The sequence below is a fragment of the Carya illinoinensis genome, chromosome 1 (assembly GCF_018687715.1).
Source record: "Carya illinoinensis cultivar Pawnee chromosome 1, C.illinoinensisPawnee_v1, whole genome shotgun sequence".
Classification (NCBI taxonomy): Eukaryota; Viridiplantae; Streptophyta; class Magnoliopsida; order Fagales; family Juglandaceae; genus Carya; species Carya illinoinensis.
The window spans coordinates 22,594,369-22,666,457 of NC_056752.1; the positions used below are offsets into that span (position 1 = coordinate 22,594,369).

General features: G+C 36.4%; 1 non-coding gene and 1 pseudogene across 1 annotated transcript; both read right to left on the bottom strand.

The window, feature by feature from the left end:
* Positions 1-10,850: 10,850 nt before the first annotated feature.
* On the bottom strand, positions 10,851-21,395 carry LOC122302196 (annotated as a pseudogene).
* A 15,123-nt stretch (positions 21,396-36,518) lies between these two features.
* Positions 36,519-36,625, bottom strand: LOC122294161. Its single transcript, XR_006237539.1, has one exon. It is a non-coding gene; the product is annotated as a small nucleolar RNA R71 (small nucleolar RNA).
* Positions 36,626-72,089: the final 35,464 nt, after the last annotated feature.

Sequence of the window (72,089 nt, forward strand, 5' to 3'; positions counted from 1 at the left end):
TAAGCCATGGATAAAGAGATTGATCAAAGTTAGTTGAGAAAAAAGTTTCTGTTTTTGGACTAAGTGTAAAACCAAAAACTCAAAGTGTTGTTTTGTGATTTTTGTGACTTTTGTTTGATGATTTAAAGCATGGTTGATCTTAGGATGATGTTATGAATATGTTAGAAGTAAGATTTTATTTTTTTGGAATTCTTGGAGATGTTTTGTTTAAGGTCAAAACTTGTGATTCAATGGTTTGCTTTGTTGTTAAAAAAGTTTGGGTCTTTTTACAAAAAGTTTGGTATTGATGTTTTAAGTATGGTTTTAAACTTAGAATAGGAACATCTTTGTTACAAAATTTTGGTTTAATCATGAGTTTTGAAGTGAAAAGAAATTGCAACAAAAATCAAGAGATATGGCCCATGAATGTTTCAATCATAGTGAGTTTCCCATAGTTTTGAAATGTTTTAAATTTTTCTGAATTGATATTTGAGTTTAGGACAAAATTTATATGAGGAATGTAAATTTTGATAATTTTTGGAGTTAGGATTTGAAATCCTTAAGTTAGGGATAAAATGGTTATTTTCCCACATGTAGAGGGTAAAATGGTAATTTTATCATAATTTATCTCTTTTACACATTTCTAATTGTTAGTAGTTAAATTTTTAATTTTTAGAATACCTTCTTATAGTTCCTCATGTTATGCACTTTATTCTCGTAGAACGCGACAATCAAGGTAAGTTAGCTCTTAACTTACTATCAATTTATTGTGTATGTGTGATGGGTAAGGATACTATAGTTTATGTTCGTATGTTGTCCTATATGCCATGCCATGCTATGTCATTAAATATTTTTCTGTTATATGAATAATTCTGTCATGAAATACTTATCTGTTACATAATATATTCTATCACGTATTGCTATCTATTGCAAGTATGTTACATTACGTATGCCATCTGTTACATGTATGTCATGTCACGTAATATTAATTATTACATGTTATGCCATGTTATGAAATATTTTCTGTTATAGTAATCTCATGTTATGAAATATTGTTTATTACATGTTATGTTTTATTACGAAATATTTCTATTTCAAATAAGTCACGTCTCTCGAGTTACGTTCAAGTCATGTTATGTGACATTAGGATTTTTGTCCTTTCATATTCCAATCACGTTTCGTCTCAAATACAATTGTGTATTTCAAGAACAGTTAAGTTTCAGTTATCAGTTAAGTTATATTACCTTCAAGGATAATACGCGTTGCCTGGTATTGCAGTAAAAGCCCTGCGCTACCAAGTACTAAGGTGAAGGAGTCTAATCTACCGTACTACAGATGGATAAATCAGTTAAGTTATATTACGGTCAAGGATAATAATCACTACATGGTACTATGGTTAAGGCTATGCACTGCCGAGTACTATGGTGAAGGAGTATAATCTGCCTACTACAGAAGGATGATACGTGCTGCCTAGTACTACAAGGCTATGTGCTGCTGAGTACTACGGTAAAGAAGTATAATCTGCCATTATGTTATGTTATGTTCACATTCACGTTATATTTCAAGTTCACATTTATGTCATGTTATGTTCATGTTTATATTATGTTCAAGCTCACATTCATGTTATGTTTTAAGTTCACGTTCATGTCATGTTATGTTCAAGTTCATGTTCATGTTATGTTATGTTTAGGTTTACATTATGTTTCAAGTTCATGTTTATGTCATGTTATGCTCAGGTTCATGTTATGTTCAAGTTCATATTCATGTTATGTTCAAGTTCATATTCATGTTATATTCAAGTTCATATTCATGTTATGTATGTTCTTGTTCATGCTATGCTTCAAGTCCATGTTATGTTTCAAATTCACATTCATACTATGTTGATAGTCCATGTTATGTTTTAAGTTTACATTCATGTCATATCAAGTAAAGTTCAGTTCACGTTTCGGTTCAAGTTATGTTAGTTATGCCATGCTATATGTCAAGTTATGTCATGTTTACTATTGACTTTGATTGTGCATTCATGCCTTTACTGCTATGCATGCATCATTAACTTGTGTGGGAGTTTCCTGTTAACTTGCTGAGACTTGTAATCAAATCATACTATGGTAGTTCCAATTACCATTCCCCTTGAATGGTAGGTGATGTGTCAGGATCAAAGCATGAAGCGGACACTGGCAGACTGTAAGAGGTTGACTAGTCACTGTAAATGCAATGTGGAGCTTACAGCTTCTATAGTTAGGTTTCTTTTGGGCAATATCCTGGCCTTTTTAGTCGAGTTACGTGAGTTACTAGATGAATTGGCCCAATAATGTATTTTGGTAATATAAATATGGAGCCTGGTCTCCCACATTTTGAGATTACAGTCTTCTGAGACCCGTACTATAATTGTGGATGCTTATTTTATCAAGTATGCATCCTTTTGGGATATTATAAGTTTGGTACATAGCATTGCTCAAGAAAAAACTTATCCGCTGCGACTATTGCAGAATGCTAGATGCATGTTAGGAACATTGCATCTTATATCTCATGAACGAGGTAGGTAACCTTGTGTTGCATGTCCCGACACTTTAGATATTCGTCTGATCCCAAGCAAAATCTGGGGGCGTCACAAAACTGAGCATGAATTGAACTTGGAATTGAATATGAATTAAACTTGAAACTGAACATGAACTTGGAAATCTTGTTTTATAAATAATTGGTTAATTAAACATGAACTATGGATGCTACAAATGTCCTTTTGAGCCGTGTGTCCCTGCCAATACCGCATCACATCATGGGTATCTGTATTAGCTATGAGTATGGTTAACATACGCATTATACCACAAGTACTTGCACCTGTTGTGAGTATGTAATGTACACATCATGTAAAAGGTATTTGCACCTACTGAAGTGCGTATAAAATTAAGTTTAACTGTGGTTGGCACCATCGGCATTGGTGCCTCACTCCGCTCTGGTGACTAGTTACTTGGGCTCCATTCGAAACTTATTGATGATACTTTGTCAATCTAGAAAATTTCACACAAGTTTAAACACTACAGTGTGTACAATGGAGTTCCACTAAGATATTGCATCATCTAAGTACTTTAAACATAAAAGACTCAAATAACTTGAAAATACTGTTTTTCATGACGAACTCTATAATTGTGACTTGATGTGGCGTGAAATGAAATGGCTGATAACATAGCATAACATGATGTGACATGTACGTGTGATAAATGATTTGGTATAACATGTAACAGATAAACATTGCATGACATGGCATATCTCAAAAAATAGATAAGTATGTACTTGAAATGAAAGTATGGCATGCCATAACATAACGTGTATATATAAGCAAAACAAACATGACTGATGGTTTCTTACCAACATAGATACACAAGTATCCTGAAAGTAAGTTAGAAGTCAGTTTACAATGATTGTATCGTGACGTAAATTAGCGCGAAATAGCTTGAACTAAAAGGAGATGTTTCTAAGAGTTAGAAACTCCTCACTAATATACTTAGAAACATAAAATACCGACTTATGGCAAAATTACCATTTTATCCCTCTACATGTGAAAAAATGACCATTTTACCCCTAAATTAAGGAGTTTTCATCCTAACTCCAAAACTCACCAAATTCACATTACTCATGTAAATTTTGTCCTAATTCCAAATATCTAATAAAAAAAATTTATAACATAACACAACTATGTGAACTTTGCTTAAGCTGAAACATGCTAGGGTCTAAAATCCTTAATTTTTGTTGAAATTCTTTCAAACTCTAACTTTTATACTAAAATCGATTTATGCAACACATAAAAATCATATCCTATGTTTTCAAATCAGGCTAAGACATAAAAAAATTCATATTATGAAAATCATAAATTTTGTTACACCAAGTTTTGACTAAATAGAACAATCCTTGATGTTCTTGGTCTATCACTCTTCCAATCAACTCCAAGAACTCCAGAAGTTCATAAACCTACTCTTAAAATGTTTATAAGTCAATAACATGCTTGAAAAATGAAATCAAAGACCACAAAAATCATAAAACATCATCCAACACAATCGGTTTGCACACTAACTTCAAAACCAAGTGCCACATACTTTGATTTTAGATCAAACCACTAGATCTAAGTTTCTCGTGAAACAAAATTTCTAGAAATAAAATAATATACCTCATTTTCAAGTTCTAAACATGATCAAGCATTAAAGCTAATATCACATGGCAAAAATTGCATTTAAACACAGAGCAACCCGTGAGCCTCAAGTTTATGTCCAAACCAAACCTTAGCATACATAAAATTCATTTCATCAAGATCAAAACCATTAATCTCCAAAAATAACTTCCTAACATATAGATCAAAGTTCTAAGATCAACATATTTGAATATCAAGACCCCAGGATCATGCTTCCATAACAAAAGATTGAAACTTTCTTAAAACAAAAACTGTTTTTGCACCACTACTTTCGAAGTTTATAAAATCATGTAAAGCTCTTAGCAAAAACTCTTAACATGCAACAAATCTAAATCTAGATTGTATGTTAATATGTTAACTGTAAAACATAAAAGGACTAAACCAAGATTTTGTCAAAAAATTCATTAAACAAGTCAAAGATTCACACAATATCTAGATTGTTACCCAATAAGACATTTGCATGCTTAAATGGACTTTTCACTAATCAAACATCCATGAAAAATCATGCAAAATACATCAATGGAAACTAGACTTAGGAAAATCTTATATGGAGGTAGTTTTGTGAGAATCTACTTCCAAAGGTTTCGAAAGAAATCAAGCAAGAGTGGCCAGAAACACTATCTGAAGTCTCCTCTAGAGTTCTTTCTAAGAAAGCAAAGTGAAAGTGACAAAAGCAAGAAGAACAAGCCATAAATGACTTATGTAGGGTTGGAGAGCTGTGAGGGGATGTGAGGGTGACCATTAGAGGTGTTTCTTCAGCTGAAACTACAGGCACAATAGTGGGTAGAATAGTAAGTTTTTAGCCTTGGAAGCTACTGTGTGATGGGCGGTGGTGAGGTGGTTGTTAGACCTCCTCATCAGCTACTATTTGAGCTGACAATGGCAATGGGAGAAACATATTCAAGAAGTCTTGTTTTGGTGGCACTTTTTAGTCGGCCTTAATGGGCCTAAATCGAATGGGCCTCATTTAGGGTTTCAAGAGGGTTTGGTTTGGGGTTTCAATTTCTAACAAGCCCAAATCTAAATTTTCTTGGTCCAATGAAATTACTATAGTATAAAATACTGGATAAGGGTGTAATGACAAGAATTTGAGTTGTTAATTACATGTGGAAGTCATTTAATCAAGTGATTAAAATACTAAGCTAAAATCAATCATATTTAGTGTTTGGGAAACTCTTTAAGGTTTCGGTTTCCAATGAGGTTTTGGGGTTTCAATTGGATCTCAAATATTTGGGGTCAAAACCTTGTTTGGTTTGATACAAAAATGACTGGTTGGATGAAATAGTGTTTGGCTTAGGTGGCATGATCACAATGCTTGATTTTCCTTCATTTCCTTTCCTCCTAGTGCCAAGTGTCCTATACTATTAACCAAGTGACTAAAATCTTACCAAGTGCCCAAAGAACATTTCAATCCACACTGTGACTTAAAAATCTACTGGACTGAGTGCCAAAGATGTTACTATTCACTTCAAGTTATATCAAACGGATGTCAAGAGTGCATTTTTAAATGGACTACTACAACAAGAGGTATATGTTGAACAACCCAAGGGCCTTAATAATCATATGTATCCTAATCATGTTTACAGGTTAAAGAAGGCACTCTATGGACTAAAAACAAGCACCTCATGCTTGGTATGAAAGATTGACAGCTTACTTACTTGAACATGGGTTCACTAGGGTGCAAGTTAATAGGACTCTCTTCATCAAGGAATCAAGTAACCAACTACTCGTTGCTCAAATTTATGTTGATGATATTGTGTTTGGAGCCATACTTGATTATCTTTCATATGATTTTGCCACTAAATGAAATTTGAGTTTGAAATGTGCATGATTGGTGAGTTAAATTTTTTCTTGGGCATCCAAGTAAAACAAACTAGAGAATGAATTTTTATCTCACAATCTAAGTATGCTAGAGAACTTGTTAAGAAGTTTGGGATAGAAGGAAAGAGTCATGCTCGCACTCCTATGAACACTTCAGTAAAAATAGCACAAATCCCACAACTAAAAATATTGATCATACTCTTTATAGAAGTATGATAAGAAGTCTACTTTACATTACAACTAGTAGACCCGATATAGCTTTTAGTGTTGGTTAATGTGCTAGGTTTCAAGCTAATCCTAAGGAATCTCATCTCACAACAGTAAAAAGAATAATTAAATATCTAAGTGCAACTGTTGATTATGAAATTGGGTATTCTAAGGACACTAACTTGACACTAATTGGCTATTCGAGTGTTGATTGGGCTAGAAATGCTAATGATAGGAAGGTATGTCTGGAGGATGTTTCTATATAGGTGGCAATCTTTTAGCTTGGATGAGCCAAAAGCAAAATTCAATTTCATTGTCTACAATTGAAGCCGAGTATATAGTAGTAGGAAGTTGCTGAACACTATGGGTTCTCTCAAGATACTACGACTATTTATTGTGACAATTCTAGTGCTATTAGTATCTCAAAGAATCCTGTTCAGCATTTTAGGACCAAGCATATAAATATTAGACATAATTTTATTAGAGACTTGGTTGAGTATAAAATAGTGTCTTTGGATCATGTGTCTACTGAGTATCAAGTGGCTGATTTGTTTACTAAACCTTTAGATGGTCTAAGGTTTGAGTTTTTAAGGAAAGCCATTGGTGTGTGTGACATCAAGTGAGAAGCACGCTACACACTTGCATTAGCCTTGGACATGCATTTTTTTATTTTTATTTTGCTTTGCTTTTTGTTTTTCAGTTTAAACCATATTATATTATGTTCATGGTTTGTTTCTCAGCTTATTTTTTTAGTTGAGGAAAGTGCATACTTGGTGTGCTAAGTCTCGAGCACTTGAGTTTTTACACAGTCCATTCCTTTACCTGAAGCATCTCTCTACTTTGTGCAGTCAACTTTAAGTATGCTAACCTTATGGTTCATCTTGACAAAGTTAAATTATAATGCAATGTGAGGAACTTACTTTTATGCTCTTTATTATTATGTTCCATAATTATTTAAGAGGTACTCACCAAAGAGGGAGTCTATGCCTTAAATTGATTGATAGTAGTTAAACCTAGTACTAAAAATAAGAGATCTTCCCTTGCTGAACATAAATGTTTGATCCATATAGAAAAAGTAGGTATTCAATCATTGTGGAAAAAGACAAACATCCTACACAGATTTGTCCCTTAAGTCTGTATAGGAAAAATCGTTGCTCTAATCATTGGGGAAGAAGATGAGCAATAAAAATGGATGTATCAAGTGTTGTGCAATCTTGTGTTCGGAGGAGATATTCTTTCAAGTATTTAGGCCCTTGCATAAAGTTTGACTTTTAAGGTGAGAGACAATCTCTTGGGAGTATCTATGAAGAAAATAATAATAATAATAATAATAATAATAACAAAAAAAGGGAGAATGATGAAAAATACATATATATGATTTTTTTCAAAAGTTCTCTCACGCACTCACATGAATTGTGATATTGATGAACTTATGAGGTCTAAACAACTATTATGATTGTTGCAAATAAGCGAGTGTACCTTATTTTTATGGCTATATGAGTGACACTATGCTTGGACCTATGATGCACTTGGGCATATTCATTGACTCAATTTCTATTTAAAAAAAAAAGGAAAAAAATGGGAAAAAGAATTTTGAAAATATTTTTTTTGGGTCAATCAGTTTTAATTTTTAATTTTGATATTTTTGATTTTGATGGGTTGTTTGATATATTTTATTTTTGTTATTTTGCATCTGGTGGACAAATCTAGAAGGTTTGTTTTGGGTTCAATAGTAATGTGTTAGGCCTTAGGGCTTTAGTCTCAGTGGGACTCTAAGCAATGGGCCCATGTGCGACACAACTAGATAAGAAGTGACTTAAGTCATTTGGATAGTCACTCACCCCTCTACCCCTCGATATCACTATCACACTCACACACGACCCTCTCATTCTCCTCGAGCCCTAGCTGAATCTCACTCCCTTCCTTATCGCATTTGACTTCCTTGTGGTTTAGAACCAGCATAAACCTTCTCAATCTATGATTCTCTATCTCAGTAAGTACTCATTTTATTTTTCTCCTCATCCTTTCCAGTTCTAGGTTTCGGCACACATGAAATTTGGGGATGGTTGATTTTTTTTTTTTTTTTTTTCTTTTGAGATTTGGGACTTGAAGTTTTTGATGTTTGCATGTGAATGAGTGTAGTATGTAAAGTGGATTTGATTTTTCAATGTATAAAGGGTAGATTTTGGTGGGTTATGGCATTATACTTTTTGGCTCTTATGGTATGCCCACCAAGTGTTTTTTTTTATGTCTCAACAAAACTATGCCATGCATTTGGTCATGATTTCACTTGCATTCATGCTCATACCTCAGGTGCACTTAATAAATGAAAAGTTGAGACACTTGAGGGTTGTTCATCATGTTTGTTCCTTTACTTTCTCTCAGCACGTCTAGGTTTGATAGTGATTCTTCTACTTCTGACATTGGCTATGTTCTTCCTCAGATGAGATTTAAAGAGAGAGCAAAGATGAAGAAATGTGCTCAAGTACCCTCACCTAAAAATTCTTCAAGTGGGGATGACTCTCCACCTGAGACAATACAGGCTAGAGAGACTTTAGCCCCTCTACTTGAGACTCCACAACCTGGAGCCTCTTCTGAGCGCTTCACTTCACTTGAAGCTGAAGTGGTTTACAGAACTATATTTTCTCTTAGGCCGGTACTAGGCAAGCAAGAGGTGAGTATTAATGATTTTCCTACTACTGAATTTTAGCTTATTCATAGTATCTTTGTGGAATGACACTGGGAAGAACTTACACACCCCTCACCCACTCCTTGTGTTGAGGTGGTGCGTGAGTTTTACTCAAGCATTGCTCACTTCAGTCTTGATGATCATAGTATCACCTCTAGTGTTAGGGGAACCCTCGTGGAGATTTTCCAACCATTATTAGAGACTTATATGATTTACCTGAGGTGGATGCACCATTGTATCCATATAAGGGCATGGGGTCCTCAACAAAGATAGCAATGTGCAACCTTATTGTTGGACCTCAATGCCTGAAATGGAATCCAAAAGTTAATCGTCTTCCACTTCATGTAAAGCTCCCTCAATTTAGACTGTTAGCTAAAATAGTGTTGTCCAATCTTTGGCCAATAAGCCATCACACTAAAGTCCCATTAAAGCGTGCTTATTTTATGTATTTATTGGCCATTGGTGTCTCTATTGAATTTCCACGACATGTCATTTACATTATACATCGTTCTCATGTGGAAAAAGAGCTAAGTCTACCTTTTGGAAGTTTAATCACAAAATTGGCTATTAAAGCCAAGGTCCCTCTTAGGGACAATGAGCCTACTATGAAGATGGTTGGTTCCATTTTAGCCCTCACTATGGTTAAATCAGAGGTAGTTTTAACAAAGAGGAGACCCTAGACAATCGAATCTGCATCCTCTCCTCCACAGACTTCTATTCCCATCTCTCAAGTACTGGAATAGATCAATCTTCTGGGAGAGAAGATTGACGCTTCTACTGCAAAGTGGGAAGCCAGCGAGTTAAAGTTAGAGCAACAGATTGCTGCTGTATGTTCTGATTATGTAGAAGAAAATGATAAACTGGTCCAGCTCTTCTTGGATGTGTAGCAAGTGACAGAGAATGTTATTGACTCTGATGTGCAGTAGGCTTCCATTGGTTGATCGATGACAAAAAAAGGGGAGTACAAGGTGAGGGGGAGTAGAAGCAGCAGTAGTTGAGGGGGAGCGATAGCAGTTGTGGGGAGCAGTGAGTAGCAACAGCAGCAATACACTATCAAATCCCTTGTTTTTTTCATTCTTTTCTATTATAGTTTGTTTTAATTAATATGGAATGTAATCATAATAATGTTTTCTTTCTTGCATGCCTTGATTTAGTTTGGTAGTGACTAGAACATTGGTAGACTTAGTTTATTTCTAACTCTGATATTGTTAAAACTAGTCTTAGTAAATATTCTAAGTCAGTATGTTTTTAGATTATTTTCCTGATTTTCTTGGTCTGTTGTTTGTGCTCTTTGATAGGTTTATTTTACATCCGTCAAGTTGGTTTTGTTACCAATCAGCCAAAGGGGGAGATTATAAATGCAAGACTTTGACTAGGACTAGGTGACTAAGATGATAGAGCCTATCCTATCATTAATTTTGTATTTTGAATGAATGTAAATTATTTTAACTTTATTTATAACAATATTAAGTTTACCTAGTAGATATTAGGAATTGTTCTAGATAAGTCAAGTGTGTGAAAATCACAATGAGTCTATAATTATCTAGAGAAGAGTTTGAATTGGAATTTGTTAATGTAGAGAAGATTTAGTACAAGGTGTTAGCATCCCGTCAGGAGAGTGCTTGTGTGTGAGAAAATTCACTTGAGAATTTTCTAGTCATTTATCTCTCTTTGAGTTTGATTGTATTCCATGTTTGAGATTGATTGGTTGTGATTCTGCAACTGGAGTTCCCGAAGAAAAGTCAATATTTGAAGATCGTCAAAAGTTCTAGCTACTACCAATATAGAGGCAAACGAGTCGTTTGTTAGATCAAGTAAGGTAGTCAATTAACAAAGATTTTGTAATTGAGACTTGCTTGTATCTTATTTTCAAATAATAAAATTACTTTTTAGAATTTGGCTATCCCGTAGGGTTTCACCTTTAAATAGTTCTTTAAAGAGTTTCACTTCGTTACGAATCTTAGTGTTGTGCAATTTATTTACTTTATGTTTTTACATTATTAAATAAATGCATGGTTGAAGTCTAACCAGTTTGTTGTAATGAATTTGTAGATATTTCTGTTTACATACAAGGGTACTTGGATAATTTCATCATGCATCAACATGCTTGCGGTATTCTGCAAGAGCCCACAGTGGGAAGATGTTTCTATATGGTGGATAGTGTAACATACAGTTACTCTTGAAACATCCAGTGATTTCCTGCATAAAAGGTTAATAAATGGTAAGAAAGCTTTCACACAGTTGTGTGCCCTTGTGCACGTTGTGTAAAGAACATCATGCTAAACTATGTTTTGTAGTGCAAAAAGGAATTCCATTTTCATGTATATTTTCATATTTATTTAAAATTATTTTTTACTTTTCCCTTTTCTTATTTGAACCAATGTGTTCAGGAAAAACAAAAAGGAAACATATTATTTGAAGCAATGCCAAAGAGATATATACCTGTTGAGGAAAATCGCCATCTTCCATTTGAGAATTGATTATCAGCTTTGCAGCACGGTGAAGGGGTGTTGGGTCTCTTTCAGCCTATTGCAAACACAAATTTAAGATCACAATATGACAGAAAATCATATGTAATGAAATGAGAGGTTATATAACGCTGAATTTGTAAACCATAAACTAACCTGTCCAGCATGAATAAGACCCATCATGGCCCATGCAGTTTGTACCACATTTGATCGGTTTCCTTCCAGATGAACATATTCCTATGAAATCAAGATGAAAAGTTTATCTTTCCATCTTGTTCAAAGAAATCTACCCAGCATGGGAATTTTAGAAAGATTAGATAAAAATTTACCTTGTTTGGGCATGATAGATAGCTCTCTCCCCAACCGCCATTATCTCTTTGTGTTTTGAGTAGAAAATCAACGCCTTTGCGCATAGCTAGACAGTTGTTAAAAGTCTTGCCTGCCGCAGCCAACCCTCCAAGTGCAAACCATGAACCATATGTAAAGCAAATTCCCCAATCTCCATACCTAGGAAATGCTTAATCATGTCATTGATCTCTCTAAAAGATGTACATAAAAACAAATATATGTTTGAAATATATCTAATGAACCAGTCTAGGGGCATACCAAGAACCATTGGGCATCTGTATGTCTTCAACGAACGGAGCGGCATTTTTAATGAAATTATCAATCTCATTCTTCCTATGTCTAGGGTACAACTTCTTAAACAAAACTAAAGCCTGGATTGCTGCGGAAGTGCACTCAACATGCTCATGTTCAATGACAATGTCAGCCATGAAATCTACGGGATTAAGCAGCTGAGGAAAAATGAGAAATTAATAAGGGCGGATTTATCAGCTCTAGATAAGTTCTAAAGTTTTTCTAGAGGAATATTTCCAAGTATATTTTGAGATACTTACTTCCAACCACTCTTGGGCTCTAGCAGGCTCCCAAGCAGATAAACCACCATTTTTAGTCTACATTTAATAGAATAGAGCTATTGATAAGAACACAACAAAATCCTGGAGAAAAAAGCTTCAAATAAGTTGAAGTTTGACGTCACCAGTGGATGTCAATCCTCACCTGCAAAGAGAGTATAACATTTACAGCATCATAGAATCGCTCAGGTTCCATTTTCTCACCAACAATTTCTGGTGGCATCATTGAGAAAAGAAGGCAGCACTGAGATACAGAAGAGAATTTCATGAGGAACAGACTAAATGCAACACTCAACTTCATATGAACATTTGAGCAAAGTTATTTACCTTCAAACCTTCTGCAGTGCTATCAGAAAGTTGCCATCCATGACCTTGATCAGAGAAAGTCCACGATCCTTTAGAAATGTGGCGATACATGCTTTTGAAGTCTCCAGAAGGATTGTCCTTGACCTTTACAATTTTAAAGGGAAATGTAATAGTTTAACTTAAAACCGGATGGAGTGATTAAGGGTGTTAGACTTTTGGTTTTCCTAGAAAACCTTTTTGTCTTCCCTAAGGTGGTTCATTCATCTAAGATAATACACTTCATCTATCAAGCATAGATAATTGCCCTTAAATAAATAAAGTGGTTGGCCTTTGCTATTTTTGATGGATGAAATATTGAGGGTAGCCCAAATGTTGTAGGAATAATAAGTAAGGGTCCATAGTCTTGCCTATATAAAGAGGCTTGTGTTTTCCATTAGACCACCCAAAAAAGTACTAAGGCAAGAGACTAGAAAATTTCTACTCTTTTTTGTAGGTTTTCAAACTTTTTAGTTCTCAAACTCAAATGGCTAGAGGTAAAAGATCCTATAGATCTCTTTATTGCTTGGAAAGTTTTACAATTGGTATCAGAGCCAAACCATTTAGCTGTGTTTGAATTACTAGCATTTTGATTTTGTTCATATAATGGGCTTCTGAAATCTAGTTTTGTTCCTTGTTTTATTCTGTTGGCGTGATCAATGGATTTTGTCATAATCTGTATCGAGAGAGAGTAGTCGGGTCATGATTTAAAGTGCATTTGTTTTACTTTTAATTTTTTCTTTGAATTTTTATCCAGATGGTTATATGCTCATAGCTATATTAATGGATTTCAAAGGCATGTTTTGACTTTGGACTTAATTTCAAGCTTTATACATATTGATGGGCCTTTAGGCTAATTTACAGTTAATAGGTTTTTTTTTACCTATTTTAGGAGATGTCCAGTTGTATTTCTTTTTGATAATGAAGGTAATGCCACAGCATCCTTATTATTTAAAAGAATACATAAATAAATTTGGAATCTCATTGTAATTAAATTATAAGTTTTAAATCCGATTTATCCCTATAAGGAAATCTTTAATTTTTGTGATTTAATTTGTATAAGAAAATGATTTTGGTATTGACGATAAAATTTGTCTTCTGCCTATAGGTGTGGATAGTTTTATTTGTTAATAATCGGAATAATTTGTCTTATAAATAAATATAAGTAAATTTATGTAGTTATGCAACTTTTTCCCACAGGAAGGTTAAAATTTACTTGAATTATTTGTTAAAATTCATATCATTAACGTTTTTCTTGGTTTTGCAGCTGTTGTTCCACAATCCTTAGCTGATGGTGTTTATTTTATTCCAATGTTTGATGGCACTAATTATTCTGACTTGAAAGATTTGGTTCATTTTACCTTGGGGTATATGGACCTTGACTTTGCACTCCGTGTGGAGCAACCACCTGCTACCACGGATAAGGATACACAAGAAGTCATCGAAAATCACCAATGGTGGGAGTGATCTAATCGCCTAAGTCTAATGCTCATAAAGTCTCGTATGAGTAATAGCATTAGAGGTTCTATTGGTGATTGCGCTACAATTAAGGAATTAATGTAGGCAATTAAGGAACAGTTTGTTTGCTTTGACAAGGCTTTAGCTAGCACTTTTATCAGGCAATTCACTACTAAAGCCTTTGACATTTCTAAGGGTATGCGTGCATACATTACGGAAATGAGAGATATTGTTTCTCAACCTAAGGTCTTAAAGATAGAGATATCTGAGCCATTCTTGGTCCATTTCATCCTTGACTCACTGCCATCTAAGTATGGACCTTTCAAGATCTCTTATAACACACATAAGGAAAACTGGTCAGTTACAGATCTTTTAACCATGTGTGTGCAACAAGAGGAAAGGATGAAACATGATTGACCTAAAAGTGCAAATATGGTCACGAATGATAAAGTTAAGGCCTAGAAAGGCCAAGGTGGACCTCAAAAGAAAAGGAAGCATAATGTGCCATCAAAATTCAATGGATCTAATAGCAAAAAGGTGACTTGCTTCTTTTGTAAGAAAGAGGGCCTTGTAAAGAAGAGCTGCATCAAGTATAAAGAGTGGCTTGAAAAGAAAGGTAGCTCTATCTCTCTTGTGTGTCATGAATCTTTTTTCATTGATGCTCCTAAACATTCATGGTGGATTGACTCCAGTTCTACAATTCATAATGTGAATAGTCTCACCAAAAGGAAACCAAGAACAAGTGAACTTTGGGTTTTCACCAAAAATAAAGGGTGTTCACAAGTTGTTGCAGTTGGAGCTTTTAGAGTGATTCTCAAATTGGGATATGTTTTGGATTTAAATAATGCATTTTATATTCTATAATTTAGTAGAAATTTAATTTCTGTTTCCAAACTTATTGTCAAAGGTTATAGTTTCCTTTTTGAGAATACTATGGCTATTTTTAAGAATAAAATTCTTGTTAGTTCTGGAACTTAATTTGAAAACTTGTTTAAATTAGAAATTATTCTTCCCGATTTGAGGAGAATTATCTCTCCCTACATTCAGTTGGCATGAAGAGAAATCTTTTGAATGAAAAATCATCTCTATTATGGCATAAGAGATTGGGACACATCTCTATAGAGAGGATGAAGCAATTAATAAAAGAAGGGGTCCTATAGGATCTCGATTTTACTGACTTCAAGAATTGTGTGGACTGCATAAAGGGTAAGCAGACCAACAATAAATCTAGAGATTCAAGAAGGAGCTCAAGTGTTCTTGAGATTATGCACACAAATATCTGTGGACCATTTTCTACCCCTTGCCTGAATGGTCAAAGATATTTTATCTCATTTAGTGATGACTATTCTAGGTATATGTATCTCTATTTTTTGAATGAGAAGGCTCAAGCATTAGATGCTTTCAAAGCCTATAAAGCAGAAGTAGAGAATCAAAGTGAAAAGAAAATCTAGACCGTAAGATCTGATAGAGGAGAGGAATATTATGGTAGGTACATAGAACAGAGACAAATAAAGGGTCCATTTGTAATTTTCCTTCAGGAGGAAGGCATTATTGCCCAATATTCAATGCCTGGTATACCACAACAAAATGGTGTTGCAAAAAGAAGGAACCGTATGCTAATGGATATGGTAAGGAGCATGATTAGTAAATCAAACATGCAACTTTCCTTGTGGATTGAAGCTCTTAAAACTGCAATGTATATATTGAATAGGGTTCCATCCAAATCTATTTCTAAGACACCTTTCAAGTTGTGGAAAGGGTGGAAACCTAGCTTAAATCATATACACATGGGGTTGTCCTACTAAAGTTAAGATATATAATCTTAACATAAAGAAGTTAGACCCAAGGACAACTAGCGGTTTCTTTATTGGGTATCCAAGTAACTCCAAAGGATATAGATTTTATTGTCTTAGTCATAGCCCTAGAATTGTTGAATCTAAAAATGAAAGGTTTTTTGAGAATGTTGAACCTAGTGGGAGTGTGAATCCTCAAGAGCTCACTTTTGAGGAAATACCTGAACATGCTACTTTGCCTTCTTTTGGAGGAACATTGTCTTAAGGCAAAATAGATCTCAAGATCATGCAATGACACCAATTCAAGAACAACATGTCCCCATAAATAAGGTCAATCTAAAGTTATTATGCATTTACAGTATGAGCCAATTGAGTCATCTCCAAATAATGATGTAGTGGCTCTAAGAAGATCCTCAAGAATACTTAGGCCTGCTATTCCAGATGATTACATTGTATACTTAACTGAGTCTAATTTTGACGTTGGACTTCCAGAAGACCCAATTATGTTTTCACAAGCCATGAGTGGAGATAAATCTACATTTTGGTTGGATGCCATGAGGAATGAGTTAGAATCCATTTATAAGAACCAAGTTTGGGATCTTGTAAAATTACCAGAATGGGCGACAATATTTGGCTGCAAATGGGTTTATTAAACCAAACGAGATTCTTCTGGTATTGTCGAACAATATAAAACTAAACTTGTCGCTAAAGAATTCACTCAGAAGGAAGGCATAGATTATCATGAAACCTTCTCTCCAGTCTCTAAGAAGGATTCATTGAGGATAATCATGGATTTAGTAGCTCATTTTGATTTAGAGCTACATCAAATGGATATGAAAACAACTTTTGTTAATAGGGATCTTGATGAAGTGGTATACATGAAACAACCTGAGGGTTTTAGTGATGATAGTCAGAAAGTATGCAAGTTGAAAAAGTCTATTTACGGACTAAAATAGGCTTCTCGTCAATGGTATTTAAAGTTTCACAAGATTTTTATCTCATATGGTTTTATCAAGAATCTTGTTGATAAATGTATATACTTAAGGTCAGTGGGGGCAAATACATTTTCCTAGTCCTATATGTAGACGATAGTCTTCTTGCAAGCAGTGATTTGGGATTATTACATGAGACTAAATCATTTCTCTCCCAAAACTGTGAAATGAAGGATATGGGTGAAGCCACTTATATCATTGGCATAGAGATTCACAGAGACAAGAAACAAAGAGTCTTAGGACTGTCTCAAAAGGCCTACATTGAAAAGGTTTTACAGAGATTTGGTATGAAAGATTGTAAAGCCTCTGTAGCTCCCATAATCAAAGGTGATAAATTTCATAAAAGTCAATCATCTGAAAATGAATTGGAATAAGAGCAGATGAAAATTGTGCGTTATGCATCTGCAATGGGTAGCTTGATGTATGCTCAAGTTTGTACCCGTCCAGACATATGTCTAGCAGTTGGATTATTGGGTTGCTATCAAAGTAACCCAGGTTTTCAACATTGGATAACTACAAAGAAGGTCATGCAGTATTTGCAAGGAACCAAGGACTACATGCTAACCTACAGGCATACAGAAAATTTGCAAGTGGTTGGCTATTCAGATTCAGATATTGCGGGTTGTGTAGACACTAGAAAGTCTACTTCTAGATATATCTTTCTTCTTACTGAAAGAGCTATATCTTGGAAGAGTAAAAAGCAATCTGTAGTTGCTACGTCTATTGTGAAGGCAGAATTCATTACTTGCTATGAGGTAACAACAAAAGCCATGTGGTTGAAGAATTTTATTTCTGGTCTTAAAGTTGTTGATTCCATTCAAAGACCAATAAAGATTCTTTGTGATAATACTACTGCAGTGTTCTTCTCAAAAAACAATAAGAGGGGAAGCAGAAGCAAGCATATCGACAGAAAGTGTTTAAATGTGAGAGAGCATCAAATATAATGTGGTGTATATTGAGCATACTGGTGCAAATTTGATGTTAGCTGATCCAATGACCAAAGGTTTACTAGTAAAATAGTTTCAGGGTCATGTGGATCGTATGGGCCTATCTTAAGTGTAATCTCTCTCATGTTGCTATATATTCCATAAAGAATAAAGTTGAATTCAGTTTCAGTTTTGCGCATAAAGTAATGAATTCGTCGTATCCATTGGGTGATTAAGTTTGACCCGAATGACTTTTATTAGTTGTTTGTAAAGTATTTTAAGGGATACTATGTATTGTGGCGCATGGAAGGGAAATGCTCACTATAAAGAGCAATACTACCATAGTTCGTATATAGAATACCTTGACAAAATTGAGGGCATTATTTTGGCCATTTTAGTTTTACCTATTAAGTGAACCAAGTGGAAGAATGTTAGACTTTTGATTTTCCTAGAAAATCTTTTTGTCTTCCCTAAGGTGGTTCACTTCATCTAAGATGATACACTTTATCTATCAAGCATAGGTAATTGCCCTTAAATAAATAAAGTGGTTGACCCTTGCTATTTTTGATGGATGAAATAATGAGGGTAGCCCAAAAGTTGTAAGAATAATAAGTAAGGGTTCCTAGTCTTGCCTATATAAAGGGACATGCACTTTTCTTTCTAATTTTTCATTGAATGTTCATGGCTTGCTGGGAGAGAAAGAGAGAGAGAGAGAGAGCTAGAGGGAAAGAGAGGGTGAGAGGCGAGAAAGAGAAAGAAAATGAGAGAGTGATTTGCTTGTTGACTGTTGTAGTGCGATTTTATTTTATTTTTTCCTAGAAAATGTGTTGGAATTTTATTAGAAGATGTAAAATCACTTATGCAAGATGTCCGGCCTCTAGCTAGCCTCTCCCTTAGTATTTACACTTTTTAAAAGAAAAATGTATATTTGACTATTATGGTGGAGATATGCTTTCAGAATAGAAAGTAGAACCTGAGATTTCTTTATGAAGTCATGCCCTCTGGCTAGTGTAGGTCCAATTTCATCATTTAGATTACTTGCAAGCAAAGCTTGAATGGCAAAACAAGTATCCCATGCTTGACTACCAAAACTCTGCATACAAATGGCAGATATCAAAATCCGTAGTTCTTTTTCACTCAAGGACCCTCTGCACTTACAAACTTAAAGCTAGAGGACCAGAGAATGGATTACGGTTCATTTTAATGCATATATTTATACAACTAACTCTAGAAAGAGATTTAGGTAAGGAAATTTGCAGTAACCTGCATCTTGATTCCATCTTCAGCAACCCATATGTAATCTGGGATCCTGCTAAGATGCTTTTTGAAATAATCCCCCTTTGGATCTTCAACCCAACAAGCAAGCATACATAACACCTGTTGAGTTTAAATTGCATCAGGATTACTGTCATATGTATAGCCTAAATAGATAGAAGCTCTCCATTGTTTGCTCTTTATTGTATAATCACAATACCTTTTCCACACTTCCAATGTTAATGTATCGACTGTTCTCATCTTCATAATGAATGTGTTTCATTGTTACTTGAAGAGCCTTGTCTCTAACCAACTTGTTAAGGGGCAGCGAGTGAGAAGGGGCTCAGTGAACAAGTATAGACTATCCCAAAGCAGATCTTGTACCCAATGATGGGGATAGTAGATATCCTCTTGTAGTAATATAGCTTTGATTAAAAATGTGTTTGGAAGTATTTTCAAAAGTATCTATAGCGCATAAAACTTTCAAAATAAGAGCTTTGCTCCTGTTGAGTTATGTCATCCAATTTTTATGTTGAATGACCATACATTTTATCATTTAAGTTTATAGTAATTTGAAAAGTCATGTGAATAAATGTTGTGCAATATGGAATTTTATAGATCTGAGAAACTTCTACTCTTTTCTATATAACTCTTAGTCTTTTTTCCTCTATACTTAATGTATTGCAATTACAAATCGAAAAAGTCAAGTTCAGTCGCACATTTGATAGTTGATTGACTAGTTCTTAGCAATGACCAAGTATTAATCGTGAGGAGCAATGAAGTTACAGTAATTATTATGTAATCTTAAAGTATGGAAACTTCGTACTGTCACACTCCTCCATACTTATATAAACAATTTTAATGGCATGTCATCCTTTGATTGGATGAAAGTAACACATCATCCATACTTCCGGAGTACCTAATAATTTTCCATGAAGATAAAACATACCTTTGCACATAGATGACGCACACTCCTCCAGTTAATCTCATTGTAAGGCTCATTGTAGAGCTCCTCCCTCAATTGAAGAATGAGAGGTGTGATTGGGCCTACGAACCGTTTCCCATATAAATATGACATGGGCATGTACACCATTCGGCAGTAACACCACATTTTTGCTGCATTTAGGAGTAAAACAGAAATGTTGAATTAGGAAAGTTTTATATATTGTGAAGAGCAGAAAGTAAAACATTTGTAGCAAACTAGCAATAGATGTTTCAGAAAGAAATGAAGTTTGAGGATGTTTAATGAAGCAGTAACTAGACATGTACAAACCTGGGTGCATTGGAAGAAATGAAGGAAGGATCCAAAACTCTGGTGGCATTGGGTTGCTTCCAATCCACTCGAACACACCAAGTATCTACATACATGGAATGATGATGAATAGTCAATTCTCAGCAAATAAGCATTATGTGTGATTTAACTTGCTATTTTCCACTCCGAAAACTTTGGTTCACACTGGAGGGAGAGATGCATACCGAAAGCCATGTCTTTCCCCAAGAAGGAATGTGAGTAGCACCACCATGATCAAGGATCCACTTTCGGGCTCTTTCACAAGCATTGTCCTGACCACCCTCAGGTCCTTCCCCGAGTATACGCATACATATGTAGCTGAGAGTGGTGCAAAACATGATACTATGGCCTTCTATGTGGAGTCCCCACCCACCATCTTCATTCTACATTATACATATATTTGCACTAGACTTAATTTAAACTTTGAAAAAGAAAAAAAGGTACAAAACAGGGAGAGAAAAAAGAAAATTCTATAGAAAAAGATAATCCTAATATGTAAAGCTTCATAGAATACATTATACCTGATGACAGTATATGTATCGAAGGATTTCCTTTTGATGCTCAGCAGGGAACACTGTATTAAGATGCCCTGTAATGTACATACACATTACCTGCAGTTTTTTGGAATGAAAATAACACAGGCATTAGCAGATATGCCTAATACCATTGTCCAGTGGTACATATTAGACAAATTAGACTCTGAGTAAAATATTTTTTAATGCTAGATACAAGCCTATGTCACTTTTGTTTTTTTGTTTTTTTTATAGTGATTAAGTAATATAATGCTAGATACATACTGATATTTTAAAATGGTAGGTCCTACTTCATAAAGTGATGATCAGAGTGATAAATAAATAAAAAATGACAATGGAGATGAGTGTCTCACCAAGGGGGGAATAAAAAACAATGGACCAGCATTTTCAGCAGGCCAATGGCCATCAATGGCCTGCAAGGCCGAGTAGAAATGGATAGCCCTCCTCAATGCGGTTGTGGCCTTTTCATATGTGATTTCCTCTCCATCCTCTACCTTTTCTTGGGGGATTGTTTGTTGGAAGTTTTTCTCTCTAAGAAACTGCAATTGTTTTCACAAATAAAAAAGGACTATATTATTAAAAAAAAAAAATTTAAGCATTAAAAATCTCAAAACTTAGTATAATATAAGCTTCAAGATCACTTTGTACACACAATTAGTCAGACCAATATCATCAACTATTAAAACAAATAGATGTTCCAAATGTCCAAAACAGCATATGCAAATGCCATGATCACTAGGTTAAAAGTTAATAAAAAAATGCTAGCTGCTCTTTCATCTAATCTTTAGTTTAAAATAAAATAAAATAAAATAAAATTTCCCAGGCAATAGCTAGAGTCCAACCTATGGTCATATTAGGTTGTATGTGGAGCTTGGTTTATGAGTAGAAAATCAAGAAACAGAGAGTTCGCTCGACTGTAACTTGATTTGGCACTCGAGGCGCTAAGGCCCTAATACACTAAGGATGTGATGAGTTAAGGATAAGATGCTAAAAAGCCTTAACCCCAACTTGGGAGATATAAAGTTTTAAGTCTTTCTTGGAGGACACAAAAAAATAGGCCCAATGTAAAGGACATAAAGCCATTGGGCCTAACTTATTAAGAGAATGAAGGCCTTAGGCCCAACTTGGAAGACATAAGATTTTACACCTTACTTATTGGACACAAGACTATGGGCCTAACTTATTAGGCCCAAAACATTAGGCCTAACTTAGTAAGCATAAGACCATTGGGCCTAACTTAGTAAGATTCAAGACTTTTACCCAATTGAGGAAAGACCCAAAGATTAGGACCCAACCTAGTAGGCCTCGCAAATCTAAAGATAAGGTCCATTCAATACCCACGCCAAATCCCACACCCAAGGCTTGCACATAAGACCCAATAAGTCCAACCCACAAGGCCTAAAAGCCTTGTCTTTCCTTTTTATCCTACTAATTGAAGCCCACATACACCATACTATTGGTTTCCCTCAACTCCAAGAAGTTTCACATGCCTGATGCCCCTAAGGTTCCCACTTGACCATAATTAAGTTCCTAACTTGATTTAAGGGCATTAATCAACTTACACATGATTAGTGACTTCAATACCATGTTTTAAGCTTAATATTTCTTCAAATCATTTCCTACATTTTTATGTGAAATTTATTGATTTTATTATTGATTTGAATTGTTCTTAGACTAATTTAGAAGTTTAGACTTGACCCAACACATGGAAATGGAAGCAAAGCTATGTCAATGCCCAAGTCACCATCAATTGGCACCTAGGTGTACCTTCATGTGCATTACACCAAATCACTCCCTAACCCATGCCATTTACACCATTTTCTCAAGGAAAACTTCATTATTTACACTCCACCTTAACCCTCCTAGTTCAGTTCTAGCATTGGACAAATTGGCTCCAAGAAACCAAGCCATGAAATCCAACCAATTCCATTACAAGCCTAGTTGAAACCAAACCGAGTGGCCTTGGGTTTCAATTGAACTTTCTGCACCTATTTTGGTCACTACTCCATGCCACCTCCCTTTTTGTCACTTGGAAGTCCTTCAAGGCCTTCAAGTGAAAGTTTACCCAATTAACTCCCCAAGGCAGCCCAACTGATTGGCTCAAAGAGAGCACTCATTTGAAATCACTTGGTTGAACCATCACCAATTTCACCTCTTGCTTTTTCTGCCCAAGCATGATCACTTGGCAGCCACTTATGCCTCTATTCCTCACCTGAAAAAGCTTTCAAATGATTGTCATAATGCCCCCAAATCAGACCAAGAAGAAGGGAATCAAAATCTGGACTTTGCCTTTTTTGAGTAGTTCCCATTTGATTTTGTTTGTTTATTTTTCTGCACCAATGCAGCCCACTGCACCTATGGCCTTCTTCTAACTCCTTTAGAAGGTTTCATTATGAAGATTTAGGTCACTATTCAGCTGACCAAGCCATGACAAATCTCACTCAAGCACTCCACCACCCACACGCACCAATCACAACACTTCCCTTCATCCAAAACCAATGTCCCCCTCCCCTCTTGAAGCCTATAAATACCTCCCTCACTTCCTAATTTCTCTACACCTCTCCTACAAGCCTTCTCTTGAGTCTTGAGAGCATTTCTCCCCCTTAGTGAGCAATAGAGTGAAACCGAGTAAAGTTCTTGAGAGTTCTTGAGTGAAGTTGTTTTGGAAGCTTTAAGGACCACGATTTCTGTAAGTGATCTTGTCTTATCTTTTGTAAGTGTTATAATGACATGTTAGGCTTTAATTTATGACATGGGAATAAGGTTTTGATTTATTTTAATTAATGTTTAGCATGCTAATGTCAAACCGGGTCAAATTTGATGTTTTGATGAAATAAATTACCTTGGGTCAAATTTGTAGCCATGGCATGACTTCATATGATTGTATATGATTCAGTAATGTCTTGGAATGAATTTTGAAGGTGTAATTTCGAGATTGGAAGCATGCCATAATAGGACTTAATTCTATCTTGTGTTGATTATCTAGCATGCATAGATTTTGATTAGTTTATGCTTAAATTATGGGATTTTGATTATTTTACCTAAGCTTGAATAATGTGTCTTTAGAAAAGATGTTTGGGATAAGAATGCAAATGCATGATTTAACTAAGTTTTGAAACATCTTTGGATAAGGAAAGCTAGAAACATCATGCATATGCTTAATGGATGGTTTAGTGAGAATTAAGGTCTTGAAGCCATGTTTAAGTGTTGGGATGAACTAGTTTGACCTAATGCCTACATTGATGCATTGATGCATGCAACGGGTTGATGATTTTTGGCATTGTTGTGATTTTATTTTTAAGATTCTAAGGTCATAGATGGATTTAGAACATAGAAAATATAGGGTTTGTGAAGTTTGGTGAATTTTAGGCCAAAAATACAAATAGTGAAAATTTAGGGCCTTAATGGAATTTTGCTAAGTAGAGGGGCAGTTTTGTAAATATTGAATTTTTGAACCCTTTGACATTGAAAATCTTCCTTAGAGGTTCAAATCCTAACTTAGCATAACTTTGATTATAGATGCTTTGATTCTCTAAACTAAGAAAGTTGGTAAGTTAGATTCTAACTTATTCTTAGATAATTTATTTATGATTCTTGTATAAACGCCACATTCATAATAAATGTCGTTTTAAGCATGAAACATCATATGATACATCATTGAGCATTTTATTACTTGTTTACATGACATGTGAAGTTTTCACCATTTTTAGCATATTGCATATAAATGTAATTTTCACATGAAAGCTTGCTATATATCATGCCATGAAATACATTTTCAAGTATAACATAAAAATAATTTTTGTCATGACTCCAGAAGCTAGAATGGAGAATTATCCTAGTGGAACTCCTCTGTCTACTCTGAAGTGAGTAAAAATGGAGTGATAACCCCTGGGTTGACAAAGAACAATCAACAAACTTCAAATGGGTTCTTTTTAAAAAATTTCAGAGCAAAGTAAAATGTTATGTCACCTAAGGCTAGTGGATGTATATGTTATGATGTTATGTTATTTTACTAATGCATTGAGAATGATGTCTATAGAGAAAGACTTAGTGTCAACATAAGTTGTGCTACAGTCAGCGGCAAATGCTCATGGTGTGTATGGGGAACTGTATCACTACCATATGTAGGTTAATGATGGCTTTAATAACGATGAAATGTAATTATTTTTAAAGCAATGAGGTATGAATTGTTCTCTTTCGAAATATCATGTTTTTGAAATGAGAAAGTGAAAAATGTCCTCTGAAAGAAATGTGAATTAAAGTTTTTCTAAGAAACATTGAGGAACCTGGATGAGAGACAAATACGGATTTCTCTTCTGCATAACATTGCATGCATGTCATGTTTATCATTAATCATACATATCTTATCTCTGTGCAAATTGTTTGTTTAACCTATTGAGATTTTAAGTAAATCTCACCCTTGTGGACCCACTATCATTCCCCCTCGGAATGATAGAAGTTGTGTCAAGACCGGTAGAGGATGAACATGATGGACTGCAGGATATAGATGGTTGAAAATGAGTCAGACATTGAGAGAATTGTAGATATAATTTTGTTGCTCATAAGCATTGACTCTTCATACTTCATAGCATATGAAAGAGTTTATCTAACCATGGGACTTGGATTAAGTATCTTGTATTAAGGAAATGCTATCCTTAAGTTTGAACTTATGGTTATTAATATTATTGGGATGTTAAGTTCATTCTGGCATAAACTTTTATAAGTCACCTTATTTTTCGTTGCGATTATTACATACTGCTAGTTGCATACTAAGATATATTGCATATTAACTATCATGAATGGGTGTATGTAACCTTGTGTTGTATGTCCCGATGCTCCAAGTCTCCCTTCCATCCCAAGTAGAGGTTGGGGGCATCACAGGGTAGTATCAGAGCAATATTGTCTTTGGGTAAGACCACATGTCCTTAGGAATGTTTTGCTAGAATGTAGGTTGGAATCTTTAGTTTGAATAGGCTTGAGTCTTGAAGAATAGAGCTCGGTCTGATATGTGTAAATCTCTGGATTTGGAAGATTAAGGCAAGATGGTACGTGACAGGCGAGAAAGGATTGTTGAATGCTCTAGTGCCCGCGGTGAACAAGATCCCTTGTCGGATGGCAAACATGCTTTGGCATATGTGATTCACCAAATGTCAAAAACAATGAAGTAGTAACAGGAGATTATCCTTAGGTAGAACCAATAGCAGCAACAGCACCAGGTGGAAAGGCAAGATAATGCTGAGATTAGGGGTTGCACATATCAGAAATTCCTGATATATAGATATCCCAACTTCCTAGGAATAGAAGGATCCCTAAGAGCCAATAAATGGCTACTAGGTTTGAAAGAACCTTCGAGATCAGCGGCTGTACTGAAGAGCAAAAAGTACAATACGCTGGCCATCTACTACAAGGAGAAGCCGAAATCTGGTGGGATACTAAGAGACAGCTACTGGTGCGAGAGCTTGGTAACATAGCTGCTTTAACCTTGGATAAATTCTAGGACGAGTTTGACAATAGATTATTCTCAGAATCCATTATGCGGCAAAAAGCACAGGAGTTTGCAACCTTGGTGCAAGGAAGCCTCCCGGTTGAGCAATACACTGCTACATTTATGGAGCTAGGAAGGTTCATTCCACACCTAATAGCCATAGAAAAGATGCAAGTTCAAAAGTTTCAAGGAGGACTGCAACCCTATATTCGCAGTTACATAGCCAGTTTTCATATTGATAACTTCCAAGAGTTAGTCAATGCGGCCATAATAATGAAAGCGAAGCAATGAAACGTTTCGACTCAAATTAGCATGGAGAGGAAGAGGGTTTCTCCCTTCACTGTGGGAGGAAGTAACATCAAGAGGAGGATAGTACAAGGATCTAACAAGGGAAAGGGTGTTATGCCTACCTCACTCGCTACCTGTCGAAAGTGTGGAAAGGTCCACAGTGGAGAATGCAAATTTTTATTAGGGGTATACGTCAAATGTGGTCAACCTGGCCATATGATTTAGGAATGCCCTTAGAATACACAAGAAGGCATAAATGCTCCAAACCCTAGTAATAAGCCGAATCAAAGGCCATGTGCCCAAGCCTGTGTTTATGTTATTACCCTTGCTGATATAGATGAGGAAGCACCAGGAGTTGAAGAAAAGGAAGTCATTACTCCTATTTCCCTTAGTACCCTTGTCTGTTTTTATAGAAACTAGCCTTATAAATTTAGCTACTAGGTTTATGGTAGTTCGTGTTTATGCTCTAGGTAATATCATGCTATATGGATATAGACATGTGCCTTATTTGACTCTGACATAATGAAGTCTTTCGTGTCAGCGACATTTGCATGAACTTGTAACCTACTGACATAATCATTACCTTAGACCATAATAGTTACGATTCCCGATGGAAGTACAATCTACTATACCCAAGTCCTCACGAATTTTCCCAAGTCTAGATGGAAGGAATAGGAAGAAGATATTATTATTTCCAGTCTATTGAGGTTTGATTTGATATTAGGAATGAATTGGTTATCCAAACACTATGCCAAGATGGACTGCCACAGGAAAGAGACTGTGATCGACTCACCTAAAGTTGATAGGATCCATTTTATAGGAGGAACTATAAAGGCTATTCCCCTTTTTGATCTCAACTTTTAGAAACTACATCGCTAACATTGTTGTAGCCTATCTAGCTTTGATAGTTGAAAACTCTAGTGGGGATAAGGAGATTCAAGGGATACCTGTAGTTGAGGAATTTTTTAAAGTTCACAGACGACTTACCAAGATTACCCCAAGTAGGGAAACAGAGTCTATTATTAAGGGTGTTCATCCAAGCTGGATTTTTATCGGCCCTGCCCGAAACTCGGATAACCGGATTTCAGTTACGGTTTTCGGCCTGGGGCAAACCCGAGTCAAAACTGGTAATTGTAATAACTGGTACATCTGGTCTGAACCCAGGTATGAAACTCGGGTTCTGTATTTAATACCTGGTACAACTGGATTTGTATAAAATGAAAAATCCCTCCCCCAGGTCCCAACCCCCCCTCTCTCTCTCTCTCTCAAGCGAAATCTAGCTACGAAACCCTAACCGCCATGTCTCACGTGGCTCATCTCCCTCTCCCTCTCTCTCTCGCTCGCATGAAACCTAGCTTTGAAACCCTAGCCATCACCATGTCTCACGGGTTTTTCACTATCTCGATGATTACTTGATGGAAAGGAAAGCAGATATGGGAAGAAGGTGATCCCTCTGTTTTGAGCGCCAAATCCCTTGCCATCACCGTCATCCTCATGACCCAAAGGTTTGTTCTCTATGATTTGGGTCCCTTCTTTGTTTAGCTTTTGTTCTCTGCTACGGCTTGTGTAGCTTTTGTTCAAGCCAAATCTATTGCATCCTTCTTCAGATATTTTAGGGTTTTTTCCTATTGTTACTTTGTTAATTTGAGTATGTTTTGATGATAATGTTTGAATGTAAAAGATTTAAGGAAATATTTTTGTGGGTCAGATCTGTGCTAGCATATTTACTGTTACTTTCGAGACTGTTACTTTCGAGAGATGCACTAGCTTGGCATCTTGTAGTCATGTTAGATTACCCATCACCATGCATAGCCCCACATCTAACAGAGCACAATAGCTCATATTCTGACATGGTATGAGGCTCATACAATACTTATAGCACTGGATCAGTAAAATTACTTGTTAGTTTTTTTTCTTGTCACTAAAGAAAATTAATTAATTTAAAAATATGCTTTACTTAATTTTAGTTTGCACGAGTTCTTATCCATTTTCTTTTCAAGTTCTGTACCAATTGAAATGGGATGTTTTGTTGCTCTTTAATGGAAGGCTGCTGAATTCTTTATAGTTTGTTGTTCTTGCTGTCCTTTTTAGTTCACTATTTGTTGCTTTGTTAATGATGCTTTTATCTCAAATTGCAGTTGAGCTTGATGAAACCTAGTGCTACTATACCTTCATCGGGGTCAGAATCAATTCCCAATGTGATGCATTTTGATAGCCCTCCGCCTATAGCTAGTCCTAGTGGATATTATATATTTTTTCATATTTTTTTTTAATAATTATACTTTTAACATAATTGTTTTTCATCATATAGAGATGATTTTGAATAATGGTTTGAATATAGACAGTTGAAGAATATGAGGTATTTCCACTTCCTTTGTTATATGTGTTATCTAGAAATATAGCTTTAAGTACATAATCTATATACTCCCTCTTATCATTTGTTTAAATTGTACTCATCAAACAGTATATTGATCATCTGTGTTAATCAAGAAGGTAGTACATCTTTCTATCAACTTTCTAAATGCTAAACAGATGCAATTTTCAAATAGGCCCACTACATTATGAGTTGCCTTCCATGTGAAAAGAGACCTTTTTAAGTGCATTTTAACTAGCATTAAATGCTGAAGTGATGGCCCTAATAATTAACTTCAATTCACAATCAGAGAAGCGTAAAAAGGATTTGTTGGCCAAAATGGTGTTGGAAGAGCATCGTGATTGGGAGATGTCTAAGATTATGAACAAATTGCTTCCTGATTGAAAGAAAACTATTGAAAAACCTTCACAAGCAAGAAAGGTACCCTCTTTTCCTACACTCTTGTAGGTTGTTGGGTTTACCCTTATTTATAGTAAAACCTTTCTAATAATTTGATTGTTTCCAATTAACTCTCACCCTTTGCAGTGGGTAAAAGCAAGTTGACATTTTAGTCTATATGTTTTTTGCCAGAGGAGTAATGATGCTACTCCTTAATCATGCAAGAGTAGGGCAGAGCCACCCATAACTCCAATCAGCTTATGGGATGCAACTCAGGTACTCATTCTTTTCCCAATTGTGATGCTTTTGGGGTGGGGTGGAGGTGATTAGGTAAAGGCCTGCTCAGAGATTTGAATATGCTTTCAATTGCTTTCATTTTGCATAAACATGTCTCTTAACATTTAGTTTTTGCTTCATGGTTATCAAAGCATGCCTACTATTAGTTTCTAAACCTAGGCTTAAAGAAAAATCTATTTGCAAGCTTGCTTATTGGTACAAAAAACACGTCACTAATGTAAATAACTGCTGCACCAGCTGGCGTACATACCAGCATATAAGTAGTAGAACTCTTGCTTTTATGTTTGTTTCTTCATACTTATTGTAATTTTTTCCTGTGATTCATTGTTCCCTTTTTTCGTTCGATAAGTAAATAAACCCCTGAGACTCATATTTCCTTGAACCACATTAATAGGAAATGTCCAGTGCACAAAATCAAGGTAATCATTCCGCAAGCAGTCGTGGGAGCTGGAGCTTTAAGTCATAAGATTAGGTTTGATATCTTTACTTAAAATATCAGCAGGCCAATTAATAATTTTTAATAATTTAGATGATATATTGGTTTTGTTTCAACATGTATATCTTGCAGATAAGCTTGGACAAACAATGGCTATTCTAAGACAAGAAATTCATCAGAAACTAAATTCAATTTTGGAGGAATGCATTGATTGCATGAAGTAGACATATTATGTATTGGTGGCTCTATGTAATCTACTTTTGATATGGAATTTCATATATTGTAATTTGGTTTTTGTAATGTAATGTATAAATACCAAGGGGGCTAGAGTGGAGTGTGAGAAATATTTGGGCTTACCTGCTATGGTAAGGAGGTCTAAATATAATACCTTTAGAGGGATAAAGGATAGAGTTTGGAAAAAGGTGAATAATTGGAAAAATAACGTTTTGTCTCCAACAGGGAAAGAGATACTGTTGAAAGCAGTAGCCCAAGCAATTTCAAACTACCACATGAATGTGTTCAAACTGCCGAAGAGGCTTTGTAAAGAAATGGCTACTTTAATGGCTAGGTTCTGGTGGGGATTTAAGCAAAATGACAAGAAAATCTAGTGGTGTAGTTGGAGTAAGATGGGTAGATCAAAAAATGAAGGGAGTTTGGGTTTTAGGGAATTTGATAGCTTCAATAACGCTCTTCTTGCTAAACAATGTCAAAGGGTGTTGACATTCCCTCAGTCTATGGTAGCAATGGTGCTAAAAGAAAAGTATTTTAGACATGTTGACCTGCTAAAGGCTAACCTATGCCAGAGACTCTCACTAATATGGAGGAGTTTGTGGGGTTCATTGAACTTATTGAGAAAGGGACTGGTATGGAGAGTTGGGAATGGGTATAATATAAGGATTTGGGGGGATAAGTGTGTCCCTAGACCTTCTTCATACAGAATTCAGTTTCCTGTTCTTCATGTAGATGCTAAAGTGAGGGAACTAATGGTGAAGGATGGAAGGAGGAAGTGGTGAGAGCCATTTTGAATGAAGGAGATGCTGATCTAGTTTGTAGAATTTCCTTAAGTCAAACAGGCATGCAAGATAAACTAATTTGGGCTCATACAAAAAATGGTGTTTATAGTGTAAGGAGTGCATATCACCTTGAGATGAGTTGGAAAAAGAAGCTTAAAGGGGATGTCTCAAAAAGGAAAGATGAAGGGTGGAAGGTGCCATGGTGGCTAAGGGTCCCTGGGGTTCTGAAAATGTTCATGTGGAAGGCTCTCACTGACAGCTTACCTACTAGAAAGAATCTTGTGAAAAGAAACATAGTTGTGAAATCTTGTTGTCCCATATGTGAATTGGAAGAGGAATCTATTGGCCATGCTATCTGGAACTGTGTGAGTGCTTCAAATGTGTGGACTGAGATAGAGAGTCCTATGCAGAAATGGGGGTGCAGTGAAGGGGATCTTTATGTAGTCTAAGTAAAAATGGTTAAGCGTCTATAACAGAAACAACTGGAGTTGGTTGTATCAGTTATGACAAAGATTTGCTTAAGGAGGAACTAGTTTGTTTTCGAGAATGTGTTTACTGACCCGAAAATTCTCTTCAAGCAAGCTATGGATAATTTAGCAAAGTTTCAGTTGGCACAAGAAGCAGCTATTATTGGGCAAAGTGGCAGAGGTAGTGCTGTTGAGAGGAACCTGAGCAGATGGCAGAAGCCTGCACTTAATTCAGTGAAAGCTAATTGGGATGCGGCTTTAAAAGAAAAGGAAGGGAAGATGGGAATGGGAGTAATCATCAGGGATGAATAGGGTGAGGTCCAAGCTTCACTATGTGGTTCGAAGAAATGGGTAACTAAACCAGATACGACAGAGATCCATGCACTATGGAGAGCTTTAAATCTGTGTGCAGAGCTAAGTTTTGCAAATGTAGTGTTTGAAGGGGATGCTATGGGTGTTGTCAAAGCTATGAATGGAAGGGAGGAGAACTGAAAATGGATGGACAGATGATTGAACACATTAAAGTAATCTTGAAGAACAAACCCAATTGGGTAGTACATACATACAGAGAATGTAATAGTGTAGCTCACAATTTAGCTAGATATTCTTTGAATGTAAGTGATGAGTGTTTCTGAATCGAAAGTGTACCTGAGGAGATATTGAATGTTGTCATTCAAGATAAACTTTGTTCTAACTGATAGTGAATACAAATAGGAGGTTTCATTTTGAACCTCCTTTTTATTTCAAAAAAAAAAAAAAGGGTTTGCTATTTGTTAGAAAGTTTGGGTCTTTTTACAAAAAGTTTGGTATTGATGATTAGCTTTTTCTTAATGGATGTTTTAAGTATGGTTTTAAACTTAGGATAGGAACATCTTTGTTGCAAAATTTTTATTTTATCATGAGTTTTGAAGTTGGAAGAAATTGCAACAAAAATCAAGTGAAATGGCCTATGGATGTTTCGGCCATAGTGAGTTTCTCATAGTTGTGAATTGTTTTAAATTTTTCTTAGTTGATATTTGAGTTTAGGACAAAATTTACATGAGGAATGTAAATTTTTGTAGTTTTTGAAGTTAAGATGTGAAATCCTTAAGTTAGGGGTAAAATAGTCATTTTCCCATATGTAGAGGGTAAAATGATAATTTTATTCTAAGTTGTCTCTTTTACACTTTTCTAATTGTTAGTAATTAAATTTCTAACATTTAGATTACCCTCTTACAGTTCTTCATGTTTCGAGCTTTATTTCCGTAGAACGCGACAATCGAGATAAGTTAGCTCTTAACTTACTATTAGTCTACTATGTATGTGTGATGGGTAAAAGAAGTACAATTTATATATGTATATTACCATATATGCCATGCCATGCCACATCATTACATGCTTATCTATTATGCATGATTTATTTAGTCTTGAATATTTATCTGTTATACAATCTATTCTATCATGTATTGCTATATGTTATAAGTATGCCATGTTAAGTATGCCATATGTTACATGTATGTTATATCATGTAATTTTCATTGTTTCAAGTATGTTATGTTAAGTATGTTGTTTGTTACATGTTATGTCATGTATGAAATGTTGTCTGTTACATATTATGTCATGCTACAAAATATTTTTATCTCAAGTAAGTCATGTCTTTTGAGTTATGTTCAAGTCATGTTGTGTTATGTCAAGACTTCTATCCTTTCATATTCCAGTCACATTTCATCTCAAATACAGTTTGTGTATCTCAAGAACAATCTTTCAAGTCATGTCAGGTCAATTATGTCTAGGATACTCGCGATGTAATTACTATGATTGTCCGGGCATCTCCATTCATAATTCACGCGAGGTACTTCTGCCGAAATCATTTTGATTGTCAAAATTTAGTTCAAGTTCAATTATATAGATACTCCTAGCGTAATCGTTCTGATTGTTAGGGTATTTCATTTAAAATTATCGTGATGTAATCATTCTGATTGTCAGAGTATTACTAGGTATTCCTGGTGTAATCATTTTGATTGTTATGGTACGTGATTTAAAATACTCATGATGGAATCATTTTGATTGTCTGAGTATCTTTGATGGAATACACTGGACGAAATCATTCAGATTGTTCACTATTCCTAAGGAAATCACTGGCGAAATCATTTTGATTGTCAGAACTCAGATCAAGTTCATGTTAAGTTAAGTTTTAGTTCAAGTTCACGTTCATGTTATGTTTAAGTTTATGTTCATGTTTCAAGTTCACGTGCAGTTCACTTTAAGTTCATGTTCAATTTTAGTTCAAGTTTAGTTATGTCATGTTTATGCTCAAGTTCAGTTTATTGAACAAGGTTCCAAGTTCATGTATTTCACATTCATGTTATGTTCAAATTCACGTTAATGTTATGTTTAAGTTTTAGTTAATGTTAAGTCTCAATTTCACGTTCATACTATGTCACATCAGGCCCATGTCACGTTAAGTTTCAGTTTCAAGCCCATGTCATGTTAAGTTTCAAGTTGAGTTCACGTTTTAGTTCAAGTTATGTCAGCTCATGTCATGTTATGTCAAGTTATGTTATGCTTATTATTTCATGCCATGTTATGTCAAGTTATGTTATGTTTATTGTTCACTTTGATTGTGCATTCATGTCTTTACTGCCATGATGCATCACTAACCTATGTGGAAGTTTCCTGTTAACTTGTTGAGATTTGTAATCAAATCTCATTGTGGTAGTCCCAACTACCATTTTCCCCGAATGGTAGGTGATGTGTCAGGATCAAAACAAGGAGTGGACACTTATAGACTGAAGGAGGTTGACTAGATGCTACGGACACAACGCAGAACTTACAGCTTCTATAGTTAGTTTTTGGACAGTATTCTAGCCTCGTTAGTCCAGTTACGTGAATTACAAATTTGGTGCATAGTGTATTTTGGTAATGTAAATATGTAGTTTGGTCTCCCATGTTTTGATATTACAATCTTCTGAGACCTGTACTATAATCATGGATGTTTATTTTGTTAAGTATGCATGGATTACGATTTAATTATTTGAGATATTATGAGTTTGGTGCATAGTATTGCTCAAAAAAAATTATCCGCTATGAATATTGTCTAATGCTAGATGCATGTTAGGAACATTGCATCTTATATGTCATGAACGGAGATAGGTAACCTTGTGTTGTATGTCTTGACGCTTCAAATGTCCATCCGATCCCAAGCAGAATCTGGGGGTGTCAAAATATGGCCCCACCGTGGGTATAATAGTTGCATACCGCCCTGCCATGGGTATAATAGTGGCAACGGCCTCACCATGGGTATAATGTCGCACAACCCTACCACGAGGGTTAAACATAACATACAGGCCCACCATGGGTATAATAGTGGCATATGGCCTCACCACCTGTATAATGTGGCACAACCCTACCAAAGGGGTTAAACATGGTATTTGTCCCTATGTGATGCTACGAGATGATATGGATATGATGTTTCAAATTGGATATGCCAAAAGATTTTGTTTTTGGGATAAGTTTTTTTTTTTTTTTCTTTTTGAAAACTTCGCTATGATATTTTATAATATGTTTTGTTTCTACATTTTGAAAGCAATTGTTCAGATTCTGCATACTGAAAGAAAATGTTTTGTCTTGCATTCTGAACGTTATAAATGTTCATGTTTACATACTAGTATTTGTGCTCTGCTTATTGAGTTGTTGATAACTCACCCCTTGTCTCCACAATATTTTTCAGATGATTTTGGATATTTCAACTGAGGATTAGATTATGAAGCATTGTGTGAGATGATTTAAGAATTGCGGTTTAAGCTTAGAGAGTTTCTATATGTGTATCGACGAAGTTTATAAAGAAATTTTATTGTGTCCTGATGACTTAGCATTTTGGGAAATTTATTATATTGAGGAAATTAGTTTTGCATCAAAATTTCTTTATGATTTTGGAAATTTGGAGTCTATAATTACATTGTTGAAATGTGAGTTTAAGTGACAGAAAGTAACTCTCCTACCCTTGCGGGACTGGGGCGTTATAGAAATCAAAAACTCTAGATTTATTTTTATTATATCTACAATCTTAAGTTTTATTCTATTTTCTTTTAATTTATTTTTGTCAAGCACTTTAGTTTAATTTAGGTGGTAAAATCTATAAAATTTTGGTTTTAGTTTCAAATAGTAAATAGTTTGATAAATTTCAATACTCAATAGCATAATTAATCCTTGTGGGTTCGTCACTCTTTTCTTTAAAACTTTATGACTTATTGTGATTTTATTCACTTGCAAATATCTTCAAACCAAGTTTTTGGTGCCATTGCCGGGAACTAATTATTTGTTATTGATATTGATACTAGCTAGATTGTTACTAATTTGGATTTTTTTATTTATTTTTTAAGATTGGTTTGATTAGATCTCGGTTTTGCCTGTCTTTTACTTTTATTTCAGGATTTAGAAGTGTATGCCCCTATCTAAACTATTAGAGTCTACACTTTTTGATCCCGAGATGGAGAGAACTTTGTCAAATCAATAAAAAGAAGAAGCAAGAAGTCACCACATCTACCATCACTATGGCAGATCAGCAAAATGGAGAGGCGAATAGGGCTTTGAGGGACTATGCTATGACCTCTGCCAATGGGGTTACATCTAGCATAAAGATGGCAGCTATACAAGCTAATAATTTCGAGATTAAGATGGTGATGATTCAAATGATACAGCAAGCTATTCAGTTTGGAGGGCTATTGCAGGAGGATCCTAATGTTCATATCACAAATTTCCTAGAGATTTGCAACACCATCAAGCACAATGGAGTGACGGATGATGCTATTCGTTTGAGACTTTCTCTTTTTCACTCAAAGAAAAGGCGAAAGCCAAGCTGAATTCTCTACCACCTGGTGTCTTTACTACATGGGAAGAGTTAGCACATAAATTTTTGGCAAAGTATTTCCCTCTAGCCAAGACAGCAAAGCTAAGGAATGATATTACCACATTCACTGAATTTGAGAATGAATCTTTGTATGAAGCATGGGAGAGGTACAAAGATTTATTGTGAAAGTGTCCTCATCATGACCTTTTGAGATGGCTTCAAGTCCAAACATTCTACAATGGTTTGGGAGTTACAAACAAGTCGATGGTTGATGCAGTAGTTGGAGGGGCTTTAATGAGTAAAACTTATAAAGTAGCTTGTGAACTTTTGGAGGAATTGGCAGCCAATAACTATCAATGACCTTTAGAGAGAGCAATACCAAGAAAGGCAGCTGAAGTTTTTGAACTTGATTCTAAGACTACATTGTGGCACAAATGACAACTTTATCTAAACAACTTAGCAAGATGAGTCTATGCTATTCAAATTAATGTTGTGTGTGAATATTGTGCAGGAAATCATTCAAGTATTGATTGCCAAGTGGGGAATCCTTTTGCTCAACCAAATTTTGAACAAGCTAATTACATGTCCAATTTCCAATGTCAAAACAATCCTTATTCAAACACGTTCAATCCTAGATGGAGAAATCATCCCAATTTTTCATGGAGCAACAATCAAGGGGCAATTAGACCACCTCAAAATTTTCCACAGCAAGAAAAGAAGCAGAAGCTGACACTTGAGGAGATGTTCATGCAATACATGAAGACAGATTTGGCGATCCAAAACAATTCGACTTTGATTTGTAACCTTGAGGCTCAAATTGGTTAGCTTTCAAACATTCTACAGAGAGGACAATAGGAACTTTGCCGAGCAATACCATTACCAATCCTAAGGAACATGTCAAAGCAATAGCATTGAGAAGTGGGAGGACAATTGAGCAACCACAAACAACAAGTATTGAGTAAGATAAGGCTGAAAATCACGTGGAGTTCGAGCCAAAGATGGAGGAATTGGAGCAGCAAGTAGCCGACCAACAAGTTGGAAATTCTAAAGAGAATAAAGAAGCTTCAAAACCCACAAATTCTAGAAAGTTTTTGAAGCTAATTCTCCTTCAATTTATGATTGACCTATTTCTTTCCTCAAAAACTTTAAAAAGAAAAGTTTGATAATCAATTCTCTAAATTTCTTAGTATTTTTAAGCAATTGCATATTAATATTCCTCTTATTGAAGCTGAGCAAATACTTAAATATGCTAAGTCTTTTAAGAATATTTTATCAAACAAGCAAAAGTTGGAAGAGCATGAGACAGTGATGTTAACCGAAGAGAGTAGCGCAATTTTACAAAAAAAGTTGCCTCCTAATTTGAAAGATCCAGGAAGTTTTACAATTCCTTGAACTATAGGAAGTTCTTATTTTGATAAAGTTTTATGTGATTTAGGAGCAAGTACTAATCTTATGCCTTTTTGGTTTTCAAGAAGTTAGGTCTTGGAGAAGCAAAGTGTACTATGGTCTCTTTACAATTGGCAGACAGGTCTATCAAGCACCCGAGAGGACTCATTGAGACGTTTTGGAGAAGGTGAACAAGTTTATTTTTCTAGCTAATTTTATTGTGCTAGACATCGAGGAGGATGAAGAAATACTTTTGATTTTGGGGCAACCTTTTCTTGCGACAAGGAGAACTTTAATTGATGTCCAACAAGGGAAACTTATTTTGAGGATTGATGATGAGAAGGTTACTTTTAATGTTTTTAAGGCTTTGGGTTTTCCTTTTGAAGTACACTTTTTTTTCAAATTAGTGACCTAGACTTAGTGGTGGCCGAGACCTATAGGGCTAGATTTTAAAAGCTGCCACTTGAGATGTGTCTTACTCATTGTACAACTCTTGAATCCGAGAATGAAAAGGTTAAGGAGTGTGTAAGGTATTTGGAAGCTGCACCATCCTTTAATCCTTCCATAAAGCCGAAATTGGAATAGCTAAGTTCATCCATGCCGACATCTTCAAGTAAGGAACCACCCAAACTTGAGCTCAAACCGCTTCCATCAAATTTGAGGTATGCTTTCTTAGGCCAAGACTCTACTTTTTTTGTTGTTATTAATGGTTCTTTGAGTGATGTAGAGGAGGAAAAGTTGCTGAGAGTTTTAAGGGAGCATAAGATGGCTTTGGGATTGACAATCTCGAACATCAAGGGAATTAGTCCTTCAATTTCTATGCATAAGATTTTAATGGAGGTTAGTTTCAAGCCGATAGTTTAACCGCAACAGAGATTTAATCCAGCAATGCAAGAAATGGTGCATCAAGAAGTACTGAAGCTCTTAGATGCTAGAATTATCTATCCAATCTCAGATAGTGCATGGGTGAGTCCGACTCAAGTGATCCCAAAGGAAGGAGGAATAACCATAGTAAATAATGACAATAACCATAGTAAATAACCATATCAACAAGGACAGTCGCGGGATGACGAGTATGCACAAATTATCAAAGACTTAATGAGGCAATTTGAAAAGATCATTTTCCATTGCCTTTTATTGACCAAATGTTAGAAAGACTCGCTGGCCATATTTACTAATGTTTTCTAAATGGGTATTCCAGATATAATCAAATTATAATTGCTTTCGAAGATCAAGAAAAGACTACTTTTCACGTGTCCTTAAGGAACTTTTGCATATAGGAGTATACCTTTTGGTCTTTGCAATGCTCCAGCCACATTCCAGAGATGCATGATGTCCATTTTCTCTGATACGGCGGAAAAATTTATAGAAGTCTTCATCGATGACTTCTTGATTTTCAGTTATTCTTCTGATAATTGTTTATCTAACTTGTCTTTGGTTTTGCAGTGATGTGAGGAGACTAATTTAGTTATAAACTAAGAAAAATGCCACTTTATGGTCGAGGAAGGGATAGGCTTCGCCATCGAATTTCCTTCAAGGGAATTGAAGTCGATCATGCCAAAATAGATGTTATTGACAAACTCTCACCACCGGCCAATGTGAAGGGTGTGAGAAGTTTTTTGGGTCATGCTAGGTTTTATGGACGGTTCATTAAGGATTTTTTTCTCAAATTACTAAACCTCTCAACAATCTTTTGATTAAAGATACACCGTTTGATTTTTCTCATGAATGCTTACTTGCATGCTTTTGAAACACTAAAAAAGAAATTAATTTCAGCAACTATAATTGTTTCACCAGATTGGAATTTACCTTTTGAATTGATGTGTGATACTAGTGATTTTGCTATAGGAGCTGTTTTAAAGTAGAGAAAAGATAAAAAATTTCGTGTTATTTATTATGCAAGTAGGACTTTAACAGAAGCTCAACTTAATTATGCTACTACTAAAAAAGAATTATTAGCGATTGTTTTTGTGTTCGACAAATATTGTTTGAAGGTGGTTATCTATACCAATCACTCCACTCTTAAGTACTTGCTTGCGAAGAATGATGCTAAACCAAGATTGGTTCGATGGATTTTGCTTCTACAAGAATTCAATTTGGAGATCAAGGATAAGAAGGGTATTGAAAATTTGGAGGTAGATCACTTGTCTTGGATTGAGTCGAAGGGTGCAGACGATGAGCAGCAATTGCCAATTAATGAAGCATTTTTGGATGAGCATTTGATGGCTATACAGGTTGTTCCATGGTATGCCAACATAGTCAACAACTTGGTGTCGCGAATTCTACCTCCCAAGATGACATATCAATAAAAGAAGAAGTTCTTCTCTGACTTAAAGTACTATTTTTGGGAGGAACCTTTTCTATTCTGGCATTGTACAGACCAGATAATTTAGTGATGTGTTCCTAAAGAAGAATTTATGTGATCATTATCAATGGGTTGGGAATATTTCTAGGAAACATGAGATGCCTTTAAATAATATTTTAGTGATTGAATTGTTGATGTTTGGGGGATAGATTTCATGGGTCCTTTTCCATCTTCATATTCTAACAATTTATTTTGGTGGCTGTAGATTGCATCTCCAAGTGTGTGGAAGTTGTTGCCTTGCCGACCATTGATGCTAGGGTTGTGGTGAATTTTCTTTGGAAAAATATCTTTTCCCGATTTGGCACTCCAAGGACGATAATTAGTGATGGTGGGAAGCATTTTTGCAACGGTTAATTTGAAGCTTTACTTACTAGGTATGGAGTTATTCATCATGTGGCAACACAATACCATCCTCAAACAAGTGGCCAAGTTGAGGTGTCCAATAGGGAGTTGAAGTGCATACTTGAGAAGACCGTTAGTATCTTAAGAAAGGATTGTACATGAAGGTTAGATGATGCATTATGGGCTTATAGGACAGCATTTAAAACACCGATTGGAATGTCACCTTATCGGTTAGTTTATTGGAAAGCATTCCATTTACCCATGGAGTTAGAACATAGAGCTTATTGGGTGATGAAGACACTTAATTTTGATTTAAAGGTTGCAGGTGAGAAGAGGATGTTGCAAATTAACGAGATGGACGAGTTTCGCAATGATGCTTATGAGAATGCTTAGATTTACAAGGATAAAACTAAAAGATGGCATGATAAGCATATTTTGAGAAGGGAGTTCGAAGTGAGGTAGAAAGTTTTACTATTCAATTCAAGACTTCGACTTTTTTCGGGAAAATTGCAATCTAGGTGGTCAGAACCATTTGTTGTGACTCGTGTTTTTCCATATGGAGCAGTTGAAGTTCATCATGAGACAAAATGGACATTCAAGGTTAATGGACAAAGGATAAAACCTTATGTGGATGGAGGATTTAGCACACAAAAGTTTTCCATCAATCTCGCCAATCCTAAATAATGATTTGGAGAATGTCTTGCTATAGACTTTAAAAAAAGTGCTTTTTGGGAGGCAGCACAAGTTTTTTATTTTTCTCTTTAATTTTTATTTTGGTTTTCATTGTGTAGGTTTGCATAAGTTTGGGGGCTCTCCAATGTGTTACATGGTTGCACTTTGAAGGACAACATTCAATTGGAATTTGGGGGAGCACTTCTTACCTTCTCTCTCTCTCTCTCTCTCTCTCTCTCTCTCTCTCTCTCTCTCTCTCTCTCTCTCTCTCTCTCTCTCTCTCTCTCTCTCTCTCTCTCTCTCTCTCTCTCTCTCTTCTTCTTCTTTTTCATTGAGGACAACGCATTATTTAAGTTTGGGGGAAGGGAGTTTACAAGTAAATTTTGTCACAGCCCATGATATCAAAGCCATAAGTTTGGGGGTGTGAAGATTCAGCAAGGTGTTAGGAAGTTTTTGAAAAAAAAAAAAATAGAAGAACAAAAAGGAAAAAAGTAAAAGAATTCCAAGACATAAAAAATGGGATCTTTGAAAGTACGATAAGGAGAGGTGTTTTGAGAGATTCAAAGGATTGAGAAGAAGTGTATGTGTTAGAAGTGAGTATGCTCGCTGAAATAGAAGAAGAAAAACAAAAATGCGTTGAGGGAAAGCTATCACTTCTCTCTAGAGCTTCGAAACAAAAAACCCGCAAGAGAAAGGTAGGAGCATCGGCTCCTCCCTCCTTCCCCCCTACTTTTTAGTGTACTGCTTTCCTGCCTTTATTTCCAGTCAATAGATTTAGTTTTGTTTTGTTTAGGCACTTGTCAATAAGCCTCTCGGTGGTGCGGTTTATGGATGCTTGAGGAAGATGCAACAGCTCTGTTGCTATGATGTGGCCAGGCACAAGAATGTGGCAGTGGGATAAAGGAGCTGGACGAGGCTGGCCTCCATGTGGTGGCCCTGAACCACTATGGGGGTTCTCAGCTGCAAGGCACGCCTCTTTGTTGGGTGGTAGCATCTGGTAGCACTACAACACAACTCATGCTGAGAACTTCCACGTCTGTTAATTGCATGCTCAACTTGGGCTTCGCTCAACCTATGGTGGTTCTTGGCGTGAACCTTGGTGGACCCTGTGGATGAACTCCTAAAATGGAAGGTGAGAGTGCTTTGTTTCGGAAAATGAAAATAGAGGAGGCTCGGCAACTGGGGTGCAGTCTGTTGTTGGGGGGAGGCATGCACGCAAGCTCGGGCTAGCTCATGGTGGGGCAACCACGAGGGTTGGCTCTAACGTCTAAGAACATTTTCGTCACAAGCCATGAGCTTGGCGAACGAGGCAGCCATGGAAGGTGGTGGTGACTCGTGGTTTACTGTCAGGCTTGGTGCCTAGTCGTGATGTGGAGGAGGATTACCGCCTCAGTGATGCAACGAACTAGGTTGTAGCGGACGTAGAGGAGCAAAAGAACATGGGTGTTCTAAATAAGGCTAGGTTGCAGACCACCCATGCATGCTTGCTGCAAAAGGTGTGCAGAAAGGTGTGCAGAAAGTGTTTTGGCGTGGGTGTTTGTCGAGCACTTACAGAACCTGATGGGCAAAAGGTGTGCAAAAAGTGAGACATGAGCTGAACAAAAGTTGACGACAGCCGTTTGGAGAGCCATTTATGAGTGTTTTTAATATTTTAATGTTTTATGTTGTAATGTTGGCTTTATGTTGCAGTCAGGTAAAAATAAATAGAAATAGGCTATTAGACTTATTGTCCATAGCAGGGTTGTCCTTCTCCTCCATTGAAGAACAAGGGTTTCTCCCTCTCTTCCATTGGAATAGGAGGGTTTTCTCCCACTCCTCCTTTGGAGGGCGGGGGTTGCATGTGTTTTCTCAAGCAAGTCGAGATGGATACATCTGTTGTTTACAGAGTCTCGCATCTCAGAATGTCTTGTCACTAGAGATTTTATTTGAAATTCAGACAATGTCCGTCACAAAGAAATTTGTGTGCGGGGAAGCCCCAAACAGATTAGTAGTTTGGCTTGTAATTGGAATTTTTTTCCTGTATTTATCAGTTACAGCTGTAACTTCCTTCATGAATGAATTGAAGTCTATTTCTCATAAAAATAAATAAAAAATAAATAAAATAAAGAAGAAGAAGTGAGTATGCTCTATTTGTTTGGTTTATGTTCAAAATTAAGTTCTCCTACCTTGTTTGAATCCTATCTTTTTCTATATAGCCCTCACCTTAGCCTTACATTACAAGCCTAAAAAAGACCTATTGATCCTTGGTAATATTTTTGTTCTATATTAATGGAGAGTGATTTGAAAAGCAAGCCTATGGAGTTTGAATTATCAATTTGAAAACTAGATATCTATTATATATTTACTTGTTTGCATAAAATCATCCGGGAAGCTAATAATGAAGTGAGAATGATAGGTATGCATGAATGAGAGGATTGATAATGAGGTGGAATTGAGTTTTGAATTAACTTTTGGAGTTGTGTGATATTGAATGATTTCTTTGGATTATAAACTTTAGTTGTTTCTCTCTTTTTCTTTGCTTGAGGGCTAGCAAATTTTAACTTTGGAGGAATTTTTTTTTACATGATTTTTACTACTCTTTTACTTATTAAAAATGTTAGTTTTCCTTTACTTCTTTTGATTTGATTTGATTTTTATTTAATTTTCTTTATTTCCTTGTGTTTGAAGGAATGAGATGGAAGATTTGTTGGTTGTGAAGTTGAGGAAACTATTGATGATGTCGTTGGAGAAGCGAATTTTTTGAAATCAAGAGGAAGAAGGGGCACCGAAAAGACACAGCATTTGATTTAATCAAAGCTATATAGGCTCCAGCAGTTTGAATTTGCGCGTCTGTTTAATCCACATCCCAACTTTTTAAATTTAAAAAAAAAAAGAATAATCCCTCATCTCCCAGTTTTGAACTTCAAGTGTTTTGCATGCAATCCGAAAAGCTCTCATGGAGAGAGAGAGAGAGAGAGAGAGAGAGAGAGAGAGAGAGAGAGAGAGGCTGCTGGAATAAATCTCAAACCGTAAATCAAATTTTGTTAAAGGCAAAAGCTTCAAATTGTGTGGGTCCCAGCCCGTTACGGAGGTTTTGACTTTTGTATTATTAACGCGTTAAGAGAATGGAAGGCAATCGAGGTGAATGAGGGGGGAATGACCAAATTTGCGACACCTGGAAGAGATTATAGCACAAAACTCGAATGTGACAAGGTCAAATTGGCTGATACCCACACTTTGCGGAAAGGTATGGTCTCGCATAACTGGAGCATTAACCGATTTATTAATATATATACACTAGACTTCGCATAGAAGGTGTAATAACCCACTTATTCTTTCTTCTTTAATTACGAATTTCGTTTTATGTATCAAATCTCGATTGCATGTTTTAAAATATATCAAACAAATTTTGAAGCAAGTTCGATATTTTAAAACTTACGGATATTTTAAATATTCTGAAAATATTTATATGTGATATTTTCAGTATTATTGGACTAAATTTATTTTTATATTTTGATGAGCTCTAAAAGTATTATAATTGTGAAAAATTATTTAAATTAAATATTTTAGTCATTTAAAAATATTACAAGATTTAAATTTATGTTGAAGACTCTAAATTAATTTAAATAATTTTATTCTTTTCAAGTGATTAACGAGACTTCATCATTTTAATTATTGATAAATGAATAATATTTTATAAACTAAATTTTATAAAATAATATTCTATCTCAATTCCTCTAAGTATTTTATACACTTACGCATTTTCAAATTAGTATTTAAAATCACCTTTAGATCATTTTGTAGAGCCCGAAACGAATGACCTAGATTAAATACCCTAGCCCCTCTCTTTTTCTCCTCACTTTTTCCCTTTCCCTTTTTTCTCATCTCTCTCCCCTTGAACCCGACGTGCACAGCCCTCTCTCTCACCGTAAGGCTTCTCCTCCAAGCCGACGCCACCACCGACTGCCCAACCTCACCTCCACCACCGATAGCTGATGACTTGCAAATCTTCATAATGCAGAATTCACAAGATCGCTCGAGCAGAGGCTTTTGGCCGCTCGAGCGAATTCAGGCAGATTCAAACGCTCGACTTCCGCTTGACAGGATGCTCGAGCGAGTTGCTGGAAAATAAGGTTCGCTCGAGCGGAGACATTGGCCGCTCGAGCGAAATCAGGCAGAGTCGAACGCTCGATATGCGCTCGACACCCCGCTCGAGCGAACATCGTATTTTGACAGAATTAGGATTTTCTGCCGTGAGACGATATAAAAGCAATTTTTCACTCTATGGCCGCGAGTTTTGACTGTAGAACACATTTTGACAAGGTCAAATTGGCTGATACCCAAACTTTGCGGAAAGGTATGGTCTCGCATAACTGGAGCATTAACCGATTTATTAATATATATACACTAGACTTCGCATAGAAGGTGTAATAACCCACTCATTCTTTTTTCTTTAATTACAAGCTTTGTTTTACGTGTCGAATCTCGATTGCATGTTTTAAAATATATCAAGTGAATTTTAAAGCAAGTTCAATATTTTAAAGCTTACGAATATTTTAAATATTCTGAAAATATTTATATGTGATATTTTCAGTGTTATTGGACTAAGTTTGTTTTTAAATAATACAATTATAATATTTTGATAAGCTCTAAAAGTATTATAATTGTGAAAAATTATTTAAATTAAACATTTTAGTCATTTAAAAATATTACGAGATTTAAATTTATGTTGAAGACTCTAAATTAATTTAAATAATTTTATTCTTTTCGAGTGATTAACGAGACTTCATCATTTTAATTAATGATGAACGGATATTATTTTATAAACTAAAGTTTATAAAATAATATTCTATCTCAATTCCCCTAAGTGATTTATACATGTACGCATTTTCAAATTAGTATTTAAAATCACCTTTAGATCATTTTGTAAATCTCGAAACGAATGACCTAGATTAAATACCCAAGCCCCTCTCTTTTTCTCCTCACTTTTTCCCTTTCCCTATTCTCTCATCTCTCTCCCCTTGAACCCGACGTGCACAGCCCTCTCTCTCACCGTGCGGCTTCTCCTCCCAGCCGGCGCCACCACCGACTGCCCAACCTCACCTCCACCACCGGCAGCTCCCCCTCTCGCCGGCAAGTCCATCCCCACCAGTGGTGAGTCCCACCGGCAACCCATTCTGTCTCCTCCTCCCTTCAAGCAAATGGGTATGAAAACTCATTTATCTCCTCCTACCGCAACGATACGCGGCCAACATAGCCACTAAACACCACCAACGGCATCCCCTCTCCATGAGCTTTCCTTCCATGGTCTCCATTCCACCCAACTCTCTCTCTCTCCACTGGGCTACCTCACGCACGGGACTCCTAATGCACAGCTTCACCATGCGCAGCTTCTAGCACTGCCGTGCGTGGCTAGCTGGGCCACCAAGGAACTACCAGCATCTCCTCACCTCTCCCCTATGAGCCTCTTTCTCTCTACCCGAAATGGGTCTCTTATGGCCTAGATCTACCATCGACGGCCCTAGCGTCGCCGTACGCCAGTTCTGGCCCCACCAAGCACTTCCACCAGCCTCCCTCTTCCTTCCCCTAGCTTCCCACAAAATTCTATAGCCTTCCTCCTCCTCACGCACCTTCACTCTCTCTCGGGTGCACTGTTCATAGCGTGATGCCGCCGTGCTCCGCCACCCAGATCACCATGAGGCCACCTTGAGCCTTTCCAAGACCACGCCTAGCTATTCCCAAGCTCAAATCGCCATTTTACGTGGTGGACAACCATTGTACATGGCTAATTGTCACTGTACATTGTGTTAACCGCCACGTACGACTCCTCCGACGTCTTGATCGTAACGGGCAGCGAGCGAAGTACGGGTTATCCCGTCAATGGTATAACCCTCTATCTCTCATTACTTATGATATATGTTAATTAATAGATTGTGGACTGTGCTGTTAATATTGTGGAGTTAGTTGTGAATTGTGGCTGTTTAGTAAAGTGTTGGGTATAATTGTGTAGTGTTGTGAACTGTGCTGTGAAGTATGGAGGTGAGGTGTATGCCGTAGTTGTGATGCGGCGTGGTGTGAAGGGAGTACACCTAGATCGTACTCCATGTAATGTAGCGATGCACCGTGTGACATGTGCCGTAGTGATGTGTGGCGTAGAGTGAAGAGAGTGCACGTGGCGTGTGCTCTATGTTGTGTAGCAATGCACCGTAAGGCGTATTGCGTATAAAATGATAGTTGCGTAGTTGAGGAGCGTAGAGTGTATTGTGTAGCGTCGGGAACTGTGTAACAGTATCCCGAAGTAGCTGTGACGTGGCCTGTAGTCCGAGGTAACGAGTGTTACCTTGTGGTTGACTTATGGCTAAGTATATATGTAAAGTGGTGGAAAAGTGTAAGACTAATACAGTGGAAGCATGACAGGCGTCGTGACGTGACTCGGGATTTGCCTGGAGCTACGTGACATGACAGAGGTGCATTTGTGGATGCAGTCCTCTTGTTAAGTGTTGAGATGAACTTGTACGAGGTCGAGAAGTAGGAAGAGTCCTATTGATCGAGTCTGAGCAAGTTAGTATCGGAACATAGAGCTTGTTTATACAAACGGGCGTTCATTGGACTATATTACTTTTGGGGTTGTGGTGGAAAATATTACTTTTAACTTAAGGTTTATAGTTTAGAGCTTAATACGTTAAGCTCTACTATTAAAAAGTCATTTATTGTTTAGAATCTGTATATCTAAAGCACTTTTAAACATATTAGATTTATTTGGAAACAAATTAAAAATCACTTTTTGGAATAGAAATGACATAAAAGGGCACTTTTGGCTAGTTGAGGACTGTAGACTGAGGGGGTTTATTTTTTTATTTTTATTTTTTTTTGTTGCCTTTGATTGCAAGCATTTATATAGTTACAATAATCTTTTACCGGGCTGACTATGGTCCGAGAGTAGATGGATTTAAATGAGTCCGATTCTCTTGTGCATTCCTTGACTTTTCTCTCATTTTTTTTATCCAAGTTCTTGTGCTGAGAAAAAAATACCCAACACTTGATATGGAGGAAATATTTACCAAAATGTTAGAATGATCCAGAAAATATTCAGCAATATTGTTATTTAGTTTGCATTGTTATGTATTAGTTTAATTAGTTGTAATATATTATTATTTATTTTGTTCTTTGTAAATTTATGTTTTGTATTGTGATGTAACAACAATATTATTTATTTTGAATTTTTATTTATGTTGTTCTTTAATTTATTTTTTTATAAAATTCTTTTAAAAAGTGTTTAAATTATTTTTTAAAGAAATTTGGGAAATTTAAGGATGATATCAGAATTATTTTTTTTTTAAAGTGCTATAAAACATTGTTTTAGGTTATAAGTCTTATTTAAAAAAAATATATATGTAAAAATCCGGATTCAATCCGAATTTAAGCCAAAAAATAGAAAAAAAAAATCCAGATATCCAGATTGAATCCAGTTATCCGCCCAGATTCAATCCGGGCAGATAACCGCCCGATTTTTAAAATCCAGATCCAGATCCAGTTATGGCCAGATATCCAGATCTGGATCCGGATGCACACTCATAAGAAATCCTATGCGAAAGTAGTATTTATATATATATATATATATATTTGTGTGTGTGTGGAAGTCCCACGATTGACTGTCGTTTCAATGACCTAAACTAAGTCCTTGTTCCCATATAAAGAAAAAGCTAGTAACAGCCAAAGATCACTGCAACATCCAGCACTATTTTAAATGCAACATCATTCCTTGGGATAATGATTGCTTATGTAATCCCAAAAGCTGGCCATGTCATCCAGCTTCGTTGATCTGGATGCCTGCCTTGAAGAAATTATATGGCTTTGAATCAGAGGTTGTAAGCCTGCCTTGAAGAAATTAAACTGCTAGTATTTGGTCCAATCTCAGATTTTCAGGTGCTAAAAACTCAAAACATGACTAAATTACTAAGAAATAAATGTTGTGTGGTGGAATAGTTCTTCATGATCGCATTTTTAAAGCAATATGAACTTGTAGATAGTGAAAGATGAAGATGAAGAATATTAGTGTACGTACCTGCATTCGCCAAAGGAGATCGCCGCTGGGCTTGACCTGATATCGATTCTTGTAGAAATTTTGGCGAGCCTTTTCGACCTCATCTCGCTCTTCCTGGGTACCAGCCTCTGGATCAAACTCCCATATCTGCCTTCCCACAAAGTTGTTTGTGCTGTAGATGTAAGGGTCATTCCCACCTTCAGCTATCTTCAGCCTCCACATTCTTGCTCCTGATAATTATCACTTTCCTTAGATCAAACTGCTCGCACGTAGCTTTAAATTGTACGTACTCTAAAAGAATGGCTCGGGTGTGTCTGTAGTTAGTTTTAACCGGCCACCATTAGAGCAACAATATCAAGATATCACACACACACACACACAGATGAGGTTACCCGTGAACAAGTTGCAGAAAACTTGGTGAAATATCGCACCGGAAATTAATTAAAAGGTAGGAAGATGAAGGAAAATAAGAGAAATTAATAAGGTAGGAAGAGGAAGGAAACGAAGAGCTGGCCTGAGAGGTCTGGCAAGAGGCTCTCTCTCTTTATATTGAAGAAAATTGAAAGCACTGTAAGAGTTTTATTTAAACTCTATGTCTCACACATCCATATCTAATGAATTTAGATTAACTCAATCTTATCACTTCATTTATTGAGTTATAGTGGGACTAGAATATCTCTATATCCAATCATAGTGGAACACAAAATTTCTAGATTTCATGATGGTCGAAAATCTATAAATTGTACTAGGATTCTCACCTACAACATTATTGTACCTCTAGCCATCATGAGACACTTGGAGGCTAAGTTGCTAAGGTGATCCTTCTCTCATAGTCAAATCTAATTTTTCATCAAACTGATGGAGAAATATATATGTTTATTTATCATTATTTTATTATTATGGATAATAGAAAATCGAATATCTAATTATTAATATTCATGTTAAAATATTTAACAAACACAACAACAAATAATCCCAGCGCAGCTCCATCACAGAAGCACAAAGAAAGTGATCCCAACTCTAGCTCACGCCAAGGACCCTCAACACCCCTGGCACTCATACACCATGCATATTGCATTGTGAGTTGTACTTTGTTATAAACGTATATACAGTACTGCATCGTTTGGATGCTAGAATATTATGAGATTATATCCGATAACTTCGTACGGGACAGACGTATACTCTCATTCAAAATAGAAGAACGCTACTAATTGTCCCGAGAAATGGTACCCGACATGGCCAAGTACTGACAAATTTTTTTAGTTTTTTTTATTTAGTGATTAAGAAAGTGTTTGTGAATAATATTGTGACTTTTTTTTAAAATGTATAAAGCTATAAATAAATAAATACAAATAAAATTTTAAAAAATACCAAATAATTTTATCAAGATCCATCCTCACACTACACCCGCACCACTCTTCTAAATACACACAAAATATTTGATATGAACGCTGGCTTCACACTTTTTCCATCAACATTGTTCATTGAATGACAATACCCTGCAGGCCCATTACAAGAAATAAGATCATTTTCGGCGATTAAAGTCACCGGAAATACTATAAAGAGTAGCTGCTATTACTTATTTCTGACTATTTTTAGTTGCCAAATAATAGCCGCTATTAAAGAGTCAAGTAAAAATGTTTCTGACTACTTTGAAAATTGCCAAAAATACACATTATTTGCAACAAAAATAATAGCCGCAAATGTCATAAAATTATATCGCAAAAAGTTTTGTCAAGATCCATGATCCATCACCAAAACTATTTGCGGCTATTATTTTTCTCCGGAAATAGTTTTTTGCGTCTACTTTTTCTTAGCTAGAAATAGGTGCTGGCTTTTTGGAACCGGCCAAGTTTTTATTCCGATGGATTATTTTCGCTGGAAATGCTTGAAACCTCAACATGTTTGCTTTTGTCATACGTTGTTTTCTCCCCTTATATTTATTTCCTTTATGACATATACTTGCTTATTAATAAATTAAAAAATGCTAGATTTGGAGAAATTTATATTTGCTTACCAACATCATTCATATAACCTCAAAGTACATATTTGAAATTCACCACTACTATTATTTTAAGTTTTACACAATGTCATCCAACATATCACAATGGAATATAAATTTACAAGGGGAATTCTTTCTACATGGGTTTAACTTTGATTCCATCTTTGATAGCTTCTGAAATGTTTTTGTTCTGTATTTCTTAATATCTTGGTTCAATCCTGTGAGAAACAAGAACACAAAATATCATGAAGTTTTGGATTTATATTAACCACTATAAACAAAATGAGATTAGGAAAGACCATCACTTTATATTTAGGACTGGACCGGCTGGATTATGTTCTTCAATAAGTGGGTCTGCTTGGGTATAACATATATAACCATACTATATATAGTTGCCCCCAAACATATAAATTATAAGCAGAAATAAAACTAATAATTAGGCAAAAGTAGATTAAGCTTACAAGTAAGTTATGAGCACCCCTCAATCATAAAATCACACTGCATGCTCCCTACATTGAAACTTGGGCTTTGTTAACTTGCAAACTGCTAGTAAACTGCATATTATATGAGGCAGAGCCTCTTGATGCATGCTTAATGAAGATATTTTAATGCAGAAAATCAAAAAAGTTATTTATTTATTTATTTGGTAGGTTAGTTGAATGAATGAGGCCAATTGCATAATTGAATAAGAGGAATCAAAGAAAAAGACTTGTGAGGATTGTACATAAAAATTCTTTGAGTTTCAGTCAGCTATCAATGCCATAAAGCACTATGCCATCTACCCAGCTGGGCGGTGCCTATCAATAATACTTTCCTCCTTGATATTAATTTGCTTCCATGGCATGCAGAGATAGAAGACACCACATATAGATTTTAATATAAATAATTTGCAATTATTTAATATAAACCAATGAATACAAACCCGAGATTTTTAAAAGAAATCAAATGATCATATCTCTGCATATTTTCTCGATTCATTTCTTAATTTCTCAGACGAAAATAATGGTAGTGGGAAAGCTAGCCCTTTAATTATTGAATGTTTCAAAATTGAACCCAGACATGCATCATATAGCTAGCTAGATTCACATAGTCCTTAAATACTTTAAGGATTTTTTTGAATTATCATCCCCTGTATTCCCCAGATGTGATTGTATAAGAGGAATCAAAGAAAAAGGCAGTGGAAAAATACTTTAAAAATGAGACTTGAACACAAGTCTTTGGAGTTTGGTATAACTATAAAATAAATTAATGCATAACCAGAAATACTTTCTGCTATATTGAAGAGTTGCAAGTTGTGTGTAATCCAAGTAAATTGTTAAAACATTAATTGTTCAAATTGTGAATATAACTCAAGTTGTCGGGTAGGATGCTTGCAAGTTGTAATTGGAACAATGATTTGGATGGATTACGTCTTTGCTGAATCAATTTAGATATCATGTTAGCTTGTCAGAGAGATATTCCACATTGCATTGTCTTTTATTATTAGTATTATTGTTATTATTACTATTATTCTGCTTTTAACCATAAAAGGGCTTATTGGATAAATCTACTCATGTTAGGTAGTGAGCAAACCATACTACATCATAATTGGTGAAAGTAAAAAGAGAACACTCTTTACACTATACAAGAGAAAATCATACCTAAACAGAAAACAATGTTCAATCATTTAACCCTCTGTACTTCTGTTTTATGGTATTCTGCTCTGTCATCTTTATTAAGTTGGCAAACAAGGTGGTAGTACAATATTGTAAATGTCGAAGGTATATGTTTTTTTTTTTTTTTTTTTTTTGGTTTTTGGTCTACCTGAATTTCCAAGATATATCATGGAGATTTATTACTTATAATAAAATAGTTGGTCTTGTATTTGATTTGAGATGTCCTGTGGAGATGCAAAGATCAATACATTGTTTTTTTCGTTCTACCTATGAAAAGCCATTGTTTTTCAAAACGATGCTTGTTGTGGAAAAAGAGTAAGATATTTCAACGTGAAGTGAGGAACTATAGTAGTTTTAAATTTTTGTTTTAGAGTACTTGGCGATTTTAGGCATTATATTTATATGCCAATAGGTACTGATGGATTGCATCAAGTGTTGGCAATTTTGTAAGATGATTGTTGTGTATTTTTACCTTTGTGCCTGACAATCTAGTTTTTGGGTGCATAATCCTCGTTCCAGAATATGGGTATATACACTTGGAATTGATACCAATGTTGGTGGGATTTTTCACTTACAAGATTGCAACTTTCATTCAAGGTATAGAGGAATTACTTCCAGTTGTTGGAAAAAAAAAACCTACATCTATTAGTGGATTATGTAATTTTTTTTAGTAGTCAATATAGATGAATATAGAATAGTCTTTCAGTTTCAGCATCATTTTTTCTTGAATATGTAATTTTGATATATTTTCTTCAAAAAGTGTAATAGAATATAGGCTTTGAGCATTATTTTTTTCTTGAAAAATAATTTAATAATATAGGCTTTGTTAAAAAATTAAAATTAAAATTAAAAAATTAAAAAATTTAAAATTTAAAAATTTGTTATAGAAGTTACAGAATATCCACAAAACCTAATAATACACTACCTACCCCACACCAGTAAACTAATGAACAAAATATTATCTAAGTGGAAGGCATTTTGTTTTAATATATTACTTTAACCTTCATCTATTTACCAAAATTCACAAAAAAATTATTTTCCCCCCAAAATGAGTAACTAACTATGTAGGTCCCTGAGTCTGCTTCTCTAACTCATATCTCTTCATAAACTTGTCGTATCCAGCTTGTCTCTCCATTAGTAGCACGACATTCGCTCGTAAGTAATCAAACTGACCTTATAATCTAAAGCAACTTTTACAAACCGTTCTACATGTTCAATTAATTATGCTATTTAGGCATCAACTGCTTGTCTAGATGACTCCGGAATAACATTATAATGTGGTGGGATTCAATCCCAACTTTTATCTCACAAGTTGTCTGGATACACCAACGTTTGTAAGGTTGTGGTTCAATGAAATAATATTTACATAAAATAATAATTAGTTTGGGGGAATGAATATCCCTAGATGACATAGAAGTTACAGAAGAATTTGATGGTGGAAATTTGACTAAAAATGACTTTGTTTTCAAAAAAGAATACGCAAATCAACATCAATTTTCAATTTAAACCAGGTTATCACAAAAAATGGTGAAATAGTAAAGCGGGATTCCTTTCGTCATCGAGAAGGCAAGACAACAACTGAAAATAATAGAACCACCTAAGGAGCAAAAAAATAGGGAATTTTTCAAATATTGGTGCAAAGCTCATCTAAGAAACAATTTGCAAGGTCCATTTGATATTTTCCATAATAATGACACGTCACTAAGTTCATTATAGATCATAATTATGAGAAGCCTCCTTTGGATGTTCGATTTCTTCTGCCCAATGGAGTTATCACTACGATGATCAAGTATCGCATTCTCTAATTAAAGAAGCGAGCCTTGCAGTTAGACATGAAATCATTCATATTATGAATCTGTTCCATGTCTTCAAAGAGATTCATAACCTTCCATGAAAAATAAGAATGATGCATGTCGTAATTGATGCCATGGGACTCTTACAATATTGCAAATTTCAATTTGCATTTGAAATGGATGGTGAGACACAAGGAAGCATCGTTTTGTTGGCCAAATACTTCTCCTTGGTTGTACACTTCTTCGTAACGAAACGTGTGGTTTTTTTATGGTTGACGAAGCTAAAATTACTCATATTTCCTTTATATATATATAGCTTCTATATTTAGCTTACGTCATAAAAAAATTTGTATTTTGTTTAAAAGAACTTTTGGTTCTTTAATGAAAAAGCAAGACAAATACGATTGATCAAGATCCATAGATTACAGAGGTAATATCCAACTAATTGTCTTCACAGAATATGCATTTCACAAAATATTATCAAACGGTTTGTTAGTTCTCATTTAAGCTTGATTCAAGTTGTTAAACATTATCACTGCTGGAAGGCCAGACAGATAGAATCACCTTATGCTTTCAAATTATTTCAAGAAGAGTTTGAGAGGGCCACAAGATATTTAGTGCTATATGAAAATTATACTGAATTTGTGTTTGAATATTATAAAGATAATTGCCGTCAGAAGCACAAAGTTATATGACTACTTGTAGTTGTAAACACTTTTGAGTTGAAGTTCTAGAAGGGATATCTCTGTCTGACTTCATAGAGGAGTTGCAATCCACCACTTGTTGAGGTGATGAGAGACACCCGTGCTCAGTAAGATGGCAAGTGGAGTGCAGCCGTGTGGAGATGGTAGAGCAATGGAAGGAGGTGACAGCAGGATGCATATGGACAGAGGCTATTGACTGAGGTGTGTAAAACATCTAACTTCTAAAACATATATAAAATTAAATAAAACCGACGGAAAGAATAAGAACAGCAGGGTGAGAACAAGGGGCAGGGATCGAAGAGGAGGCAAAGTTAAGAGAGGAGGGGGTTGGTGGTGGGAATCAGTAGGGAGAGGCTGAGTTCTTCCTCCTCTGCAGGCACTCATAGGTGAGGGAGAACTCTCACTAGAAATGGGGAGGAGAGGTTAAAATAGCTTGACTGGCAGTTGCCTGGTATTGTATGATTCTTCTTTTTTTCTGTTTTCTTTTTTTTTCTTTTTTTCTTTTTTTTTTTAATTTTAATCTCCGTGGCACCGGGCTAGCTTGCGTGCACCTCGATTAATCCCACGGGACTCTAAAGTTATCAGCCAGGTAAACCTCCAATGGCCTTGAGAGGACTCAAACTGATGACCACTAGGGAACAAACCCAAAGCCTAACCAACTGAGCTATCCCTCAGGGTGATTTTTTTTTTAAGTACCTAGTACTGTATGATTCTTAATGAGGATGCAATGTATTAAATGATTTCTATTTATATTTGAAGGTTAAACGAAAAAGATAGTGTCTATGTGCCTGAAGGATACAAGGGGTGCCTAGAAAGCTTAGTACTAGGCCTTTCCTGTTTTCATCCAGCAAGCAGCAGGGTAAAATATAATAATAAAAATTTGACAGCAAGTTTAAGCAACAATAGTATTTACCTTAGCTATCAAAGTAATACTTGACCTTGATCACCTAAAAGAATTAGGCCCCATAACATAGAAGCTCAAATGTTTGTGCCTTTGAAGAAACGTGAATAAAACACACCACATTAAATTACTTTATTCCAGAGATTATAGTATATTACAGCTGAATTGCATAGCCTAAGAATACCAAAGCCCAGAGAATTAATAGTCATATAGATATTTTAAAGAAAAAAAAAAAGGAAAGAAATTGAAAACCATAGTAAGAGTGAAGTCATTAGAGAGCCTGCAATACCCGACAACGATATTCTCCAAGGGCCCAGATAGGAAAAATGTTCCTGTATGCTGCATAGCTGATCATACAATTCTTGTTGAACACTCCCATGATCTCCTATATTATCAACACATGTAGAAGGCATCTATTACAATATATAAAAGCTGAAGCACTTGTCTATTTTAATTATTTTATAATTCCCTAGTATTATACAAATACATTTACACTTCCAGCCTTTATTACCACTTTATTACTCATCTCTAACACTTCCCGTCTTTTGCACTTTCCGTCAACTTCCACCCTCTATTACCACTTCATTAGCTATCTCTTGCATTTCTTGTGTCTTGTACTTAGCAGCAACTTCCACCCTTTATTACCATTTTATTAGTCATCTCTTGCACTTCCTAGTAGTTTCCTCTTTTTATTTTCGTAAGTTCAATTTTACCTTAAGGCCGTTTAGTTTTCAGGTTATCAAAACTATTCAGTTTCCAAGTCATTAGAGGTTATTAAAATAATAGGATAACTATCTCAGCATTAATTTATTCCTTAAACACCTTTCCGTTTCAAGGCTGCTCAGTTTCCAGGAAATCCGATTTCCAAGCTTAATTGGAAGTCTGCTACACTTCCGCTTATTTCTCCACAAATCTTGGTTTTCTATTCAAGGTTTCATTGCCATCTTGGAGAGGGACAGGCAGTTGTCGTCTTTGAAGTCATTGGTGCTACTCCAAAACAACGGTGCAGCTTCTTGTTGAAAACCCATCTACTTGGGTGGTCTTCAAAGGTTCCAAAACTAGTTTCTATCATACAGATGAAACATTGTGCCAATATTGGTAGTGTTGGTGGCCATCTCTTTTGTGCAAAAAGTTGCAGTAACTGAGATTACAGTGCCCAGCCCAACATCTAAAGCTCGTCTTTATACCTACTTTTTTGCATCTCTTGCAGCTTTGAATTTTGAGTTTTTCTTTTGAGCTATAATGGTCTAAGTCCAATGACCAACATATATAGGCAACATGATGGTTCATTTCTCTTTTGAACTTCCCCCCCTCTCTGTACAAACTGACAAATATGTCAAGCTTCTCATGGCTATAAAAGAGGTAGGGAATATAATAGAATAAAATACTTAATAAATTTCCTGCATATCGTGCAGGTGTACAACTAGTTGACACAACATTCGTGACTGTATTTCGGGAAAAATATATATATATATATCTAAAATATCCTTATGCCTGGTGATAAAAATATATATATGTGTGTGTGTGTGTGTGTGTGTGTGTGATGCAACCAGATCTAGTGATTACAATTAAGCTGTATTATGTAGCCTACAAATACTAAAGTCTAAGATATCAAAACCAATTAGCAGTGCTCAGAATGTGTAACCCCTTTTCTCATGTCAGTCTCCATAAAATCCATCTGTCTGTCCCCGGTAACAGTTGGGAGTCTATTTCTTCATCCAGTTTAGGTAATAGGATACTATATTTTTATAGAAGTGTATATTCACCATCCTTCTATCATCCTCCAATGTGGCATTATATGGTTGAGAAAATATTACTCATAACTTATCATCCAATCATTTGATAACAACTAAAGGGATGGTGATAGGATGTAGATTAATAGGATGGTGGATAGAAATTTTCTTTGAGTCGGTGGAGTGGACTGTTGGCCCATTACTGTCTTTTCTCAGGAAACATGACATAATTGAAGATTCAAGAAAATGTCTTGGATGTGAGAGAGGGGGGGGGTTTACCTCTTGAGGAAAATCTCCATTCTCCAGCTGAGAATTTATTAATATTCTTGCCGCCCGGTGCAATGGTGTTGGATCTCTCTCAGCCTTTTTGAAATGAGAAGTAACAAAAATCAAATATAACAACCGATACTAGAAACAAAATACAGAAGCTGACAAATTTTCACAAAAGCACCATAACCTTCTAACAGATAAACACAGTGGACGAGCAAGTTACGCATGCCACTATACTTGTCATCCACCCCAGAAACTCTTTTAACCAGGGTCTATGGCTTCTCTAGATTTTAAACTGTGATAAGTATGGTGATGAATGTGCTTCTTTTATAAGACAAAAATGGTAACAATAACTCAAATATTGACTTCAGTGAATCATATTATTCACTATGAAGTGTATGGGGTTTTGAAACATTGCCATTCATCCTATCCCATTAGTTCTAGCATAACTGAAATTTTTTTCCTCCCCCTTTATGTAACAACTAATAATACAATCAAAGAAACAATATTGACAATCAGAAGGCCTTTACTCTCTGCGGCAAAGAAGAATTTAATGAGGGCGAGAAAAGAAAGGAAGAGGATAAATAGAGTAAAGAGGGAAAGATAATACAATCCGTTCTACACATGTTAACCATGTTAAGCCAAGTCAATTTCGGGCCACCAAACCCTGCAACTGATGAGGCATTCGTGGTCTCGGTAGTATTTGCACTAAAGGAAAAAAATGTGTTAGAAAAGATTCAAAAATTAAAACTTTTTTTTATTGGCACCAGGTGTTTGAGAACACAGTCCCAACTAATCCCAAGGGTGCACAAACCCCCAGTAAGGAGTTTCCTACAAATGCACCTTTGGTAATTCAAGGAGAAATTCTGCCAGTTTGATTGTCCCTAAAAATTTTGTTTGCACCCAAGAGGATTCAAACCTTAGACCTGGAGGGAGCATACCACCAAGACCAAGACTCTTACCACTTGAGCCAACCCTTAGGGGTTTCTATATCTAAGTTATTAGGTTAGTAATTGAAGAATGTCACATTTAGAAAACTCTGCAATCATGTTGAGAGTATTGAGCCAAAAGCTAAATGGTTTGAAATGATTTTTTTTTTTTTTTGTTTTTTTATAAGTAAAACCCAAGAACATTAGTCAATGCTTTGAAATGATTGACTTGCACCAAATAGAAAAGAGAAGTAGGGAGGAGAGGAGGGTGGTTTATTTATCTCCAAATGTACCTGCCCAGCATCAATGAGGGCCATCATAGCCCATGCAGTGTTGACTATATGTGGGCGATTGTCATTGAGATTGGTATACACCTGTTCAAGAAGATTTAAGATTGTATGCATGTATGAGCCACAAAAGAATATAAGTAATAAATATAGTGCATATTCTTTTATTGTTTTGTATTTGAGTGATAGTTGGCAGTCATCATTTCTCAATAACTCTTAAAACTTACTGATGGATTCTAGAATATTTTTTTTTTTCATGGATTCTGCCATTTGGTTACCAACCACTGTTTATTGTTTAATAGATGTTATCAAATCAGAACTTTCAGATTTATTAAGAATAAAAGCTTCAGAAAATTCCTTTTCTGCCTTGTGATTGACATCATACAAAAAAGGTGAAAAAGTTTTGAAGAGGCTACCTGTAAATTCAAATATATTTTTTATAGGGACTTATAATTCAAATATATTCAACCACCAAAATATGCATCACATTTTTTTTCCTTTGTTTCTACCACTGCTTAAGGGAGTTAAGAGATGTAACACCCTAGGGAAATAATTAGCCACATCCACACCATACACTTATATACTCCAAAAGGACCGGTCAAGATTATAATTCAAGCCCATTTGACTCGCTTATAAAGCACAGTTCCATCTAGTAAAGAACCGATGTAGGACTTGGCACTCATGCAACTTTGTAATAACTAAATCATATTTCATTCACCCAATGCGGAACTTGATCAATCTGGGGGCATTACAATCACTCTACACACAAATCCTTGGCATTCTTGCCAAGGCTCACATTGCACTCTAGTGCCCCAATGATGGGCATCAAGGTGGACCGAGTCTTAAAGATCACTTGCACGTCCCAGATGGGCCAATCACTAGGTCAAGGGCTAAGAAGATCAATTAAGCAATACAAGGCTTTGTGCAATCCACTTGAGCCAAGTTTGCAAATTCATCTAGCAAGACCCCAAGATAGGCTTGAAAGAAGGAGAACCAGTTTTAATCCATGTGATAGAAGCTATGGTAGGAGGCGACGTGACTTAAGGATTTAGTGTAGATGTTATTTCAATAAGTATAGGCTTGTGGGCCTATTGTTATGTTTATGTGCTTGAAGGCTTTGGACCTGTTTTAATTCATTAAAAAGACTTATATTATTAGCTATAGGAGTGTAGTCTAGGTTATTTGGGCTTTAAGAGGTTCGGCCCATATATTTATTTTGTTAAAGGCCATATTCAGTGCCTAGGGTTTTAAAGAAGGGATTTTATAAAACCTTGTAGCCACCCCTTGCAGTATTGATTATTGAATGAATTATTTTCAGAGAGAATTTCAGATTTCTCCACTTGTTCTTATAAGAACTAAGAACTTATCAAAGGCAAAAACCTTTGTGGCGTTCTCACCAAATCTAGGTTCTTGAAACAAGATTTCAACGGGTCTAGATCTCCTTGGCTTGATTTATTGGCTTACTTGGGTGAGTTTCCAATTGGATTGTGGGTTCAAGGGATTTCAATCCCATGGGTTCATATCACCCAATGCCACATGGCGTTACTAGGTTGGTTTTGGAATCATTTTTGAAGTTCAATATACCAAGCAAGGAACCGATGTGGAACTTAACATTCATACAACTCCATCAAAACTTTACCATATTTCACCCACCCAAAGTGGAACTTAACCAATCGGGAGTGTTGCAAGATGGCAATATGATCCAATACCCCCGCCCTTGCTCTCTTGCTTTCTCTTTTGCCATAACATCAAACTTTGCTGAAGCTTATGTATATGAAATCAACATAACATCGAGCTTTTGATTGTCTTGGTTTCATGCACTTGTGAATGCCTGAACGTGGAGTAGATTGTGAAAGTAGCCTCAACGGAAAAAGGCAACTATTATTTGGATCGAGGAACCAACTGGATGAGAGATTAATTCAAGCCTAGGGAATATGGTGTGTTATAATTTGGAATAAGAAAGGGAGAATGCATTACAAATCATTAAGGTGACAGAAATTCTCATAATATAAGAGAATTAGCAAATCTAAAAGGTGGACTATATCAGAAGGAATGCTATAATCTCTATGCTTGGACAAGAAAACAAAATATGTTCCAAATGATAAGATCACAAAACCTTGTCCTGGCATGATAGGTAGCTTTCTCCCCAACCACCTGAAGCAATCTCTTTGGACAACAGATAGTCACATGCTTTTCTGATGTTCGAGCAATTCTCGTATGTCTTTCCAGCAGCTACCAACCCCTTTATACCAAACCACCCACCATAGGTGAAGCAGACTCCCCAGGATCCATACCTATTTAAAACATTTATATTAATTAGCTGCAAGTAATTTTGTAATGACTGCCCAAAACAATTCCAAGATATATAAGAAACAAGATTAACTGGATGCACAGATACAATTTTCTTTTTGATAAGTAGATACAAATTAAAAGTAGGAGAGAATGGTAAATGAGAGGAAAAAATTCATTAAAGCAAAATCCAAGATGCAAGTATAAAAATAATGTGGAAGCAAACCAAGAGCCATCTGGTGCTTGTATTTTTTCAATGAACCGTGCAGCTTTCGCAATACAATTTTCTATTTCTTCCCTCCTATGCCCAGGATATAATTTCTTGAATAATGTGAGTGCTTGAATTGCTGCTGACGTACATTCAGCATATCTACATAGTCACTCCAGTCAACAAAGCATTAGATTTTTTTTCTCCCATTTAAGGTAATATATAATTAGAAACATGGAAAATGAATTGTGACAAAATCTTACGGGTAATCTATGACAATATCACCAAAAGTTTCAGCAGGATTGATTAACTGAAGATGGAGCAAAAACAACAGACAATGAAAACAGTCTCAGTGCCATCTAAATAAATAGCAGCATAGGATAACATGACCAAAGCTAATAAAGCCAACTACAAGCTAAGAATGTTTGGTTCAGCATTGCATTACATTATAACATAGCAAGCACTTCATAAACTCACCTGACTACACTTACAATGCCTCCAGTAATAAGCAAGATTAGGCCAGCAATTTATCTTCGTTCTCTCTCATATCATATGCTTCTCCCCTTCCTAATTCCCGATAAACAGATGAATACGATCTTAACAAAAAGAGCTACATTCTGGTTTCAGGGAAATTCCAATTGACACTACTCTACGACAATGTGCAAAATTCAACTATCACAACTCCAAAGGGTTGAAACTTGAAACACCTCTTGACCTATAAGTATTACATACATATATTCCATTAATGGACAGTGTACTTACTAATATAGGAAATCTTACAACATTCTCTACTTCTAAAAAGGCTGGTCAAATCCTGATTTAAATACAACAGACTCATGTGACTTAATCATCTGTACATTTATGCTATAATGCAGTCTGCACCTTGCTCCATTGCCATAAATCAACTGCAATAATCCATCATCAACTATATATAATTTTCAGTCGTCCAGCAATCTACACACTATACACGTAACAATATCACCCATATGTAAACGCTCACGCGCAAGCACATCTGGGTAATGGACGATCGTTGGGCCATCAACAAGGGCCGACATAGAAATAATTAGGATGTCAATAGGCAAAAGCACCTTTCAATGTCTTGTAAAAAAATATCACCTTTGAAGCCAATGACCAAAGCTCTGAGTTCCACAACATCGAAAAAGGTCTTTCTACCATGATCCTAAGAGTTAAAGTTTAACCAAATTGGTATCCAACAGTCCTAGGGCTTTTGGATCAATGGTTGGATCTTTAAAAATTGGTATCAAAGCAAGGACCACGTCACAAGTTCAAGTCACAGAGGGGGGCAACCCATAGGCTGGATTAAAAATGTCTTGGTACTATGTATGGGCATACTTTGTTAAAGGAAGACAGATCTTAGATGCAGTGTTAATTGCCAATGAATGCCTCGACAGTCGACTAAACGCCAGGAAAACAAGAATCATGTGTAAACTTGACATGGAAAAGGCGTATGATCATGTTAACTGGGATTTCCTTTTACACTTATTAAGGAGGTGTGGTTTTGGGGAGAGGTGGAGGGCCTGGATTCGTTGGTGTATTTCTTCGGCAAAATTTTCGGTACTATTGAACGGAACCTCAGTGGGATTTTTCCAAAGTTCACGTGGTTTGAGACAAGGGGATCCATTGTCTCCTTTGCTGTTTGTCATGGTCATGGAGGCGCTAAGCAGGATGATATCGGCACTGGTTGTGAATGGTGTTATTGCAGGTTTCCCGATTGGTACCCCAAGCAGGGGCATCATTGATATTTCCCACTTATTATTTGCAGATGATACATTGATCATGTGTGAAGCTGAGCATAGGCAGGTTCAAGCGCTAAAGGCTGTACTGTTCTGTTTTGAGGCTATCTCTGGGCTGAAGGTGAATCTGGATAAATCAGAATTGGTGCCAATTGGGTCGGTTCCAAACACCCGCCTATTGGCACGAACGCTGGGTTGTAAGGTTGCTTCTCTTCCTATGACCTATCTAGGACTGCCTTTGGGGAGTGCTTCAAGGGCTACTTCTATATGGGATATGGTGTTTGAGAAAATTGAGCGGCAACTGGCAGAGTGGAAAAGAATGTACTTGTCTAAAGGCGGTAGGATCACCTTGATAAAAAGCACACTTTCTACTCTACCCACATATTTCTTATCTCTTTTTCCAATTCCAGCAAGTGTAGCAGTCCGTATTGAGAAGCTTCAACGAGATTTTCTGTGGAGAGAATTGGGAGATGAGTTCAAGTTTCACTTGGTCAAGTGGAAACAGGTATGTAAGTCTATCCAGGGGGGAGGTTTGGGTGTTAGAAACCTAAGGGTGTTTAATCGGGCACTATTAGGCAAATGGTTATAGAGATACCCCAGAGAACCAGATGCGCTATGGAAAATGGTTATAGAAAAAAAGTATGGCGGCTTATGGGGAGAGTGGAGCACGAGAGAAGTAAGGGGGGCTTATGGAGTTGGTTTGTGGAAAAACATTAGGAGAGGATGGGAGGTTTTTAACCGTTTTGTTAAGTTTCAGGTGGGTACAGGATCCAGGATTAAATTTTGGAGCGATGTGTGGTGTGATTGTCGGGCCTTAAAAGATGTGTACCCATCTCTCTTCCAACTGGCGAGTGCAAAGAATATTTCAGTGGCGGATGCTATGGAGGTGATGGAGGGACGGATTGTTTGGAATATTCACTTCGGTAGGGCGCTACAGGATTGGGAGATGAGTAGCATTGCAGATTTTTACAGCTTTATATACTCTATAAATCTAGACAGCCAGCAAGAGGATGTCATGTGGTGGAAGCCAACAAGAAAAGGTATTTTCTCGGTTAAATCTTTCTATAAGGTTCTCACCCCAGAGTCTACTTCTCTTTTCCCGTGGAGGAAGATATGGCGTCACAATGCACCTCCAAAAGCCTCTTTCTTCGTCTGGACAGCAGTGTTGGGTAAGATTCTTACCACTGATAATCTAAGGAAAAGAAGGATTATCATTGCAGACTGGTGTTGTATGTGCAAAAGTGGAGGAGAGTCAGTCGATCACCTTTTGTTACATTGTGGGGTAGCAAGGACTTTATGGAACGAGGTGTTTGCTCGCTCGGCAATGGTATGGGTGATGCCAAGAACGGTTGAGGCAGCATTGGCTAGCTGGCCAAGCATAAGAGGAAGGCGGCCGATTAAAGCTATGTGGAGAATGATTCCGATTTGCATTGTGTGGAGTTAGTGGCGGGAGCGCAATGAAAGGACGTTTGAAGACCAGGAAAGATCTATAGAGGAGCTTAAACTTTTATTTTTTAGAACTCTTTGTAGTTGGGCCATAGCTGTTGATTTTAATGGTATGGCCCTTCGAGACTTTCTAGCAGTGGGTGCATTAGAGTTGTAACACAGGCGTTTTGCCATTCTTTTGATTAATAAAATTTTTATTTATCAAAAAAAATGTATGGGCATAGTATTAAATCATTATATCCTAATAGATGAGTGAAGCTGCTAAAAGAGAAAGGGCTACCGCTAGATCAGTATCAATAGAGTGGGTCATCGTGGACGTCGAATTCGGAAGCATGGTGGAACATTATGATCATGAGGGTTAAAAGTTATCCAACAGTCCTAGGGCTTTTGGATCAATGGTTGGGTCTTTAACACTTACACTCTGGTAGTTTTTAGTAGATTTAGGATTTTAGTATCTTGACACAATCAAAGTTCAATTTCCAATTAAGGTTATCGTGGACATGGTCCAAATCAGTGAGCCAGTGTTATGATCCTGAGGGTTAAAAGCTTAACCAAATTAGCATCCAACAGTCCTAGGGCTTTTGGATTACTAATTGGGTCTTTAACATTTGGTATCAGAACAGAAACCACGTCATGAATTCAAGTTACGAAGGGGGCGACCTATAGGCTAGATTAAAATGCCTTGGTACTATATATGGGCATGGTGTTAAGTCATTGAATACTAATAGATGAGTGCGCAAAAAGGCAAAGGACTACCACCAGATCATTGTCGATAAAGTGAGCCGCCGTGGACGTTGGATTCAGAATGTTATGATCTTGAAGTTTAAAAGTTTAACCAAATTAGTATCCAACAATCCTAGGGCTTTTGAATCAATGGTTGGGCCTTTAACAGCCAAGATATCTTATTTGTTTGTATGTTGGAGTTATTCAGTCAATGGGCTTCTAAACTGTTAAGATCAATGTAATATACAAAACATATCACAATCTTAACAATCAGATCAACGTCGGTGCAAATTACAAAAACTAGAAGTTTACAATGCCTTTTTGTAAATTTATAATGAATATTGTAAAAGCAGTGATGTTTTGAGGGTGTAAAGTGTAATTTGCCCATAAAAATATTTTGAAATTCAGATATGGATTAAACTGGAAAATAGGGGAAATTTTTTTTTTATATATAAGTAAGATAGAATTTTATTCAACAAATGTAATAGGCGAAGCCCATGTACACAAGAAGTATACAAGAGAAAACACCTAATTACATTCTAACCCCAAGGGGTTGGCCTAAGTGGTGAAGGCCTTGGTCTTGGGGTCTCATTCCCTTCAAGGTCCAAGGTTCAACACCTCATGAGTGCAAACAATCCTTTGGGGCCACACCCCCTGGTGAAAAAGTCAGCGATTTAACCAGTTCTGTGTAGGGAAACTTCCGAGGGTGCGGTGCACGGGACTGGGATTTATTCAGCAAGGATGGGTCCAAAGGGCCCTGCCTTGGAGAGGTTCCCCGACATAAAAAAAAACACCTAATTACATTCTAAAAAGAGGAAAAGAGGGGAAATTATATGTAAATCTCCATTTATATAACCTTTTCTCTATTTCATTCCTTCGGACCACAGTTTGGTACTTTCAAGTCAATGTGCACTCTTCATCAGATTTCAGTGTTAAAATGGATGGAAAATAACTCACATACCTTGCAGGTGCTATTTTTTTACTTGAAATGACCTCGATGCCCTTTTGGTGGTGATAACAATTTTCATTCGTTTTCTTTTCTAATGATTTTTTTAAAGGCTGCCATACGGAGGTTTTTTAAAAAGCATGCTGGCTTTTTTGTCTAGAAGATTGAAAGGGCCTAATTGCTCTCATGTGGGAGCATATTGTAAAACTAGTGATACTTTCAACTCACTCTGTAGGATTAACGCTATTGAGATGCTTCATTCTGATGGCTGTGTGATTTCATCTCCACCTGAGATTCAGGATCTTATTGTGCATTATTATGAAGATCTTCTCACAGAATCAGCTTCTTGGAGGCCCAAAATTGATGGGTTGGCTTTTGATTCTCTTGATCCTCTTAGTGTGAGTTGGTTGGAGAGACCATTTGACAAAGATAAGGTTTTTCATGTGGTTAGTGGGATGGTCAAAAATAAAGCTCCTGGTCCGAATAGATTTGCTATGGCCCTCTTTCAAATATGTTGAGAGATTGTGAAAGTAGATGTGATGCAGGTTTTTCAGGAGTTCTTTTCCTTTAAAAAGTTTGAAAGATCTCTTAATGCTACATTGCTCTCATTCCCAAGAAACCCGGGGCTTCTAAGTTAAAGGATTTTCGACCCATTAGCCTACGTTTGGATGTTGAGTTGAGTTGTGAATAGTAGTAGTTTGTGGGTCCCATTGAGATGGGTTTAACATTTTTAGGTATAGATGAGTTAACTTTTTAAGTTGAAATGTATGAAGTAGATTGAGAAGAGTTCAACTTTTTTAAAGGAAGTTGAAAAAAGTAGTGGATTTTATCAATGAATGGCTTGAGATGAGTAGTCTTGTGAGTAGGGTCAAGATAATTTCGAAAGTCCTTGCTAATCTTATGAGCCTCAAATGCCTTTGTTAGGGGGAGACAAATTCTTGATTCGGTTCTTATTGCTAATGAATGCCTTAATAGTTGTATAACGGAGGGAGTTCCTGGTGTCCTTTGCAAGCTTGATATGAAAAGGGCATTTGATCATGTGAATTGGGACTTCCTTTTCTATTTGCTTGGGAGATGCAGATTTGGTGAAAGGTGGTGTTTGTGGTTTAGGCATTGTGTTTGTACTGCCCAATTCTTAGTGTTGGTTAATTGTAACCCTACGAGTTTTTTTCATAGCTCACGTAGTCTGAGACAAGAAGACCCTTTATCCCGTCCTTTTTGTCATTATTATGGAGGTGTTGGGTCGGATGGTGGAGGCCGCTGTTGGGGGGGATTTCTTTCAGGCTTGTTGGTTGGTAATGCCATTATGGGTCTATTACCCTTTCGCATCTTCTTTTTACAGATGACACTCATTTTTTGTGATGCGGACAATGTCAGATTCAAGCTTTAAGGGCTATGTTAGTATTTTTTGAAGCTGTATTGGGCCTCGAGATGAATCTTGGAAAGTCGAAGTTGGTTCCGATAGCGGTGAAGCGTAACATCAATAGTTTGGTAAGTTTGTTGGGCTATAAAACTGCTTGTTTACCTATGAAATACTTGGGCCTTCCGTTGGGGGCACCTTTTAAGGCTAGTGCTATTTGGGACAGGGTTGTTAAGAAAGTTGAGAAAAGGTTGGCTAGTTGGAATAGGTTATATCTATCTAAAGGGGGCAGACTTACTCTTATTAAGGGTACCCTCTCCAATCCACCCACTTATTTCCTATCATTGTTTCCATTGCCTTCAGGGGTGGCCAACCAGATTAAGAAGTTGTTTCATGCTTTTTTATGGGGTGGCATGGGAGCGGAAACTAAATTCCATCTTATTAATTAGAATAAAGTTTGTTCTCCTATTTTAGTTGAAGGGTTGGGGGTTCGCAACCTAAGGACCTTTAATAAAGCTTTATTGGGAAAGTGGGCATGGAGGTATCAATCAAAAGGAGAGTCGCTTTGGAGGGAGGTCACTTATCAAAAGTATGGAATTGCTCGAGCGGTTGGGTTTCTAATGAAGTTCAGGGCTGAGAGGGGTTTTGTTAGTCGTCAATTATGATGTTGGAGAGGGATCTAAGATCCGTTTCTAGTTTGACATTTGGTGTGGTGATCGGGCCCTCAATGGTGTGTTTCAAGTTATTTTTCGATTGGCTTCTAATTAGTTTGCTACAGTTTCTGATTTGCTTTGTTATTATAATGGCTCGATTCAACGGAATATGTTTAACTAAAGCTGTACATGATTGGGAGATTGACAAAGTCTCAACTTTTTTCAGTTTTTTATAATCCTTGAATGTAACGCCCCAATGGAAAACTCAAACCACATGACCTATACTCCAAAAGGACTAGTCAATGATACAATTGGAGTCCTACTGAAACCTTATAAAGAGCAAGAAAAACTTCTTATTCCCAAGCAATGTGGGATCCCATACACCACCTGTTACAGAGATATTTTTAGTAAGTAGTAACTTTCTATATTTAGATAGTATATAAGATAAATAGGTTGAATGTAAATAGACTTAACGTGTAAATATGTTAGACTTGACGAGTAAATAAGTATGTGTACAGTAAAACCAGCAGCAATTAGGCGCTGGAATCAAGCTAAAAATTCGGCACTCTATGTAAATCTCTTCTATATAAATAAAGGAAACCAATGGAAAGAGGTATTGAGACCAAAACTAACATGCTATTTTTAGTAACGAGTAATTTTCTCTGTTTAGATAGTATATGAGATAAAAAGGTTGGATGTAAATAGGCATACTCAGTCAAGTTTCGAGCTGATGGCTCACTAGACAAATATAAGGCCCATCTCGTGGTTCTTGGGAACCGACAGGAGTATGGTATTGATTATGAAGAGACATTTTCACCTGTTGCCAAAATGACTACTGTGCTGACTATCTTGGCACTTGCGGCGACGCGAAGATGGTCTCTCCAACAAATGGATATGAATAATTCTTTTCTACATGGGGACTTGAAGGAAGAAATCTATATGTCACCACCTCCCGGCATGTTTGCTATAGTTTCCTCAGAGGTCTGTCGACTACGCCAATCATTGTATGGACTGAAACATGCTCTGCGTGCATGGTTTGACAAATTTCGCTCTAATCTGATTGCTTTTTATTTTACTCAGAATAAGTTTGATTCCTCTCTTTTTCTTCGCAAGACTTCTTCAGGAATCGTATTGCTTCTCGTATATGTCGATAACATTGTGATTACTGGCTCGGATACTGAGTTGATTAAGCAATTACAACATCTCAAGGCCTCTTTTCACATGAAAGATTTTGGTCCCCTACAATACTTTCTTGGCCTTGAGGTGCAGCTTACTCCGACTGGTACATTGTTACAACAGCATAAATACACGCAGGATGTTATTTCATTGGGTGGTCTCCAATTGGGTAACTCTGTTTTTATCCCTTAGAGGTAAATCTTAAGCTTCGTCAGGAAGAAGGGGAGCTTCTATCAGATCCATCCTTGTTAGGCCTGTGCATAAAAGGGCCCAGCCCGATTAACCCGTAAGGCCCGACATGGCCCTACCCGCCTAAAATCGGGTTCAGCGGGTCGAGCCCATTAATGGTTTTATTACCCCTAACCTCGGTCGAAACCAATCACCCGCAGAAGAGAGTGCCACCCAGCAACCCGTAGGGGAATCTCATATGTTGCAGTGATGGAAGTGGCACAGGTGCGCGTGAGGGCTAGAACTCGACCATTTCTGGCCATGGCGGCAGCAGCGGCGAGCTCAGCAACCACCACTAAGAGGAGGAAGCTCCACGCCGAGGAATTGAAGTGCTCTTCGTCGTCCTCTTCATCGTCCTTTTTGAAGCTGAGATGGAGACGCCTCGCGATCAGCACGGAGGTGACGGGGGAGTGCCTTTGCTTCAGCCCTAGCTAAGATCATGACGCGGCATCATGTTGCTAGAGTAATGGGTCGAGCTTGCTCCCGGAGGAAGAGAGATTTCTTCGGCATGGCACTGTGTTGATGGAATCGGAGTGATTTGCGAAGGAACAATGAAATGGTAGAATTAAAACACAGATTTTTGTATTAAAACACAGGTTTGTCCCTCTATTTCGATTTTCATTTCTCTGTTATTTTTTTTTTTTTCCTCAGGAATATATCATCACATGATTATCCATTTCTGAGATTGATTAAGATAAAAACTACCAACAGGAAGATAAAAACCCATTTCTGAGATTGATTGAGATAGAAACAATTTCTCTGTTCTTCCTCCTTTGGCTAAGGCTACAGCATGAGATGCAGAAATGGTGCTTTTGCCCTACAATGCATACGGCAAAACAAGCAAGCAGAGGGCGAACGGGTTTAGAACGGGTTCGACCCGACTTGAATTTCACGGATTGGATCGGATCAATTGCGTTTTGTTTTTCCCTGCAGGTCGGGTCGAGTCGGCCCAAACCATGAACCGGGTAGCTCGGTGTGCAGCCCTAATCCTTTTGTTGGGAGTTTGAACTATTTGACGACTACTCGTCCTAACATTTCGTTTGTTGTACGGCAAGTCAGTCAATTTATGCAGGCTCCTCGACATCTTCATTAAGCCGCTGTCCGCCGCATTATCCGATATCTGAAGGACACCTCTACACGCAGGTTGCTCTTTCCTAAAGAATATTCCTTACAATTGATGGGGTATAATAATACTAATTGGGCTGGATGTGCGGACACTCATCATTCTGTTACTTGCTGGTGCATGTTCTTAGGAAATGCACTCATTTCTTGGAAGAGTAAGAAGCAAGACAAAGTTTCTAAGTCCTCTACTGAGTCTAAGTATCATGCTATGTCTTCCGCATGCTCTGAGATCACATGGCTTCGTGGGTTATTGGGGGAACTTGGTTTTCCTCAGCTGCATCCCACTCCTCTTCATGCTGATAATACCAATGCTATTTAGATTGCCGCTAATCCTATATTCCATAAGCGTACGAAACATATCAAAGTCGATTGTCATTTCATACATGAATCCTTTGACAAACATATGATCACTCTCCCTCACATTTCCATCGAATGTCAAACTACCGACATATTCACTAAAGCTCTTTCTCAACACCGGCGTCAGCTCTTGGTTGACAAATTGATGCTTCTTGATTCACCAGCATCAATTTGAGGGGGGATGTTATAGAGATACTTTTAGTAACTAGTAACTTTCTATATTTAGATAGTATATGAGATAAATAGGTTGGATGTAAATAGACTTAATGTGTAAATATGTATGTGTACAACAAAACCGGCAGCAATTAGGCGCTGGAATCACTCTGAAAATTCGGCGCTCTATGTA